Raw genomic sequence first — 66,253 nt, 5'->3', positions numbered from 1 at the left:
TTTGTTTTTATTGGTTTATAGCATTCAACTAGACCTTATTGTGTTTGGTTCATTTTCAAGAAATTCCTCAAGATACCTCTGATTCACTATTAATTGTGCTCAAGTTTATTTCATAAGTAATAAGTAGTTTGTATTATTATGTGTTTGCGATAGTTAGATAATATTTTGAATGCTTACTTTGTTTGTTGACGTTCTTGTTTAGCTTTTTGTTGTTGTTGCTCGATCATGTCTATAGCAAACTAAACACTTTTGTATTGGGAATGAAAGTTTTTTTTCATATAGTGCCAACATGTTACATTTCTAATATATCAATTTGAGCACGAACTTTTATAGATATTTTGTTGTAATGCATATATTGTGTGAATTATCAAATTTTTAGGGTGAAAAATTTTTAGTATGCCAAAAAAATTTTAGCGGCACCCCTAATATAAATTGTCTGGCTCCGCCACTGGTTTTGGTTTTGGTTACCGTTATTGAACCAACACGCGATAAGCAAGAAAACGTTCTACCAACTCGATCGTATAACTTTATTTTTACAATTTTTTTATAATATTATTTTATTTTTGTAATGAGAACATCTTAAATAAAAAGAATGGTTAAATACTAAAAACCCTTTAGGGTTTGGACACTTTTTTTTTTTTTTCCTAGGTTTTGATTTGTATCATAGGAGGTACATGTGGTTTTGATAAAAACCAAATTGGTCATTCCATCCATTGACCGTTAATTAACTTAACGGAAGTCCACGTCAATTAACGTGGACCAATTAATATTCGACACCTGGTATAAGTGGCTACGTCATCAGTGATGACGTTGCCACCTAATTAAATTTTTTATTTCTTTTCCTAAAAAAAATTAAAAAAAATATATTTTTTCAAATTAAAAAAGAAAAAAAAAATAAAAAATTGTGGGGGCCTAATACTAGTGGCTAGTTTGTCTGGGTGGCATCTACACACAGTATTTCTTTTGTGCGTTTTCGAGATCTCAATAAGAGCTCATCAATTTCAAGATCTCAATGGAAGCATAAAATAATTTTTAAAATATTTTCATATAGTGCCGACATATGAAAAAAAATTTCACATAGTGCCGACATGAAAATTTTTTTCATATTGGGAATGAAAGTTTTTTTTTTCATATAGTGCCGACATATTACATTTCTAATATATCAATTTGAGCACGAACTTTTATAGATATTTTGTTGTAATGCATATATTGTGTGAATTATCAAATTTTTAGTATGCCAAAAATTTTTTAGCGACACCCCTAATATACATTGTCTAGCTCTGCCACTGCTGAGATGCATATTAAAATGATTATTTCTCCTTTGAAGTAACATATTTGAATCCTTATATTAAAGAAGAAAATTATGTAATTATGTGAAAAGCGGTTACCGGTTAATAACCGGTCTTCAATAACCGCATAACTGCTAGTTACGGTTAATCGCTAACCAGCCTAACGGTTGCGGTTGTGGTTATTTAAAATTGAATAACTGCCTACACCAACTGCGATTGCGATTATGAGGGAATAACCGCAACCGGTTATACACCCCTAGTTCATGACAGCACCAATCTTTGAGCATTCTCATCTAGCTCACTAAATTTACTCCATATGTTGGCTAAAAAATCATGTTTCTCTATTTTAGCTAATCCGGTTCCCCAAACTAGGGATTCACTTTCACTATTATATTTAAATATTATTTTAAAGACTTCTTTATTTTTCTCTCTCTGACATTCATGTATTTGAAATTTTTTTAAAATTTTTTTTTATCTACCGGCCATATTTTCAAAATTTGTACTCTTCATCATTATCAATTTATATATAAGTCATTCTTTTTTATATGGGGAGTGAACAGTACTCCCACTCATACTCCCCAATTTTTTTTTCTCATAATAGATTCGGATGATGGGTTAAAAACATGCATTTTACCATTTTGACTCGCCTAAAATAAAAATTTATCTACAATAAAAAGTTAGATGAGATTATGAGAATGCTCTAAATCCTCTGCCTAACAAAAAGGGCGATGGTTTAGTAAGTGAAATAAAAATACTAAATTATTCTTATTTGGTTTATACAAACACAAAATAGCGCAGTGGATTAATGCGTCTAACTTCGGATCAGATGGTCATGGGTTTGACTCCCACTGTGGTTGACTTTCTCAGTTTCGGTGTGTTATTAGGGAGGGGCGGGTAAAATTTTTTTGGCAAAAAGGTACCCGACCCACTAAAACTTTTTTTTTTTTTTTAACCCAAGCTTACGCCGCCGCAACCCCTTAAAAAAAAAAACAAAACCCTAGCTTACGCCGCCGCTACCGCTCTCTCGCCGTTCTCACTGTTCTCTCTCTCCGGCATCGCCACTCTCTCATTAACGCTCTCTCTCTCTCTCTCACTAAGATCTCACAAATCTTTTAGGGGCATATATGTAAGCTGCAAAAGGCTTCAAAGATCTCAAAAAATCTTTCCCTTGAATTTTCAAAAATCCTAAACCACTTTCACAGAGAAAAAGATTCAAGCACTTGACCTGAGCTTCTCCGCCATGAACATCAATCAAGCACACAAGAAACAACATTATTGTCCACATAAATAAAGTATTAGTTTATAAGATAAATCTGAATGACTCATAAATAGTCTCCATATATACAATGTATAAATAATTAATGGAACATATAATTGGTATATGAGGTGTCAAACGTGAACTATGTGTCATCGAGATTTAATAATTTGACGTGGTATGGCGTCATTTAATTGGATGACAGCTTGATAGGACTTATTTGAAATTGAGGTAAAACCTAAATACCTAATTGTTGAAATTGTAAATTCGAAGATTAAATTAAAATTGCAAAAAAAAAAAAACTAGGAACTAATTTTCATTTTTCCCTTTACGCATCTTCTTCAATACATGTATTATAGTTTTGTTTGCAGTTGCAAATTGAGGGATTGCCTCAGTTCAATTTTTCCAAAACAACTAATGGTATATGTTTCTGCATTTTGATATTTCGAGTTGGTCATGGGCATCTATTCTTAATTGTAACATGCTTGTTTATCCCCGCTCAACCTTCTCATTAATCAATGATATTAGGAAGACCTTTTATTTTTCATTGGGAAACTCTATTTTGCAAACCCCCACAAATTTTGGAACATTAAATTCATGATTTTTTTTGTGCATGCACAGTGCAATGGGACCTCGTTTGATCCACCATGAGACTCCTGGTGTTGCTTCATCTTCTCCTGCAATTGCCCCATCACCAAACATGAACATTCTTGGACATGCTTGTGTTGCTCAATCCAATTCCATGGCCTTAACTGAGGTATATTCATTTCTTTTAGTTTAAGTATGTCAACTTTCCCTTGCTTTGTATCATGTATCCTGTATGTGTGTTTTTGTTCCCGCTTGTGATGTTTGCCTGTTAAGGTTTCAAGTCTAAGCATGCTGTGTCTTGTCTTCAAAGTGCCACATCCACATTGTCATATTATGTCGGTCACATCAACAAACATCAGTCGTATAACTATTTAATAAATTATTTATTCAGAACTGTGGTCGTTCTTTTAATCGCTTCTCTAGTTTAATTATGTCAACTTTCCCTCGCTTTGTATCCTGTTTTTGTTCGTGCTTTGATGTTTAATTGGTATATGAGGTGTCAAACGTGAACTATGTGTCATCGAGATTTAATAATTTGACGTGGTATGGCGTCATTTAATTGGATGACAGCTTGATAGGACTTATTTGAAATTGAGGTAAAACCTAAATACCTAATTGTTGAAATTGTAAATTCGAAGATTAAATTAAAATTGCAAAAAAAAAAAAACTAGGAACTAATTTTCATTTTTCCCTTTACGCATCTTCTTCAATACATGTATTATAGTTTTGTTTGCAGTTGCAAATTGAGGGATTGCCTCAGTTCAATTTTTCCAAAACAACTAATGGTATATGTTTCTGCATTTTGATATTTCGAGTTGGTCATGGGCATCTATTCTTAATTGTAACATGCTTGTTTATCCCCGCTCAACCTTCTCATTAATCAATGATATTAGGAAGACCTTTTATTTTTCATTGGGAAACTCTATTTTGCAAACCCCCACAAATTTTGGAACATTAAATTCATGATTTTTTTTGTGCATGCACAGTGCAATGGGACCTCGTTTGATCCACCATGAGACTCCTGGTGTTGCTTCATCTTCTCCTGCAATTGCCCCATCACCAAACATGAACATTCTTGGACATGCTTGTGTTGCTCAATCCAATTCCATGGCCTTAACTGAGGTATATTCATTTCTTTTAGTTTAAGTATGTCAACTTTCCCTTGCTTTGTATCATGTATCCTGTATGTGTGTTTTTGTTCCCGCTTGTGATGTTTGCCTGTTAAGGTTTCAAGTCTAAGCATGCTGTGTCTTGTCTTCAAAGTGCCACATCCACATTGTCATATTATGTCGGTCACATCAACAAACATCAGTCGTATAACTATTTAATAAATTATTTATTCAGAACTGTGGTCGTTCTTTTAATCGCTTCTCTAGTTTAATTATGTCAACTTTCCCTCGCTTTGTATCCTGTTTTTGTTCGTGCTTTGATGTTTGCCTTTTAAGGATTCAAGTCTAAGCTTGTTGTGTCTTTTCTTCAAAGTGGCACATCGACATTGTTATGTTATGTGGCTAATCTTCACAGTCACATCATCAAACAAAACTCGAATGCATTATTTATTCAGAACCTTGGTTGGTCGTGGTATCTAGTGGTCGAAATTCTTACCAAAATAAGAACTAAATTATAAATTATTTTGCAGTGAAGCGACATCATCAGGTGCCAAATGCCAACTCTACATGGAGGGATTGCCTTGAAGTCTTGAAGTTGATTCAGCCGGAATCTAATTTTATATATATGTGTATATATGTATTTATATATTGCTTTATCTTTTTAGTTATTCTTTATGTTCCTCAAAATGGTTGGTCTTGGATATTCTCAGGTCCAACTTTTACTAAGTGATTTTCTCAAAAATAATTCCCCAGTTATTTGGTGGACATTACTAGTAATTTCTTTTTGGGATTCTATGAATTCTGGTAAATATTATATGTTTAAATGTTTCTTTTCCCCCTATGATTCTTGAGCTTAAACAACTTGGGCATACAAGATGGTGTGTGTTAAATTCTGATTATCGAAACAAAGATGTCGAAATCCAGCCATCAAGTTGAATCGAGCGAGGGTCCTTTTCATTTCAGTTGGTCGGGTCGGGTCAGGTTTCCAGGTTTTTTATTCCTAAGCACACACAGTACATAGAGGGGCTTGTTTTCCGTATATTTGAGCCTTAATCCCAGCTATTGGGCCTTTTTTGTGTCCAACTTTGATGAGCTATTGGGCCTCTTTTTTATTAACTTTGTTTTCATTTCTTTTGGAACCCTTCAATCTTTTTTTTGTCCTCTTCCGGTAAAATTATGGCCTTTTTCTTTTTTCAATAAAACTCCTTATTACTTATAAAAAAAAATATACTATGGCCTTTTTGGTCATTTTCCCATAATTTTTTTTTAAAATAAAAAATAAAAAATTTGTTTCCTTGTCCTTTTTTGGACTTCTTGAATTTGTTTGGGCCAATTATGGCTCGATCAAATAAACATGTAATCTTTAGCATCTTGGCCCATTTAAGGAGGAAGAAAAAAAATTATCTCAACATGTTCCTCTGTTTTTACCCCTATAATTGGCAGGCTATTTGACCAATCTCTACTAGCTCATTTGCATTTGGATTTGGCTTTTCGTGTCTCAGTTGCTAAACAAGCAATTCTGAACATTTTGACCTAGTTAATATATATATATATACATGTTGATGCATTACTCTTTTTTCTTTTTTATCAAAAGTTCTACTTGGTTCATTCACTTTTGGGACCCCCCTAAGGATGGTTGTGTAAATTACCACCTCGCCTGACTCGACTAAAGGTTCCGACAAAACTGATTGGAATATTAGGTGTTTGGACACTTTAAAGAAGTTTGGTATTTTCAATGTGAGATCTTGAACCTCTATGCCCAATTGAAGCCATGTTTGGTTGCGAGGTGTAAAATCTAACACCTCCAATCCTAATTGCCACTAGATCTTTGGGAGACCTGGACGTGCATGCGATATGTTGTACTTCTGTCGCTACACTATTAACACCAACCAGTAGACCTGAAACTAAATTGACAATTGACGGTCTCAGCTCGATTTAGCACCCCTTGAAGTATCTATTTGTTTTTTGATACAAAATCCCTCTTCTAATTTTATTCAGTCAGAAGTTAGATGAGTGGAATTTTTGACCTGTTTAGGTCAATGCCCACACCTACTCTCAAATTTTGCTTTTAAAAAAAAAAAATTAAATGTACCATTTTAATTTAAACCTGTAACTGTTACGACTCTAAGCTTCTTGTAATCTTTTTCCCTACTCTACTCTCCTTTAGCCAATCTAAGAGAGTAGACTCTCTTTTCATTGTTTGTTTCTCTATTTTTTTATTCTTTCATATTCATATTGATGATGTTTTTTTAAGAGCACATCAAATAGCTTTTATACTTTTTATTCTCTTCTTACACATTTTATATTTTTGTACAAACACTTTTATTTATTTTTTTCATTATTCTTTTAATGGGGGTGGCCAAGTTGCTAGCAAATCCTTATAATAGGACTAGAGAAGGGAGTTACATGAGATATAAAATGCTCGGTCTACTAGGATTGTAATGATCAATTATATATATAATTTATTGTTAAATCATATAAACTAACACATTGTAGTTATGTCTACTAATTTCTTAGGATTAAGAGTCTTTGCAATTTGTAAATGTGACAAATATATTCATATGACAATATTTTGAAGAACTGCCATGCATTTCAATTGTGATATATTTATGACTTAGTTATTATGTTTATGGTTTAGATCTTATATGCTGTTACGTGTAGTCATTGTTAGGTAGTGGTCTGTTATGAAGTATTATCAATTAGGTTATTTAGTTCATTAATGTTTTATAGTTGTTTTATTATTTTAATATTGTTGTGTGTGTAGGACTCTTATGTTATGTTTATCTCTTTTATCTTGTTATTTGTTATCTGGGTAAGATTAGATTTTTCTATTTGGGTAGGATTAGATTTATCTATTTTAAATGGAAGTCCTATTTCATATGGGACTCTATTTTCTATTGTCTTTAAATACTGCATTATTTATGAATAAGGAAATAAATCAAGTAAATTATTCAAACCCTATGTTTGTAGGAGTTGAGAGCACCTCGAATTGCTCATAGGAGGTTTAGGATTCCTCGAAAATCCTACCATATCAATCTTTCTACTTAGTTCTCATCACGTTACGTAAGCACGTAACATATGCTTGATTCATGTAATCATGTTGAACATATTTCTCTTCTATATTAACACTTGTAATATAATTGTGTGTGCATGTGTTTCGAACAATATTTGTAGTTTTTCTTTTTTGCTTTATATTACCTTATTTCACAAGTAATAATTTGAAAGGTTTCAAGCTGAATAATGAGAAAAAAATAAATTGAATCATGCCTAATTTTTTTTTGTTCCTTAGAAACATTTGAGCCCAATTATGACAACACAGCTTGGCCAACCATCCCAAAGAAAGTTCAAGAGTGGAGCTACCTCCAAAAGAAGAAGCACCATGCTAAGAAAGAAGACCAAATAAATTGGAAATTACTGAAAAATTCATGCAAGTCTTCTCCTACGCTCAAGAGAACCAATAAGAGGGTTTTTCCCCTAAATCTCAACCAAGAACAAGGAAGTGGCCTTCTTACTCCACTTGGATCCATGTGCAAATGGAAAAAACCAGATTTTGGATGGACAAAATTAAACACTGATGGATCTATAACTCCGAAAAGATTTGGGTTTGGTGGATTGCTTCTAGATCATATGGGTGACCCCATATGTGCTTTTGCCTCTAATGCAAATGGAGATGACATATTCTTGGTCAAACTATGGGCTATAGAGAGTGGTATTCGTCTTGCTTTGGATATGGGCATTAAGGTAATATGGGTCGAGTCTGATTCGCTCAGTGCTATGAAGACCATTAACAACGACCAACCATTTAGTCAAAAGGCTGCTAGTTGCTTAAAGGACATTTAGGGGCTTTTAAGGAAGTTTGAGAAGTACAAAGTTTCTCATGCATGACGTGAAACGAACAGAGCAACTGATCATCTAGCAAAGATGATTCTTTTCAAAAGTGATTATAAGGTTTTATTTTCTCGTGATTTTTCCAAAGGCCTTTGCAAGATCATCAAGGACGATACAGAAGGAAAAATTTATTGTAGAGGATCCAATTAAGTTTTGTGGTGGAAACCAAAGTTGTGAATTTGAGGGATCATGGGGTTTTACTTAAATTTGAGGGATAAAGATTTTTTTTTTTTTTTTTTTTTTAAACTAGATAATTGTAGATAGTAGCACTTCATATTGTAAATTCTTATCACTTCACTTGTCTCCAACATTTGTAACTGTATAGTAGTATTTTGTGTTTGGAATATAAAGTGATAAATTTGTTTCCTAAATAAGATTTTATTAGTCTTTGCCAAAAAAGTAGGCTTTTATAGCATATCAAATAGGGTATGGATGGTGTAAATAAATGTTATCAAATCTTATTTGTATATATTTACGCCAAAAAAACAATATTTAATAAACCGTATGACTGCCATACAGCTGAAGTGATGTGGCAGTGAAAATCAACCATTGAATCAACACTTTAAAAAAAAAAAATTAAAATTAAAAATAACTGCCAAAACGTACTTAATATATAACAATCATATAACAGTCTATTAAATAACACTATTTTTACGTGATACCAATATCTATGCAAAATTGGGAAAGGTACATAGGAGCCGGTGTATGGGGAACTGGGCATCAATTGAAACTTGGATGGTGGGCGGGGGTATTTTGCTGTGCTAGTGATTGCAAAAACAAGCACAGCAAAATACAATGTTGAGAAATATATATATATATATTTCCCCTCCTTGGTCCCTCTTGTGGATAGGAAAGCAAAGGTTTTCCAGTTGTATTCATGTTCTCATTTGAAAATACAGTGTCTCTGGCCTAATAATAATGTTTGCTTTCATAATAGCGAGCAGAAACTGGGAAAAGAACTTAAAAGAATAAAAAACAATTTAAAAAAATTATTCCAAAACTATGGAGCATAGTACATACATGGATAAATATATATATATACATCTAAATATATGACAATTATTATTTTTTTTTAACATTTCACACGCATACAGATTATCAAGTCCTGCGGCGTTTAAATTGGTTGATAACTTATAACTTTTTCTTTTCTTTTCTTTTTTTTTTTGGATGATGATAAGACGAACTATTTTTGTCTTAAAATTTCTCACTATTACAGAATATGCTACCTTGACAAGGAGAAGTCAATAAACTATTCATCAAAATAGTATCATATCCGACGATTCTGTTTATGAGGAGTTGCTGCCACCTGGTAATAGGAAAATATCCTTTCAGTTACATTATAGTACACAGTTCCTATACGTATACACATATAACTCAAATTCTGAAGTACAACAACAGTTTGACAAAAATGATGAAGTTCAACCACAATGATGATGCAAATGCCAGTGTTAAGCTTTTAATTGTCTCAACCAAGCACATATCTAGTTATAAACGTCGTATTATGCCTAGAAGAATGCTAGGACATTATCTTCCAAAAAAAGCCATTGACACAATTGTTTTCAGTGAGTCTAGCTTGTCAACAAACAAATAAACATTAAATCACAGATGTTATTAATCTGTACTCTAGGTTTTGAACTACAGACACTTGGATTCCACCAAAAAAAAAAAAATTAAATTAAATCTTTCTTTTTTGATAAGTACCACAAAGATTAAAATTTCAAAATAGATATCCAAATAAGAATTAAAAACTCGGACTTAACAAAAAAAGTTATTGAAAAAATAGGTTCTTCAGAAAAATTGTCACTTCCAAGCTCAATTCAAACCACCCCGACAATGGTTAAGTTGTGTTTGGAAGATATAACCTGTTTCCAAAACAGGAATGCCGAGCTGATATGCAAATGTTAACGGTACGAATATTATGGCGAGACTTTGCTCCTTCAGGTAGCAAGAAATATCCCTGCAGGACAAGCATTATTAGAACATTGGAAATAACAAAGTATAAGCAGAAATACGGAATCAGAGTATATGCAGAAAAATTTCATGAATTGCAAGGAGGAACAAACAAATAAGGTGAACAATCACCTTTTCCATAGTGTATATATAAGTTGGTTCAAAGGCTTTGCTTCTATTCTCAAGCCATTGCACTGAAACACATGCAAAAAACCATTATCAGAAAACAAGAAATATATGGTACAACTTGGGAAATTAGAAGAACAGGGGAAACTATCCTGATCAGCTCATGAATTCATCCATCCTAATTAGATAATTGCCTGCCCTTTGTTTTTTTTTTTTTTTGCCAGATTGTCACAGGTCTATAAAAGCAAAGTTTAAGAATATATGTACACACACAGAGGTATATATATATATATATATATATATACATACACACACACACACATGTCTTGATATTGTAAGAATTATGATTTTTGAGAAAAGTCCACATACACCTTTTACCACCTAACTGACAATGTCTCCCCACCCCAAACTTTCAATTAGGACAATGTCCTCCTCAAACTACAAAATAATTGACAATATCCCCTCAAGGCCAGCAAAAAGACGACAATAATGCTAAATTTTTTTCAATAAGACAAAAATGCTAAAATAAAATTCGAAAGATAAAAACCAATTTTTTCTTTATGAAAGAAAATGAAAAAAATTTCCACACCCTGGTTTTTTACTTTTTTTTTAAAAAAAAATAGTTTTTTTTTTTTTTTAAGGGTATTTTCATCATTTGGGGGGGGGGCGAGAACATTGTCAATCGGGTTGTAGTTTAAAGAATATGTGGACTTTTCCCATGATTCTTTTACCAAATAGCACTAACAAAGTCTTACATTGCCCATTTAGCCTTTCATAATGACTTTCTGACAATGACTAAATAATTCAAATGTTCCAAAATTTAAGATAACCACTCATGTTTTGCCCTAATTCCCAATATCATTTCCATATTGATTAATTAAGGGGGGAAGCCTTTTATTGAGTTCTCCCAACTTCTTATAACAAATACACAATAAGAAGACATTCTACAATACTAGAAACTATGAGGAACATCTGACTTTCAGTCTTCTGAGGCATAACAGAGCCTTTGAGGAGCTTGATTCACTCTAATGAGTGAAGGGTCTGCATAAATGGGGAATATATGGGTATCCTTAAGGCAATTCTTAAAATCCAAAGAAAAACAAAAAAACAAAAAAAAGCTCATGGCCTTATTTCAACCGGTTGTTCAGGCAACAAGATAATGGCTTATATCTCAGCACACAAAATTCACAAATGCCAGACAACAATAGATAGTAAAAAAACATAAACCTAAAAGAATCAAAAGAAACCCTAGGAACCACCTCCAGAAATATGGGATAGATGATACGGACACGATGCACAGTATGGATATATTAGATAGTTTTTTTTTTTTTTTTTTTTGATGAGTGAAAAGGTTAGGCTAGGGAGACCAATTGCGGCTATCCTACCTAGGCGTGACCATAGTAGCACCAACCCGTTGGGAACCGCATAGGAGGGGCCTACACAGTGGGAACCGCAGGCACTCCTTCAAGTCCGACTGATCCATAGCCTGACCCAGCCTCACCAGGGCATCAATGGGAATCCAAGCTGGCTTATACTAATCAGGCTTATGTGGGAATTCTCCATTGTGGATATTCGAACCCACACCCAAATACATGCTCTGACCACTTGGGAACTTCTTTGGGCCATTGAACCACCACCCTTGATGGCTTATGTGGGGATTCTCCGGCGTGTTTTGCTTGTTTTCTGTGAGTTTCGGCGAGGCTCGTTGGTTGATCACGTGTTGTTAGTTGTCAAGATTTGACCGGCCTTGGTGTTTTGCAGTGAGACCCGACCGGCCTTGGTGTTTTGCAGTGGTTTCCAACCGGTTGTTGTCCAGCGAGATTCTACCGGCCTTGGTGTTTTGCAGTGAGATTCGACCGGGGTTGGTGTCTTGTGGTGAGATCAGATCTACCCTTGGGGTTTTGCGGCGAGATCCGATCGGCTTTGGTGTTTTGCGATGGGTTCTGACCGGTCCTTGTTGTTAGAGAGATCATTTCTGGGTTCAATGCCAGATCTGGAATTTAATCAGATCATTTCTGGCTCATAGACAAACGATGGATTCATGCAATAGTTTGAAATTTTATAATGTGTACCTACATTACATATTTATTTCAATCATCCGCTGATATTTGATTAAATAATACAAAGAGAAGAAAAAAAAGGTGCCCTAATATTACAGGTTGGAGTGATTGAACAATATTGAGAGCATGAAAGAAAAAGCCTACTTTTAATTAAGATTTTATTAAGATAAGAAAAACAAGGTGGTTCAATACCTCCTCAATGCGTAGCAATAAAATTATCCCAGACATTAACATATGACCCCCGCCCCCAAAAAAAAAAGTAAAATAGCCACTTGATTTTTTTATCTCCAAAGGGCATGGCAATTGGTTGGGCCCCACTCAAACAATCAGGTCTGGGTCAGTATGCGTATTCACCTGACCCACCCAAAGCCGCTCTTTCCAGCCCTAAACAATGCAGCTAGCAAAAATAATAACAATGACCTGACTAGGAAGATGACAAAAATACACTCATTTCATGGATTTTCTTCCTTATATATTTTGTCAAGATTTGACAACCTAGAAGCTGAAGTTAGATTGAGTACCAAAATACTAAACTAGCATTCTAGAATTACATACTCTAGGTCAGCAAGTGTGAAAAGAGGACTCACATCCAGCCAAGTGAGGACAAAAGCAATTCTAAGAGAAGAAAATTCTTCATCACTTGACCTAAGTGATTTCAATTTATTCATAACCACTACAGCTCTGCAACCTGATAGTAGTGAACAAGCAGAACTAAAAAGATTGCCACTTACCTGCATATGAATTAAGCCGGTCCAAATGAAGTATATGCAACCACTTGGGAATGTCAATATTTAAATGTATTCCTGCAAGATTCTAAAATTAAAAAGTAAAATTCAGCAAAGAGAGACTTGGCCTTGATACAAGAAATCAAGTAATGACCAACTATGGTACAGACTCTAGGTTTCTCCATATAAGCCATTTAGAAATTAAAATATTTTCAGAAAACATGGATGGAAAAACATGTGAGAAAGATAGAGATGGGCGAGAGTTATTGAGCAACAAATGCATCAAATACTGAAGGCACCAATCAGTCCTGCTTGCTGACAATAAGAAAATTTAAAACCCCATCTCTTAAGAGTTCATCACACTCCAAGAATAGAGTATGCAGAAGAACAATAAAGAGCGTGTATTGAAAAATCAAATAAAGACAATAATTAAGAAAGAAAAATAAAATAAAATAAAATTTAATAAGATCACATAATAGACACGAGCACAACTTTTACAACACACCCCCACCCCCCCCCCTCCCCCCCCCCCCCCCCCCCCTCTTCTTCTTCCTAACCCACCCAATATTTACACAATTTTCTTTTCTATTGCCAAGGTAGAGACTTATACGTAGATATATTAGATTTGCCAAAACAAGAAATCTAGGGGAGACTTAGGCTCATGCCACAAGCATCTGCATGACCAAATTCTGGCCCCATGTCTTCTTCCAGTATATCATCAATAAATAACTAAAATTGAGCTGAAAAAGATATAAAAACAAATAATGTAACATATATTCACCAAATAAAAAAGGCATCAAAATAATAGTATCATTACGTTCCAGAATCAATAGTATCTACAAAGCACCCAGGCAGACAACTGTAACAAAACGCATGCTCATGTTTTAAAAGGAAACCCATGATCACAAGAAAGAAAAGGAAATGCAAGGCAATAAAGTGTCGATCAAGACCGAAGGGGGATTAACATCACAACAAGTAAAGCAAGCAGAAATCAGAATGACACTAGCTATTTCCATAATTGGTAATTAAAAAATGGGGCTATTGTATTGAATACTATGTCTAGCACAACACAAGAACATTTTATTGATTTACTCACCCACAATTTCCAGAAACTTCTAACGACCTGCATTGCATGTCTCCAAATGAATAGCAAACGCTTGTACCACTTTTTGCCGAAGTGAAATATTGCTGCTTTAAATGTCTCTCTGGCATATACAGGGAAACTACTACGTCGCTTCTCTTTATCAATTTTGGTGGCTGCATCATCTACTGTTCACTTAGGGCTTTGACTGCTCACTGAAGATTCTGCTTGCTGCTCAAGAAGTTCATTGTCAGTCTTCCAGAACTTCCATGCTAGTTTGTCCCTTCTAGCTCCAGAACCAATCCAATCTAGCCAAAACTTCGCAGCCAAAAATGTCAAACAATCTCCATCCACATTTGCCCCTTCTAATTTCTCCTTCACAGTTTCCATATTAGGGAAGTCTATCGCATTAGATTCAGACTCATTCTGTGACCACAACCCTGCACTAGTTATCTACACCAAACGTCACAATTATTACTTAAACATGACAGTTTGCTTAAGAAATAAAACCAATAGCATATGCCAAACGCACAGTGAATCTCACAATTACATCTCCATAGATCTCAGAAAAAAAAAAAAAAAAAAAAAAAAAAAAAAAGTGATAGATATAAGTTCCAGAGTAAAAAAATATGAGTGACCAAAAACAAAACTGAACATGAGGGTAGCCCAGAAATCTGGCTCGGATACAACAATATCCAATTAATATGCATTGTACTCGACTTGTAACTAGTTGGTATTAACAAAATGCTGCAAAAAGTTTCAGCACAAGAATAGGCAATGCCCCATAAAGAACAGGAAAAAAAAAAAAAACCTTTAATACATTATGGACATAGAACTTTCTGAACCAAATCAGAGCTACATAAATACCAAAGCAAACAAATTGACATGCCATGCTGAAAAAGTTACACCATAATCTTTTGCCTATTTCCCTCGACACCAAAAAGGAAATAAAATTAAGAATTAACAAAACTAAGATGCCTAAGGACATGTTGCCAGACCCTGTTGGTAATCAAAATCTACTAGTTGCAGATGAGAAAGGATATGATCCGGTAGCCAGACAAGGCACAGCAGAAAGAGTGAAAATACCAGGAAGCAATTGCCGGATGATTAAAAAAAAAATCTGTGAAATCCCCAATCCCAAAGGAAGCCAGCACGATGATGTCAAGCCCACTTAGTAACTTGATACAATGAAGTAGTTGCAAAAACATACAAACAGAGCTAATTCATCAAAAGTACTAGACAATATATTACCTTAATTTGGATAAGCTGAGCTTCTGTTATTTCAACTCCAGAGGGCTCACTTGAACAGCCAAGCTTCAAATGCAACAAGAAAAAAAAAAAAAAAAAAAAAAAAAAAACATAGATTTTAGTTAGAGCACTATGAAATAAACCTAGATGCCTGAATTTTGTCATCAACCAGCCATTATTATGACTGAATCACTACCTTATATGAAATACTTCAACTGCCAACAATGAAACTGTGGAAAAGACAACCTTAATGATGAAAACAACAGTTACTACTCAAGGGAACAAGGATCTGTTCTTCCATGCCTCTTCCAATGTTTCATTTCCAATTCAGATATTGTATTGGTTACCAACCAAAGAGCAATTCAAGAGTTAACTTTACCAGCCTTCCTCAGCTAACATATATATATATATATATTTTTAATATAAGTAATTCAATATCATAAAAAAGGCCCAAAGGGGCATAACCTAAGTACATGCGGATAGGCATGTAAACGAGCCGAGCTCAGGTGAGTAGTGCCTGTGCGAGCTCAGCTCGTTTGCACCATAGAAGAGCTTGAGCTCGTAATGAGCTTAGGAACCCTAGCTCGGCCAGGCTCACCAAGGGGAAAACCTTGTGCAAGTTCAAGCTCGTTCATTAGCCCAGCCAAGCACCTTATCGACCACTCAGCTCAGCTCGGCTAATGGGATTGTGAGAGAGAGAGAGAGAGAGAGAGAGAAACAACATCGTGTATTTTGTGATTTCAATGTCGCAAAGCTTCTATGGTGAATAGTACATTGCTTCTCATCCGCATCATAAGGGACTGCCTTAATTCTTATTAACGTTTCGCTCCACCTATATAGCTTCTTTTGAAGTCCCTCTTAGCGTGCAAAGGAGAACACGTTGCAAGATGCAACACATCAAGGAACACAGCAAGGGATGGCTCTCCCGATGCCATGGTTTTCTTTGAAGAAAAGAATGAATCAGGAAAGGATGAAGAGAAAGGGAAGTAGCAAAAGTAGAAGTAAATGGTTTCTTCTGAAAGCTAGAGCAATCTCGGATGTTATTCTTGTGGCCAGAAAGTCAAATCGGTTGATTGTGGGGCCCTTGCTAAGATGTTTGTCATGTGAACATTGTTTCCCTATCAATTGTCACAATTCTCCTTCCACTTGAGCAATAAACTATAATTAGGAGAAAAATTAAAATGTTTTCATTTTCATCCAACGTGTTGTGATGTGAAACCGTTTCCCTAGTTTAGATGCCTGAGATTGTTTGATCCTGCTTTATGTGGCTGCCCTTGACTAATTAGGCTAATAGATGGATAAAAAGCTCATTATTTGAAGTACTCAATAGAGTACAAAAGATTACCTGTTTAGTGGGATCTCCGTACATACAGCTGGCGAGGTAGACATCTAATATGGGATTAAGAGAGAGAGAGAGATTTAGTTTAGTTTGGTTTGATTTAGTTGTCCAATGGAAGGTTTGAGTACGGGATTTGTAGAAGAGTAGAAGAATATATGGGCCTATTCTGATGACAAAGTGAAACTTCCATTTTCCTTGTTTTTATTGATGGGATATATTGGGAGGTGCACGTGGATATTACTTGAGAGATAAATAAGGAACTAACATTTTATTCAAATTTTAAAGAATTTTTTACATATATATTAATATATATGTACATATTAATAAATATATACAAGTCGAGTCTTATACAAGCATGTTTACGAACATTATTCAAGTCAAACCGAGTTTTATACGAATATGTATTGTTTAGTAATCGAGTCTAGTTTCGAGTTTTTGAATAGCCATTTAATAATCAAGTCGAGCTCAATTCAAGCTTAACCGAACTGAGCCCAAGCAAGTTCACAAGTAGCTTGTTGATTTATAGCTCTACATGTGGAGTATACAAGAGAAACATCAATCATGAAGCAAAAGAGAAACACAAATCATTAAGAAATTAGGAAAACGAGAACAGTTGTAAGCATAGAGGCAGTACACAAAAGAACCTCAAAAATTACAATCAAAAAAAGAAAAATCAAGAAAATAAGATGGTAGACTGCCCAAAGAAGTCATACATTCATACAAGGAGCATAAAAATAAAGGTTTTAACTTGACCACCACCCGCTATGGCTCTGTTTGTTAATGCTTTTTGAAAGGTGTTTTTTGCTTTTTGTTTGAAGTGTTATGATATGACATAAAGGTGAAATTAATTTCGAGTGTTTTATGTTTTGGATTGTTTGTTAATGTTTTTTGTTTTTACAAAAACAAAAGGAAGAATGAAAAAGCGTTTACAAACAAAGCCTATATTTTTTTTTTTTTTTTTTGATAAATAAGTTATTTATTGAAAAGCGCAGAGGGGCGCAATTATAGTGCACAAGATGAATGCAAAGAAAGGCATCACTAAAGGCAAAAAGAGGAACATAAAGAAAAAAATAAAGACATGGTGGAAAACTGAAAGCATCGGCCCAATGGAACAGAGTTTGAATAAATAGCTTTTTGAGCTCTTCTATTGACCTTTCTTGATCTTCAAAACATGTTGCATTTTGCTCTCACCAAATAATCCACATTAGACACAGTGGTGCGATTCACCACACCTCCTTAGCTAAACTATTACCTCGCTGACCGCGCCAACAAGCTAATAAATCTGCCACCCCTCTAGACATGACCCATGTGACATCAAAAAGAGAAAATAACACACTCCTTAAAGCTCGTGCCACTTATAGTCAAAGCCTATATTATTATGCCATCTAGAAACATGTTTGACTATTAAAAATATAATGAAAACAATCTGATATTAACTTGGCCAAATAATTACAACAATCTATGACTGTCATTTCTCAAAAAAACCAACAGCTGGAAAAAGTCCAATTTCTATAACATTATCTAGATACTGTTGATAAGTCCATTACCGTGAAGTTACAAAAGAATGCATAATTCTGACATAAAAATCCAAGCGACCAGCAATTGCAGAACTTGAATTACTTAGGTCTTATTTGCTAATGCATTTTAGGACTGCTATTTGCTTTTTAGCAAAAAAAACAAAAAGCATTAACAAACAACTCAGCACAAAAAACGCTCACAAAATACTCAAAACTACATCACAACCAAAAGGCAAAAGCACATTCTAAAAAGCATTAGCAAAATGCTTTGCAAATCTAATGAGAACAGTAAAATAACACCCCCATCACACTGTGCTTGAAGCCTAAGCTGTTGGAACACTACTGATGTCATTTTTTGGGCTACTGATTACAAATCAGACTCATACATGTGTGAATAAGTGGCCAAACAATAAGAAGCTAGTAGAACTTGCTCATGATTTCAAATAGTTGCACAAAGCATAACTTGCTATTCCTACAAGTCAGTCCCACTGCTTAAAAGTAGCAGAAGGGTCATCTAGAGTAAAAGCAAGCTTCGAGCATAATATTTCTTTTTATAAGTAATCGAAATATCATTAAAAGCGTAAAACGCCCCATGTATACATGAAGTATACAAGAGAAAACACCTAGTTAGCTAAAAGGAGAAAAAAGAACAATAAAATCATGATAACTGAGCACCAAGGGAGAAATAAAAGTAGCTGTACAAAGAAAAAGAGTATAGAATAAGGACTCAAGCTCCTCCAACATCCTTTTGCGGTCCTCAAAATTTCTATCATTCATTTCCCTCCAAAGGAACCACAAGAGGCAATATTTAAAACCATCAAACTCATTTTTCACTACCCATTTATGAATTCATAGCTGTTAAACTTGCACTCTAAAAAAGTAAAATGTCACGATCCAAGGAAGTACTGACCACATTTGCACTATACCCTAAAAAGACTAGTATGTTACAATTGGAACTCTGCATAATCATTTATATAGCCCAATTTCACCTATTAAAGAGCTAATGCAGGACTTAGCATTCAATGCGATACCATCACAATCCACCCACCTAATCCAACACCTTCACAATTCACCTGCCCAATATGCGACTTCACTTTCTGACATGTCAATAAAATCATACAATTTTGCATCCCACGCAATATAGTTTGTTCAAAACCCCATTAGAGGCACTAATTCTCCATACCCATTGGATGGGACTCATAGCTGTTAAAACTTCCTATCTGAATGGTAAAATCCTATAATTCTCTATCCACACCATACATTTTATTCCAGCCCTCATTGATGGCACTAATATTAACACCCTCTCCAATTCCTATTAGCAACTAAAGGATAAATAAACTCATAAGTTACCTGTTACAGTAGAAATTGTCGTCAAATCCCCTTATAATTCTCATAATGTTGGGATGAAACAGTAATGCGCTTACCTACTAACACTCCAAGCCCACTCGTTAATGGGCACCCGTGAAAGAGTAGCTAGTACTACTTATGGTAAACATAAGAAGGAAACCACAATGATATCGTCCATAGAAACCTATCTTCTTTTTCCATTTATCTCTCTTTCACTTTCCCTAATCATTTCTACCCACGGAAACCAAAATGATCATCTAAAAACTAGAGAACTAATCCCTAGTAGATTAAATACCTGACAGTAGTTTATTCCACATCAAAAAAGGAACCATGAATTGAAAATTGACAAGAAAGCAATTGCTGAATTGAAATTCAGAAGCCCTCAGGGCAATCGAATAAAAGCATAAATCGAATTTTTGAATCGCTTAGCATGTCCAAACGACGTACCTGCTGAACGTAATTGGCGTGCATAAGTTCATAACAACGAGAATGGAGAACAGGGTGATGGCGACGAAAAGGTAAAAGTACTCCGAAGCAGCTCTCACTTTGGGCCTCAGCATCTGCGAGAACCTCTCTTGCACGCGTATAAACGTTTGCTCCGGATCCATCCCTCTCTCTCTCGCTCTCTCTCTATCTTCGCGACGAAACGTGGGAAAACAGGGGATTTTCCCGAGAAAGTGAGAATTTGCAGACCTCTTGCTCTGGCTTTGTTAACTGTTTTTACTTTTTACTTATAGTAAGATCGCATTAGAAATAGTTTCATCGCCATCGAGGAAAGAGAAAATTATTATACGTTAAATTAAATATACCCTTCGTAGCATCATCGGCAAGAATTTTCATTTTACTACTTAAAATATTATTTTTTTTCATTTTACTCACTACATATTTCATTAATAATATCTATTTTAATTATCTATTCTATTTAAATATTATTTTTTTAGTACTATTTTATTATTTTTTTCAATGAACAATATTTTTAAAATTTTTAATATTGATAATGTCTCCTAAACATTTAATTGTGACAATATCACAAACTACTAAAACATTGTCAATATCTCCCACAATACTAGCAAAAAGATAAAAATACTTCTTTATATTTCTTAGTAAGACAAAAATATTCGAAAAAAATAAAACAATAAAACAATAATTTTCTTTAAAAATGAAAAATTTTAATTTAGAAAAACGATTTTTTTTTTATTTTTTTAAATGGAAATTTTTATTTAAAAATAAAAAGATTTTCTTTTAATTTTGTTTTAAGAAACGAAAATTTTTAATCTTTTTAAAATGGAAATTTTTATTTGAAAAAATTTATAAAACAAAAAAACTAAAATCGAAATTTTTTTAATTTTTTTTCTTATAAAAAGGATTTTTTTTTTTTCAAAAAAAAAAAAAAAAAAATTGGGCAAGGACATCCACATCCCTTGGGATTTAGGGCAGAAAAGAAGCAAGTTAAGCAACTAAAGGTACCTTCAGCTTTTCTTCCAAGCAAATGGATGGGGTAGATAACACAAATGATAAAAGGTATTTTATCAAACACTTGGTGTTTATGAAAATTTTTGAGTGTAATGGATGATGGGTGGGTTTCAATCTCACTATAACTACAACACACGGCTCAACATCCAAATTTACTTGCAGTGTGGATTTGATGGAAAGTTCAAGGCTTTCAAAAACACCAAATTTTCTAACCCTAATAGAAAACGAAAATCAAAGGAAAGATTTTAGTATAATTTTTTAGCTTGCCTTGGACTTGGGTGGGTATCCCTTGGGTCTTCAAGAATTGCAATTATTTGGAGAATTTTGAGTGTTCTCGGTGGTTTTAGGGGAGTTTTTGGCAAAATAAAGATTAAGGAAAGGGAGAGAATTTTCTTCCAAACTTGGTCAGAAGAAATGCATGCGTCATTTTTATGAAACGATAAATAAATATATATATATATCGAAGTTTTTCTCAGGTTTTTCTCTTAAAAACAACCAAATAGTAAAATATTAATTAACCCAAAAAAAATCAACTATTATGAGAAAACAAAGAGAGATAAATTTCTTCAATTAATTTATTGTCGAACTAAGGTACTGCTATCTCACTGTGTCATGCCTTTAGAAGCACATATGAAATTTTTTACACTCTAATAAATTGTTTAATGTTCTTTAGCAATCGCATGGGCTTCTCACATACTTCTTTTAATATATAAAAAAAAATGTAAAATTAGTTCTTGTGTACACCAATGGAGTAATGTTACATACCATTCTTTTAACTTCTTTCTATTCTCCTAAAGTTGACATACCTTTTAAAATTGTCATTGAATATGAGATTAATCATTAATAGATTTTGATTCAATGGTAATTTTAAAAGTCATATCAACTTTATTGAGAATACAAAGATGGTATGCAACATTACTTTTTGCAACCATGTCGGTTCTAATCAAATTATGACACGCGTCACTCATAAGACGTGTTTGTTATTTAACGGTTTCTATCCAAAAAATAAAAAAATTATATGAAAGTTGAGTGCAATGACTCATTTGCTAGTTTTGTATACTACAAGGAGCTCTTATAACATTTTTGTATCACAAGAGTTTATTGCAAATCGATATAACTACATAAATTGATTTTACATTTTTTTTTCTTTTTAATAACGTTAATAAGAAATCATATGTTCTCACATATTTTATGAACACATTTAACTTTTAGAGATGGGTTTATATATATATATATATATATATATATATATATATTAAAGGGTTAACATTAATTTAATATTCACCATTAAATACATCCAATTTAAATCCTAAAAATAAAATATGTCGAGAAGCCCTGTCCCCGTTTCATGCATACATCATCCCCCCTCATTTCTCTTTCACTAGAAACCTCCCCAAAACCCTCAGAACCCTAAACCCCATTTGTGCGGTTTCTCTCTGTGAAGCCCCAAGGTGTTACCAGCACCACCAGCAATGGCGCTGTACTCTCTCCGTCTTCGCCGAACCCTAACCTCGCTCTCCACACTCCACCGCTCTCTGTCTGCAGTTCCTGCAATCCCTGCAATCTCCACTCCCGCTCTACAATCTCCGCTTCTCCAGGGCCCCACCTCCAGTTCCACGCCGTCGCACCCCTGGGCTCTCCCTGTCCAATCCCGGCTGTTCAGATTGACGAGCGTCGCGCTTTTCTCGTCCCGCTCAACCTACAACAGCAAGGACACCGAAGAGATCGGCCCGGACACCATACTGTTCGAAGGTTGCGATTACAATCACTGGCTCATCGTTATGTCTTTCCCTAAAAACGACAAGCCCAGCCCTGAGCGAATGATCGAGATCTACGAGCAGACCTGTGCTAGGGGCCTCAACATCAGGTCTCTCTCTCTCTGCCTCACTCACTCACTCATTCATTCTTACCCTCTATTTGGTGTCTGAGTAAATTTGGGAAACGGTAAAGAATATGATGAATGAGATGTTAATGGTGTTTGGGTTTATTGTGTTTTGTGAACGAATGGTTTTTGAGTATAAGGTGCTGAGTGATTTTCTTATCCCATGTTCAGTCTGTATCAATTTGAAAGAAAAAAAAAATTGGAATGATGTGTTAAGCTCCTGACTGTTTATGGCTCTGTTTGGAAAAAAAAGGCTAGGAAAAAAGAGAGGTGAAGAGTTCCAGAAGAGGTTGGAATAATTTTATTTCATTCTTTCTTCTTTTGTGTTTCCTGTGTCAAAATAAAGTTGGAATATTTCCTCATCTGAAAAAGAGAGTGAGCATTTTGGGTTTTGTATTTCTGTATATTCATCTGTATATTTTTTATTTTTTGTATAAATTGTGAGCCGTAGCTAAGTTTTATGCTCAGAAGATTTTTGAAAATCCACTGTTTGGTTGCTGTAATTTATGAAGACAGAAGAAGAGAGATGAAATATTGTAGTTCTATGTTATTTAACTTGTTCTCAATTTTCTGTGTCATCTAAATCGAAGACTTTCTCCAATGAAGCCTAACATTGGCGTTTGGTCAGATGAGTGGAAATTTGTTTTCTTGAATCCCAAACAGTGTGAAACTTAAAAATATGAATCTGTGGTTCCTTTCTTCGTTTGGGATATTCTTTCTTCAACGTTTCATTTTCATGTGGTTTATGAGAATGGTCACTGTAGAGAAGATAATCTTTGTTCTCATGTTACATTCTGTTTTCTTTGTTATGTTGTCCTAGAGAATTACCTCAATTAACCCAATAGCTGAATTGGGCACTGCTCAGAAGGTTGTCTTAGTCTTCCTGAGTTTGAAAATGATCATTTTTGTTGTTTGTGACATATATCTTCATATATGTGTGGTGCTTCTCCAAGGGCCCCGGAACACCTCAATGTATGGTGTTTCGTGAGTCGTGGCTGAGCCACATTTCATTATGTGAGGCATCCAAACAATTATGCATCATCTGAAATAGCACTGAGATGTGCTAATCACTTGGCCTGTGGGCAATTCAAAATTTTGCACTACTGTTCCTCACCCTTTAAACCTCCCTATTTTGTGGCTAGAGATGATTGGCCACAAGATGATCACTATCATTTCCATAATTTGAGGTGTACCACTGACTATCTATCATGAGTAGTACATAGAGAAATAGCAGGATGTATGAGATTACAATGACCTCTACATATGATTGGAGTAAGTTCTGACTAATTGGTAGTACCACTTTTTTTAACCAAAAATATCGGAACTAAATAATTTTTGAATAGGACAGTTTCTGCTCCTTTCTACATCCCTTGTAAAGTACATATTTGTAGATTGTTCACATAAAACATGGTATAATAAGCAATAATGTACTTGTTATTCATGTTTTGGTGAATGGATTTATGTCAAAGCTTCTGTTTCTTGCTGGACATTTTTTCTGATTTCTACATCAAAGTACCTATGCTGTTTGGACTGAACATACTTATTGCATTATTTGTTTTTGTTGTTATTCTTATTCTTATATTATGATTCAGCGTGGAGGAGGCGAGAAAGAGAATTTATGCTTGTAGTACAACAACGTATGAGGGCTTTCAGGTTGTGATGACGGAAGAAGAATCAAACAAATTTAATGGTAACTGTTTGTGTTGATATCCCAATTAAAAATGACATTTGATACAGGCGCTGACTTTCCATTTTGTTTTAAACAGCAATAGATGGAGTTACTTTTGTGTTACCGGATTCTTACATAGATCCAGTAAACAAGGAGTATGGAGGTAGGATTTTTTTGACATCAATGCTTTCTTTATTTAGAGAATACTTGCAGTTTGTAAGCGTCTTCATGCTGTAATGTTATGGTGTATATTTTGACTTTGCTTTTAAAAATAACGAGCTCTTAACTTCATATTGGGCATTAAATTTTTTACTTAGATTAATGCACTGTACTTACCAGGTGATAAATACATTAACGGAACAATTATACCAAGGCCACCCCCTGTTCAGTATTGGAAGCAGGGAAGAAACCGTGATCGCGGATATGGCCGGGAAGGTCAAACTACAAATCAGCAGCATAGACCCTCAAATGGCTACCAGATGTCAGGAGATGGAAGGAACCATGGTGCTCCACAAAATTATCAATCACAACAGAATTATGCTGCACCAGGACCAGGAGAAAGAAGAGATCATATGCCCATGAACAGGAACCATGGTGCTCCCCAAAATTATCCATCTCAGCAGAATTATGCTCCACCAGGACCAGGTGAAAGAAGAGATCCTATGCCCATGAGCAGGAATTATGCCCCGGGAGGAATGGGTACTTACCAGTCAGGGAGGGGAGATCCAACACCTCCATATCAGGGCAATTACAACCAAGGGGGGCAGGGAGATTATTCTCCCCAACAACAAAGGGACTTCCCCAAGAGTCATTATGTACCTCCTGCACAGGGGAATTTTGTGGGAGCCAATAGGAATTATGGTCCTTCACAAGATGGCACTTCTGGGCGAGGAGCAGCTGGATATCAAGGCCAGGAAACATATGGAGCTTCTGGGCAGGGAGCAAGTTCTGGCTCTGAGCACAGTTACCCAGGGTATGGTGAAGGTCAAAGGTTCTCACAAGAGGAGCAGAGGAACTGGCAAGGAGAGCAAAGGACCAATGTACCAAGAGGACCAACGGGAAGTGACCAAGTAAGATGTTCCTATTTTAGTAACTAATTTGGAAGTTTGACCTGCAGAGTTTTGTTACAATCTAATATTGAGCTGGAGGGCATGATAAAATTGCCATGTGATGCCTTCACCACATACTTTTTAGTTTGAAGAAGTCTTCTTTTGGGATGAGAATAACATTTCTCAAAGCCTCTGAAATTGATACAAATTTTAGGTAAAACTCACATTTAAAAATCGGCTTGTGAGGGGCGGGTGTTTAAGTGTTTGTATACACATGTTTACATTACACTTAAGGTATGTGGGACACTTATGATTTTAACATACCACCACGTTTGGCAATCGACGTCCACTGCGGCTCACTTACTGACCTAATGATAACTCTTTCTTTTGGCAGCTTCACCCGTAGTATTCAATGTCTTAACATTATGTCCTACATAGTACTGAAACGATTTAATCCAGTTTATAGAATGCCCCCTCGGTGACTTAACTACAAAGCCGCAATCCATTCAATCCATACTCGATGACCTGCGTTCAATCCCATATTTGACGTGGTGGCTAATTCTAATACCAAATAATACAAGCTTTATATATAATTCACCTTTGAAAACAGCTTGCAAGGGGAGGTGTCCAAAAGCTTATATATATAATGGTTAAGATTGCACTTAAGCCATGTGTGACACTTTAGAAATTTTTTTTTGATAAGTAAGAAACCAATCTCATTAAAAGCGTAAGGCACTCCTAAGTACAACGGAAGTATACAAAAGAAACCGCCTAACTAGTAGGAGTGAAACAAACAAGGAAATCACTAAAACTAATCAACAAATAAGACACGACATAAATATAAAGTATCATAGAATAAAGAAAAAATTTCCCCCAACGTCCTCTCTCTATCCTCAAAGCGCCTATCATTCATTTCCTGCCATGCACATCAGAAGAGGCATGTAGGCTCCATTTTCCATACGGTAGCACTAGTGGGCCTGCCATAGGACCAACAATTAAGCAGATCAACAACACTTCTAGGCATAACCCATGACATCCCAAATAGAAGGAAAAGAAACATTATGGGCTACTTTACTAAACCTTTCCTTTTCCCCTTTTCATTTCTACCCAAAAAAAATCAAAATATTAACAAACAACTTTATTGGCAAAACTCACAAAAAAACTTAGAACTCTCATAAAAAAACTCAAAACTCCTTTTATCTTTGGGAATAACTTCAATCAGGATTTAGTGTAAATTCACTTGTTCACAGCAACTAATAGAACTTTGAAATGGCAGTTTATTTTACCAAATAGAATAAATACAAAACATGGGATCAACCCACCCAATTCAACAAAACCACAGTAGCCTTTCTTCTCCCTCTCTTGCATTACACAGAATACCCATCTCTTTGCTGCCAACCCTTGCGTGGAAAATCTGCGGTCTCCATTTCACCTTAGCTACACTCTGAAACATGCAAAACAGAGTCCTCTTCAGCTATGGCGGTGCTTTGTTTCGTTGTTTTTGTCTTTCTTGCCCTTTTCCATGTTGTCCACACCAGTAAGTCTATAATTTTATTTTCAATTTAATGTCTTTGTATGAGTCCTTGGGTTTCTTCATCCAATCTGACCTTGGAGAACAAAAAAGGAGACCAGTGTATTTTTCAGTCTTGTAAGGTTGGGTTTATGCGTAGATCCCGTGGTGAAGAGTATAGGAATTTATAGTGCTTTTTCGTGTTCCAAGATGACGTGTTGATCTACTATTGAATGCTGCAAAGAAGCTAGTTTATACCTAGGCCGGATAGTAGGGGCTCTCTTTATCTTTATGTCACATCAAAACACTTCTTCAACCAAAATACAAAAAACCCTCTTTAAAAGGTTTATCAAACACTACTTATCAAAAAAAAAAAAAAAAAAAAAAAAAAAAAAGGTTTATCAAACACTACCTATAATGCTAATTTGGGTTGGAAGACTGGTGTGAACCTTTTTTTTTTTTTTTTTTTTCAATTCTTACAAAATAAATCCTTTTGAGCTTAAGAATCAGGAAAACTACTAAATTGGTCTTGTGGTTTGACTCTATAATAAATCTTTGGGTATCAAAATGAACAAGTAACTCCATGTGGTATGCCTACTTAACAAATAAGTCCCTGTGTAGAAATTCCGGCCATTTGATTACATTTAAAGCAAATCAAGATTAACGGATGGGGTGGCTGACCACCCTATGGATATGTGGGTGGTTTGGCCACCCCAATAATTGGCCAGAGTGGGTGGCCGACCCACCCCAAGGGCCAGATTCGACTATTGGGGCGTGGGGTGCAGCTCCACCTTGTCGACGATCTTCACAACGTGAGCCATCTTTATCGTTTGGATAGCGAACGACCATGATGGGGTGCACACAGTGGTGCATGCAGTAGTTGCTGGCGCTGCCCAGCTCTTCCCCCTTGACTGCCCTCTTGGAGGTGCTGAACCCTTAGCTCCCCAAACCAAGGCACTCCACCTTCAGGCACAGTTGCTCCATGTCGTTGTCCTTCACAATGTGGATTTTGAAGGAGAATTAGGCTTGCACTAGGGGTTGGGCCAAGGTCATGGCCTTGGTGACCGCAAAATTGTTGGAATTATCCTCCAACTTTCGCTGGGAGGCCTCAGTGAAGGGAGGGGTAGAGTTGGGATTGTGGGCATTGGGGTATGGGATGCGGTTGGAGCCCCAATTGGCGCCATAGAGTACGCACGTGGGCTGCACATGGAGGAGCACCATAGCCAAGGGTTGGTCAGCCACCCCAGCAGTTTTGGGGTATCTCCAAACCTTTTTTTTCCTCTTTTATTTTTATTTTATTTTTATAAATTTTCACTTAAAAGGTAAATTTGTAGTTTTCTTAATGACCCTGCCAAAAAAAAAAGAGGCCGGAATTTGTATCGAGGGACTTCTTTGTTGCGTAGGCATATCACATGGAGTTATTTGTTCATTTTGAAACACCTGGGATTTACTTGTCACAAGGTCAAACTGCATGGATCAATTTAGCAATTTTTCCTTAAGTTTACCATATCAACATTTAAGCGTAACTTGTCCAGCATCTTCATCAGAAATCTGGAATGGAAAAGAATCGCATCTTATATGCATTTGAAAGATTACATACCATTTCATTTGGGAAACACATGGAGTTATTTGTTCATTTTGAAACACCTGGGATTTACTTGTCACAAGGTCAAACTGCATAGAACAATTTAACAATTTTTCCATAAGTTTACCATATCAACATTTAACAGTAACTTGTCCAGCATCTTCATCAGAAATCTGGAATGGAAAAGAATCGCATCTTATATGCATTTGAAAGATTACATACTATTTCATTTGGGAAATCCCTGGAGTATCTTAGTAAATTCCCAGAATCGAATGTTGATGTTGATCTTCAATCACCACTGCTATGTTGGGGAATTGTGAATTATATCTGGAGCTGACCTTGAACCAAAAAATATTTCAACTTAAGCAAAGCTACTTTTGGGCAGTTCTAGTTTAAGTCAACTGTTTCATGTTGTCTCCAATATCATGTGTTTACTAATTTCTCCTGTACATTTTCTGTGTGCTCTGCCAATGTTATTGACGTGTGGTTGTTGGTTTTTGCAGGGGAGATATTGATAATATCTCAAATGGTTACTTGAGAGCATGATGTGAATGGATCTGTAAAGAAGTTGTTCTCTCCTTCATTCTCATCAGTAAGGACAGAAATTATAAGGCCTTCCAAGTTCGTCACCATAAATAGTCTACCAATTTTTCCTTTTTTTGTGCCTCTTTATTTAACTTCTGAAGTTGGAATTGGTAATTTCCTTGATGAAGCTTGAACTTTGATTTCTGATCCTACCAAAATCTCTAGGTTGATTACAATGTGATTGTGGTTTATTGGATCTTTTCTAATCTTTTGGTATGTGGAGCCCAATGGCCAAGGAACACACGACACTTTTAGAGATTTTGTAGGAAATTTTTGGCCAAGGAACACGACACTGTTGTATTGATTCACCATTGCGTTTTGGGGATTAGGGGGGTCATCTTCAATTTCTAGGGTACTCTGTAGAGTTTTTGAAATCTCTACTGTTATCTTCAAATTAACTGGATAAGATCTTGCCATGGTATATATATTTTTTAAGATATATATATGTGTGTGTGTGTGTGTGTGTGTGTGTGTGTGTGTATATACAGTCCTTCATGAGTTTATAGCTTTTTAACTTGCATCTTGTGTTGGGGGTTTGTTAGAATGGATTATGACTTCCTCTGGAAGGTGCAAACCTGTTAAGAGATGTCCTGAGTTGGTCTCAGACTCCCAGTTTCTTCATTGATTTTGCTCCGAAACAAATAGAACTAGGTTATTTCTAATATCAATCTTTCCTGCACTTCAAAACTATTATGGGTTCCTTCTTGACGAGTAGTATTCCCACAAAGCTATGTGTGGACAAAAATTAGCTACAAACCAGTTATATGTGACATTCATACAAAGCAATCTAATAAAATGACATGTCTTCTTTAGCATGTGAGAAGCACATATTTTTTTTTTTAATAATATGTGATTTTTCACATTCTTTTTTTTTAATAGGTATATGACACGTCACTTTATTAGATTGGTTTGTACGAACTAGTTATAAACCAGTTTGTTGCTAATTTATGTCTTCTACATGTGATCACCTAACACAGATTTTGACCATGAAAAATCTCACTCCTAAATATATCAAAGTGACATTCATTTCCCATTTGAGTCCACATTCCTTTAAGAGTTGAGAGTCAATGTTATAAGCTATGGTGGGTTCAAGTTATTCATATTAACAATAGTTATATATAAAATAACAACTCATGTGGTCCGTTCAACCACATTAATATATCAATCAAAAGGTTCTACTTTCACAATAAAGATAAATCATCATGATTGATATGTTATAGTCGTATCAAATGAAATGTCTAATCCCGTTACTAACTACGAACAATAGTTTATATGTCACAAGATTTATGATTTAGATCTTATGTGAGATAATCTCATCAACACAACTCAAAATCATATTAAATATAACTCAAAAACTACATTTACATATAAAAAATAATATGCACATGTACAATTATATGCCTAGTGTTCTTAACAAAATTTAGAAAACTAAACAACTTTATTTAATAAACCAAAATGTCATACAATAGGACTTGGTTTTTACGACATAAACCCTAACAATATGTTACAACAAATGTACAATGAGGCGTACACCCATTTGATGACAAATGGGATTTGTGAGGGATACACATGTTGGTATGCTCATGGAACAATATGGACCCAATACATGAAGGCTCCGTTGTGATGCATGCCACATGTTGAATGAAGTTTTTCCCCATGCATGATATCCAAGTAGATGGAAGTAGGACTCAAATGGGTGTGAAAGTTGAAGTTGTACATGAAGATCATTAAGGTCCTAGTGAGGGGACTAAATTTTTTTTATGATTTGTCAGGGAAAATTACACTTTACCCCCTTAAAATTTTATATGATTTGTAATTTAACCTCCAATGTTTAAAAATTTGCAATGTATTCCAACAAAGTATCAAAAATTTACAATGTAGCCACTCCGTTAACTATTTTCGTCCAATTTGACGGAAAACTGTTGACACGCGAGGCATATGCATTTTTTGGTCTAAAATTTCCAAAATTGCCCCTCGTATGTTTTAAGAAATTCCAAAAATGCTCTCAATTCAATAACCAAAATCAGGAAAAAAAAAAAAAAAAAAAAAAAAAAGCCACCCGCAAATTTTATTTTTTGTTTTTTATTTATTTTTTAAAATTATATGGGCAATTAAGTATTTTCCATCATTTCCGTAAAAGAAAACGTAAATTATTAACAGGTGGGTCACATTGCAAATTTTTTATCTTTTGTTAGAGTACATTGCAAATTTTTAAACATTAAAAGTCAAATTACAAATCGGATGAAACTTTAAGTGGGGTAAAGTATGATTTTAACTTTGTTAAAAGATACAATAAATCACTATATGAAGTGCGCATGAAACATTGTAAGTTTAGTACTATTGTAAGTCTATATCAATATGGGTGGACAGGACAGAATAACACCTAATTTATTTAGTTGCTTGGATTTGTCAATGATTTGCTTTCACAAGAAGTGCGGCCGCCTAAGAGTAACACCTAATTTATTTAGTTGCTTGGATTTGTCAATGATTTGCTTTCACAAGAAGTGCAGCCGCCTAAACACACATATGACGCAAACAAGTAAATGAGAGAGATAGTGCTTGAATATGAGAAAGTCCCGACCTATCGTAATGGTTGTATATTATTTTGGAATGACAATGAAAGCTAAAAATCTATACAGTGTGTGAAACTAAGATTGCAAAGAATATTTATGTCATCGAAAACCTCAATTTCAATTAAAATGGAGACGGTCGTTGTCCTACCTCTAAAATAAAAAAATAATTATTCACACACGTCAACATCTTTGCAATGATTACTTATATGGATATTAATCTCAATAATTATCAAGAACATAATTACTAGGAAGCCAATTTGGGAGTGTGCTTACAAGGAAAACCATTAATATTTTTTTATGGTGGGAATCACTAGGAAATACTCTTACCTTTACACCAATCATACAATCAACTAAATGGCTTGTAAAATTTAGTCCAAACTAGGGGCCATAATTTAATCCATGCAATATTCATATATGCCCAAAGTCGTTGAATCTAAGAAAGATATGAAGTTTGACCAATCGGCGGACGGGAAAGTGGTATATATTGACTCATTGGACCATTTCAATCAAGATTATGCGCTGTGGTAGGTGCAAAATTTGAGTTCCCTCAATAAAATTGTTAATAAATTATTAATAAATTACCAGTTATCTCAAAAGCTTGTAATTTAATATGGTATTAGAGCTAAAAGTCTTGAAATCGAACCTTAACTCTATTATTTACCTCCAATTTTAATTAAATATTTCATATGCTAGGTCTCACTTATTAAAAGGGAGTTTGAGTCCACACGTGAGGGGGAGTGTTAAAATGTTGATTAAATGATTAAGTTTACCTCTTCCTATCAGCTTAAGCTTTTGGGATAAGTGGTGATTTAATAATTATTTTGATTAATTTTGCCTTAAAAAAAATGCTTTACATTTGATTCAGTAAAATTGCTAAAGATTTATTAAATTGTTATGGTGATTAAAGTATTCAACAAATCCTTAGTTATATTAATAATAATAATAATAATAATAATAATAAACAATCTTGTTCTCTCTTTCTTGGGAATAAAGATAATATATAAACAAAAATTATTTTAAATGAAAAAGTGAAAGTGTATAATTAAAATGTTAAACTAGTTAGAGCACTCACATCAAGCTCAATAAAATAACCATGTAGCAAAAAAGATCCCACATCCAGCTAATCAAAGTGGCTAATAGTTTGTTGAGCCCAACAATCCATATATACCTAATAATAATAATAAAAAATCTAATTTTGTTCTCTCTTCTTCTTCCTTTTTTTTTTTTTTAGAATAGAAAAAGTAGATAAATAAATAATATTTTAAAAGGAAAAGTGAAAGTTGATAGTTAAATTGTCGGTTGATGCAATTTAACTACATTTGAGTCAGACGGTCCTTGACTCAGAAATCCAAAAAAGATAGTTAAAATAAAAAAATAAAAAAAATGTGATAATTTATTTAAATATTTATTGAGCCATAGATGAATGTTCTAAGTGCTTTGGAAAAATGGGTAGCTAAAATAAAATAAAAAATTTAGCTAAATATTTGTTGAGACGGATATGAGTGCTCTAATGAAATCTGAATTTTTTTATTTTTTTTTTATTTTTTATTTTTTTCGGATTTAGGAAGCCCAAACTTGAAAGTTATATTGCATAGTTCATCTGATTAAATAAAAAATACTACAAATAGCTTAATTAATTAAGTAGTTTGCTGTATTTTCCCATACATCTTTTTAGTCATTTCTTCTTCAACTAATAGAAGGTTACTTTTACAACTTGCGAGCGACTGCAAAAAATGGTCAAATATAAAAATTATTAATGATGCACTTTTGTAGTTTCTTGTTTGGCTGCTTGGAAAAAAGGTAGGAATTTCAATGAAGATAAATAGGAATAGCATAACCATGTAAGGACAGGGGTAGTTCAGTTGCTTCTCTTTTTTAATTTTTAATTTTTTCTTGTTCATCTTTCCAGCTTTCGTTTAATTTAATTAATTTCTTTGTTATCACAATCACATGGAGCAGTTGCAACAATTAGTGAAGCAATTCTGATCTTTTTTTCAATATATATATATATATTCGCTTTGTTTAATATGTTTTGTTACTTAACAAGATCGAGTACACAGTGAATAAAGATTTTGGTTGCTTGTCGTATGGTCTAACTAGCCAAAAAGTTTTTTAGTTGTTTATTGAAAGGTTTGTTTCCGCTACTTTAATATACATAGTTGAACATAATTTTAACCCAAAAGTCTGAGCTAATGGGCTTGGATCCATCTAGGTATATTGACTATTATTTTATTTTATTTTATTTTATATTTTCTCAATGTGGGACTCAACACTCACGAATAATTTTAGAAGTCCCTCTTGTGTTACTCTTGTGTCCCTCCAAAAATGATGCGGTTTTTAAAATCATCATTTGAACAAAATCCAATAATGATCAACTACAAGCCCAATGGTGATTTTAGAAGCCACATCATTCTTGGAAGGATACAAGTGCATTCTCAACAATCTCCACTTACTTGTGAGTCTCTTCACATTAACCTAACGTGTCATGCGTCAAGAGTTGCGGAAATAGACACAACTCCAAACCAGACGCGTCTAGACACCTGTCCCTAGAAGCTAACTATGGTTCTGATACCACTTATTGAGAAGATAAACGATTTGACAATTTTTACAAATAGTATATTAATATACATATTTGAACACCACTCTAACTCAAAAGTCTAAGCTAATAATGGGCTTGAGTCTACTTATGTATATTAACTACTATTTTTCTTTATATTTTTTCAATGTAAGACTCAAAACTCACAAATGCACTTATAACACGTCAAACCACCTCCAAACCACAGTGTTGAACCACCGTCGGACCTACGCTGGACCACCACTAAAAGTCACCGGCCAAGACTATATAAACAAGTTATTTTGTTAGGGTTTTGAGGATGTGATACTTTATTTCGGTAATTTTATTGGCATATATTAACTCCCATAAGTTTACTTGAGTCAATATCAAGCCTGGCATGACCGAGTCATGATCTCAAAAAGTATCTAATTAAGAAAAAATAAGATCTTTATAACAAATATCTTCTCTTGTAACAAATATCTTTATAAATATAATTTCTTTCAACCGTTTTTGTTAAAATCACTACACAAAATATGATCATATATATAACTCGAATTGAACTGAATTGTTCATCTCTCAACATTCTCATCCCATGTGACACATTTAAGTTCACTTAATTTTTTTGTATAAAAAAAAATTAAAAACAAAATAACAAAGTGAATACTAAAAATGAACGTACCAGAATATTGAGTAGCATTTCTCTAATTGTTTTCCTACCGGAATACCAAAGAAAAAAAAAACATTATCTTACTCTGGTCTCATGATTACACCGAAGACCAAAGCCCATAAATAAGAGTGCTCAGTCGCTATTATACTTAACTTGAGCACAAAATAAGGAGCAAAAGTTGCAAAACAATGGTGTCTATAAGCTCTTCCCTTTTCCCACTATTTTTCCTCCTGCTGTCTGCAGCCTCCATGGCAGCTTCAGCTTTAACTCAAGAACAATTCTTCCAATGCCTTTCTCTTAATTCCAAGATTACCATTCCAAAAGCCACAGCTTTTTTCACCCCAAAAAATATTTCTTCTTTTACTGCTGTCCTTTCATCCACTGCACAAAACCTCAGGTACTTGCTCCCTTCGGTGCCGAAGCCGGACTTCATCTTCGTGCCGGTGCATGAAAGCCATGTTCAAGCAGCGGTAATGTTAAACCATCATTTATCTCAAAAAATTATAAAAATAAATGAATCTAATCATTTGATTTATATTCTAATAGGTAATTTGTTCCAAGAAGCTCGGAGTACATCTCCGAGTCCGCAGCGGCGGCCACGACTATGAGGGCCTGTCTTATGTATCCGAATTCGAGTCGCCTTTCTTCATTCTCGACCTCGCAAAGCTTAGATCCATCAATGTTGATATACATGATAATAGTGCCTGGATTCAAGCTGGTGCAACTATTGGTGAAGTTTACTACAGAATTTCTGAGAAAAGCCAAAGACATGGCTTCCCGGCGGGTCTCTGCACCAGCTTAGGCATCGGCGGGCACATTACGGGCGGCGCATATGGCCCCATGATGAGAAAATACGGCCTCGGTGCTGACAATGTCGTCGATGCTCGGATTGTTGATGTTAACGGCAGGATTCTCGACCGGAAAGCCATGGGAGAAGATCATTTTTGGGCTATTAGAGGTGGGGGAGGAGCAAGTTTTGGAATCATTCTTTGGTGGAAGATAAAGCTTGTTCCTGTTCCTCCAATTGTGACAGTTTTCACTGTCACTAAGAATTTAACACAAGGAGCTACAAAGATCCTCTATAAATGGCAACAAATTGCAGATAAACTCGATGAAAATCTCTTCATCAGGGTCATCATTCAACCTGCCAGCGCAGGCGCTAAAGGCGGAAGAACAATAACAACTTCTTATAATGCTCTGTTTCTTGGTGGTGCTAAAAAACTCCTCCAAATTATGCAGAAAAGCTTCCCGGAATTGGGGTTGACGGGAAAAGATTGTACAGAAACGAGCTGGATTAAATCCGTTCTTTATATTGCCGGATTCCCTAATGGAACATCTCCTGAAATTCTTCTCCAAGGGAAATCCCTCTTCAAGAACTATTTTAAAGCAAAATCGGATTTTGTCAAAGACCCCATTCCAGAGACGGCACTGGAGGGGCTTTGGAAAAGGCTGCTGAAAGAACAGAGCCCATTGACGATATGGAATCCGTACGGGGGAAAGATGAGCAGGATTGCAGAATCTGAAATCCCATTTCCTCACAGAAACGGAACATTGTTCAAAATCCAGTGGCTGAGTTTGTGGCAAGATGCCAAGGAGAATGCAAAGCCGCACATGGTGCGGATCAGGAGGCTTTACAATTACATGGGTCCTTATGTTTCGGGGAATCCGAGGGAAGCGTACGTGAATTACAGGGATCTTGATCTGGGGATGAACAGGAACAAGAACGTTAGCTTCGTACGTGCAAGGGTTTGGGGAAGCAAGTATTTCAAGGATAACTTCAGCAGATTGGCGAGAGTGAAGACAGAAGTTGATCCAGGTAACTTCTTCAGGCATGAACAGAGCATCCCACCTCTTCCACATGCATAATAAATGACTGGATTGGTTGCTCAAGTTTCCTTTGTGTCATCCAGCCATGCGGGTTTCTCTATCTCACTATCTGTGTTTGGTTGAAGATCTAAATGCCTAAATTTGTAACATCTTTTTTAGTATAAAATTTTGTTAAATTAATGGTACTTTTATGACCTGAGAGTGAGGAGCAATAAAAACAGAAATTACTACTCTCCCACAAGGGTTTTGGAGTTTGCTTTTTTTTTTTTAAGTGGGTTTTTGAGTTCACTAGGGACAAGCATTTGGAAACGGACGAGAGGGGATTCAGTCCTTGTAAATGTAGGACTCAATTATGCACCTGCATTTACAAGGACTCAATCCCTCCCATCCAAATGGACTGGAGAGGATCCCAGTCCAAAAATAACCATGTATTTCGACGTAAGTGTCAATTTAATCCACACACGTTCAATTGAAAATTTTATTTCAAGCACATTAAATTTGTTACAAACCAAACCCTTTATTAAAAATAATAGATACAAGTTCACGAGAGATAGCTCAATTAGTTGGAGTGTTAAAGTATTGATTATAAATGATTAGATTTACTTCTTCCTATCGGCTTAAGTTTTTTGGATAAATTGTAGTTTAACAGGATATCAAGTCTAAAAGGACATAAGTTTTTTTTTTTTTTTTTTTTTGAAGGAAAATCATTCTTATCTCATTAATAAAGGAATCAAGAGCATTAAAACTCTTATAATAACAGAACATAACGTTTGAAAGATCCTATCCGAAGCTACAAGATCAAAGTCGTAACTAAAAGATTACACATCAAAGACGCCAAACATCCGCTAACTTATAACTAATATTTAGTTGGAATAACAGATCTGTGCTAGGCAGATACAAACTAATGCATAGGTAGCTCTTATTCCTCGACCCTGGAATCAAAAGGACCCCATGCCGACACACATTCTCCTGAACCCAAAAGCCAGGATATCGTTCACATCCACAACCCTAGGGGTCTGGACCAAAATAACAAGCGAGTAGATCAAGAGAGAGGACATGGCCTTTTTACAAGCAACAAGAAAAACAAGAAAAATACAGGGAAAATCAAAGCAATACAACTAAAAATTTAAAAATAGGAGCACACTAAGCGGATGACTGCAGCCGGAAGAAAAGCCGATCGCGTGCTTGCCGGAAACCGATGCGTAGATGGCGTTGGAAGCACATTGCGGTGGGGACGCGTGAAAAGACCCAGCAGAAGACAGTAAACGGCAAAGCTAGCGCGGAGGAGATCGGCAGCGCACTCAAAGAATTGGGGGGAAGTTTGAGTGAATCCCCCATGAGCGGCACCCACAAAGTGTGCCTAAATAAACACTTAATAAGAAAAAATAAACAAGCAAACAAAGAACAACAACAGGGAAAAGAAAGCGAAATCCAAAAACAAACACAAAAAAGAAAAGAAACACAGATCGGGGAAGAGAGGGGGGGAAGGAAAATGGGGAAGGGAGGGGGGAACAAATCAAGGAAAGAGAGGGGGAAAGAGAGGAGGGGGGAGGGGGAGAAACCCCTTAAAAGGTCATAAGTTCGAACCTTAACTCCGTCAATTCACTATACATTTCAATTAAATATTTTACGTGTTGAACCTCACATATTGAAAGGGAGTTGAATTTGAACTTACACATAAGAAGAAGTGTTAAAGTATTGATTAAATGATTACATTTACTTATTTCTATCGACTTAAGCTTTTGAAATAAATGGTAGTTTAACATAGAGTAACTTGGAGACCATGCCTCATGATGCAAATGTGATTACATCAAATCCTCCTTCTATTGTGTGGACATATAAGAAAATAAAATAAAAAAATAAATACAAAATAAAATTTATTTTTAATATTCATCCGAATTAAAAAGGTTTCTTTCTTTCAATTTTTAAGCAATTAAAAATAGCAGCCAAAAGATATTTGCAATAAAATCAACTATAATTTTTTAATAAATAGGTACTATATTCAAGGAAAAAACTACCAATTTGCTAGAGATGGTTTAAGGCCAGGAATACCTTTGATTCTAGCCCTAGCACAAAACAGGAATACCTTTATGGATAATATTAACATAACAATATTATAGATACAACTTGAGATATCCTCCATTCAAACCTCATCTATGACATGTCGATCGTCAATTTCAGGTGTCGACTTCAAAACGCTTCAGCAGTTTTTGTTGTCATAAATTTCTCAATTTTCAAGAATGTGTTATTGTTTGTAGAAGATGTTCAGTTGCTATAACATTTTAAAGCATCGAGACTTGATCGGGACCTTACCGACACTTGCTCAAGACCTGTTCGAGACTTGATCGGAATCCGCCCGGAACCCCTTATGGACATAACAGGGACTTACCCGGGATCCCGCCTGGAACTTGACCGGGACTCGCCCAGGACTTGACTGAGACCCAACCGAATCCACTCAGGACCCTGCTGGGACCTGACCAGGACTTGTAGGAAAATATTTTCAGCGGAAAACATTTCCTTGAAAATGATTTCTTAGAAAATATTTTCTGATATTTTGTATGTACGGAAAATCAAGTGGGTCCTAGTCGTCGAAAAACATTTTCAACGGAAAACATTTTCTTGGAAAACATTTTCCAGTAGTTGGTGTGTACGCAAAATCATGTAAAATATTAAATTACGAAAATGTCCCTATCGAGTCTTGGGCGGGTCTTGCCAGGGTCTCGGGCTGATCCTGACGAGATCCTGATAGGGTCTAGGTGGGGTCTGAGTGGGTCTCGGGTGAGTCGCAATGGGGTCCTTGCTGGGCTCAATTCGGACACCTCTGACTTAATCAGGACATTTTCATAATTTAGAGTTAGGTAAAGTCCATGCACTTCCCTCAAACTACTATCCATTTGACAATGTCCCCCCCCCCCCCCCACCAAAAAAAATTTTCAATTGTGACAATGTCTCTCTCAAACTACCAATCAATTGTCAATGCACCCCTTAATGACAAAAATACCCTTAATATTTTAAAAAAAAAAAAGAAAAAGAAAAAGAAAAAGAAAAAAGGAAAGAAATAAAAGAAATTGAAGCTCAAGGACGACAGCTACTTCGACAAACTCCCCCTCAAGATCATTCGCAAGGTCAAGGACAACGTACGTGCATGAGCCTCCCCCTTCTATTTCACTCGCAGATTGCTACACTTCTCTCTTTCCTAGGGTTTTCAATTTCGATTTTTGCAATCTGATTTGTCGATTTTGAAAGCAAAAAGAAAACAAAAATCGGGTCTGGTACAGTGCTTAAAGATTTGTCTAAATTGCCAATTGTTTGTCTAGTTAAAGCAATCTGTTCATTAATATAGTGTGATCGAACTCAATTTTCTTGCAATTCAGTCGTTCAATCTGTTGAATTGATGAAGAAGTATTAAAAACTTTTTTTTTTTTTTGGATGAATTCAACTCTGCTATAAATTTTGGCAGATTATGATGAAATTTTCCTTATTCTCATTGAAGGATATAATTACATCTTGAATTTCGTTAATTTCTCAAGGCTGTTTACCGAATTTCAAAGCCAAATACATGAAAATTTGTGAGATTTTCTTGATTCAAAACCATTTTCCCCAATGGGGGTGATTCCCCTTTTAAAAATTAAAAAACAAAATAGTTTTTTATTTTTATTTTTTTTGAATTTATAATGATATTTTTGTCTTATTACAAATATTTTCAGGTCATTTTCGTCTTTATGCTAGCTTTAGGGGGTAAAATGACAATTGATTGGTAGTTTGGGGGATATTATCCCAATTGAAAGTTTAGAGGGGACATTGTCAAATGGGTGGTAATTTGAGGGGGGTATGTGGACTTTTCCCTTTAGAGTTTAATATGATTTAATGAAAATATATATATAAAAAAACATTACATTTTCCGTCCGGGCGGTAAACGCCGTAAAATGTTTTTGGTAAAAAACATTTTAAGGGAAAATGACTTTCCTAAAAATATTTTCCAACATAAACTATTTTACTTCGAAGTAAACGGAGCCTAAACAAGATTTTAAGTGTACATGCAAATTAAAGTAAACTTGCAACCCTTTGTAAAATAATTAGACAATCTGTAGGCATACACAAACACCCCCTGATTGTCTCCTGTTGCGGCAACTCTAGCTCCTAACTAGCTAATCTCGTTTATCAAATTCTTTACCCACCCACCGATAAACTTCAACAGTTGATGACCAATGATTGTGATTCGATGAACACAAGCTTCAAGAGAGACTACAACGGAAGTTCTAAACAAAAACTCTCTTGGCACACATCAAAAATGAAGCTAAGCAAAGTGTATCAAATTTTCCCAAGGCTTACACTTGGTCTCCAATCAACTAACAACATCCTTCTATAGATAAAATGATGAAAACCCTATCTCTGCATGTGAAAAACCATCTAAAAAGTATGCAGGGCATCGAGTGAAAACCCTAGAAGGAAGACTAGTTTTTAGTGAGAGGTTAATAATCACTTCATGCTCACCGCTAGAACATTGGAATAATCACATTTTCGAGACCTTGTTTGGTAACAGTTTTGAAAATACTTTTTTTTTTGTTTAAAAAAAAGAAAAGAAAAAGAAATACACTTCATAATAGTTACAAATTCTCCCACAAAATACACAGAAAATAGATCACCAATTCTCCCAAGCAGGTAAACACAAATGTTATCATGATGATTTAAATCGCCTGATTAAGTGACGTATGATTTGCTTTGCTGCAAGTTGAGAAGAAGTCATCACACAACTTATTGAGATGCACATTAAAATGATTGTTTCTCCATTGAAGTAACAGATTTGAATCCTTATATTAAAGAAGAAAATGATGTAATTATGTGAAAAGCGGTTACCAGGTAATAACCAGTCTTCAATAACCATATAACTGCTAGTTGCAGTTAATCGCTAACCAGCCTAACGGGTGCTGTTGTAGTTATTTAAAATTAAATAACTGCTTAAACCGTTTGTGATTGCGGTTATAAGAGAACAACTGCAACCGGTTGGGCACCCTTAGTTCATGGCAGCACCATTCTTAGAGCATTCTCATTTGGCTCACTAAATTTACTCCATATTTTAGCTAAAAAATCATATTTTCCTATTTTAGCTAATCCGGCTCTTCAAATTAGGGATTCGCTTTCACTATTATATTTAAATAGTATTTTAAGAATTTCTTTATTCTTTCTCTCTCCAGCATTCATGTATTTGAATTTTTTCTTTTTCTAACGGTTATATTTTCAAAATTTGTATTTCTCACCATTATCAGTCTAGATAAAAAAATTAAATTTATTTTTTATTTTTTTATGATTTGGGGAGTGAACAATATTCCCACTCATGCTCCCCAATTTTTTTCTGATAACAGTGAGTCGGGTAAAAGGGTTAAAAACATACATTTTACCATTTTAACTCCCTAAAATAAAAATTTTTCTACAATAAAAAGTTGGATGAGATCGCTCTAAATCCTCTGCCTAAGAGCATTCATAATGGAAGAGTCAAATAGTACTTTTATAAAAAATGGCTAATCAAATTTATAAAAAACCCTCCACATTGGATTATCAAAAAACAAAATGCAAAATGGATATTTTATTAGATTAGTAAAAAAAAAAAAAAAAAAAGCTACATGTAGTAGCACTTTTCAATTAAGTCATTTTACTTTTTATTGTTTCTCACATGTTTTCTCTTTTTTCAAAAAATTTTCCCACTTTTCAAGAGATCATTATGAGAATATTCTTTCTCGATTTTTAATAAAAAGATATTTCATAAATATGATTGACATTACTATGAGAATATGGTTTTCATACTTAACGTTGGCAAAATATAATCGTTGAAAAATATAATTATTATAAAATACAACCGCTTCAAAAATATTATAGTCACAAAAATGATTATTTGAAAAATAATAATCGTTAAAAAATTATTGTGCTAAATGAATTGCCATTGAAAAAATAAAGATATAATCAATAAAGAGTAAAAAAAATAATATTTAAATGATATAGATAAAAATATAGTTAATCAGATGTAGGAAACCTTTAAAAATTAATTAGCTAAACTAGATAAAGTGCCCGGGTTTTGGGGATCCATTTTGCATTAAAAAAAAAAAAAAAGGCTTCTTTATGGAGAATGGACTAACAAATAGAATAATAAGGATATTAGTTACTGTGGGTTAGTTTATAACACAACATGACCGCATAGCGCAGTGGATTAGCGCGTCTGACTTCGGATCAGAAGGTCGTGGGTTCGACTCCCACTGTGGTCGTCTTTAAGACTTTTGATCTTTCTTTGTTATATTGAATCGGAAGTCTGCAGTCGCCGCAATAACTATGGAATTGTTCTTTCGCTATTTTTCTCATGTAATTTTTTATTTAATCATTTGTCTTGTTAGGGATAAATGAATCTCATTTGGGCCAGATAACCCGAAGGGCCACAGCCCATCAATGAGGCCATGATGCAGGTCTCAATCAGCAGGCTTTATAGCTAGTAGATATTCACTCCGAAAAAGTCAACGATAAAGACTGCAGAAGCCCGGTTGACCGAAGACCAACCCCCGAGAACAGACTTTTGGGAATATCAAATCATTTGCTTCTCGGGATCCCTTAAACAGATATCGTTGGATATCCCAACTCTCATCTCTCAATAGATGATTTTCTTTGGGTTAGAAACTCTTGTCACAACTATCCGATATCGCAAGGATAATATTAGAGCTCATATGCAATTACTATTCTCAATTCAAATCAAGCTACGCGGATAACATAGAGAGAAAGAGAGAGAGAGGATCAAACTAGAAGACTCGGATAGGATCAACGTGAAGTAAAGATAATATCGAAAGAGGAGCTCTAATTCGGGTAAACGTGTTAGCCTATTTATAGGCCAAATCCCTTGTATCAAAGACATGTTTAATTATTCTAGCGCTTACACTTATTTTCTCAGAGATTTTACTTGAGCATCGGAGGGAGATCACACCGTACAAGAAATTGTTCTAACATGTCTATTTTTTTTTAAAAAAAAAAAAAAAAAAAAAACAAAAACAAAATCTAGTGGAAATTTTATAAAATCATGAGAATCACACTATTGAAATTGAAAATTGAGAGCATTAGTTATGCATATGTCACTACAAAACTATGCATGCATTTCATTTACTTGCATATACGAGGTAAAACAATTCATGATAAAAAACATTTTAATATATACTTGTTGGTAAGACGCTTGATTTACTTACCCAAACGGGCCAAACTAGCTAAATACTATGAATGTAAAATACCTTATGTACTGAGCTTTCCTCTGCATTACGTTCACATGTTAGAATTTATCCCCTCTTAGAACCCTAAAGCTTTTCTTTGTATTCTTAACAACTCTTCCCCCTAGAAACCCTAACTTTTTCAAAACCAGGTTATCTCGGTCAATTGAGTAATATTAGAAGAAACACTTTTGTCCTCATTTTATCCCTTCAAAGACGATGTGGTAAATCTAATAATATTTTAAAAAAATGTATTATTTTGAAAAAAATAAAAGTCTTCTCTATAGCATTACTCGCAAAAAAAAGGACAAAGTTTTCCTCCAAACTGGGTTGGAGGAATTTCCTTTAACCTAATTTATCAAAGTGACATGTGTCCATTTTTTTAAACTCATATGAGATACACATGAGTTTTTAATAAAATTTATTCCAACTTTACCCCTGCTATTAAAAAAAACATGTGCATCTCACATGTTAATGGACACATGTCACTTTTATAGATTAGGTTGAAAGAAATTCCTCCAACCCAGTTTGAAGGAAAACTTTGTCCCAAAAATAATGTTGCCAGCCGACATTCACAATGTGTTGCTTGGTCAAAGCCATACAGATAAAATCTTGATGTATTAGGGACCCCATTATGAAAAAAGAAAAAGAAAAATTAAATAAATAAAAGAGAGAAGAACAACTTAATTGTAACTGGTTTTTTGTTCTCGTAATATATAATACAGATTCCTTTTTCTATGTACAATTTTAAGGCCCATTAAAATATACAGGCTCTCTTCGATTCGTCAAAGAGACTGCTCTCACATGGCTGTTAGCGAGAAAGGTGAAGAGCAGAGTTGCAGGCGGCTGGCTGCGGATGGCTTAATTAATGGCTGCTTCGTAGGCCATGAAAATGAAAGAGTGATGACCCGGGGGTCACTCGATGAGGCACGTAACGGGAAGACACCATGAAACCCTGGCCCACAAGTCCTGACCAACTTGTGGGCTCTGGCCCACACTCTACTAAAACACATGGGGACCACCTTATTTACCTAAGCTGTGGCCAACATATCCACATGTCAATTATTCCCCACGTGTCGACAATGATATTACCTCCCCCTCTCATTCATGGGTCAAATCTTGTGTGAGAAAGACCTCTCATGAATTAAAGGAACACATAATACGAGCCTTCAAACCTGCGGGTCCTACCCCAGCATATTTCTTCTCTTTTTTTTTTCTTTTTTTTTTATTGGTTTTTTTTTTGGATTTTTTAAAAAATAAAATAAAATATGGGATGGGGGCATTTTGAGAAAAAAAAAAAAAAAGTCAAAATGATCAAATTGCAATAATTTAAAAGTTTAGGGAGTCAAGTGTCACGTTTTAAACATTAAAGGTAAAAATGCAAATGAGTAGATAGTTCATGGGGGTAAAATGTATTTTTTCCTATTTTATAATTATAGAGATGAGGTTAGCATGATATAATTATAGTTATTTTCCTAAAAGGAAAATATCAAAATCACTCTTTCTACTTTATTTCTTTATCAAAAAGTCTCGTGTTTTCAATTTTATCATACTGATAAAATTGAAAGCACATAGGAGTTTTTGATAAAGAGTAAAAGCATAACGAGTAATTTTGATACATTTCCTTTTGTCTTTTTCCAATATTATATGTTGCTATCCTTTTTGGAGTTTTGTTGTTTCTTTTATGCTGCATTCAAATTTCTTATAATAGATTAGAGACCCTCCTCAACCATTCCTAGTTTGGCACAATTAGGGTGGTCAAAATCACAAACACTTTTGGTAAGACAACTGAATGCCTGTATTCTATTTCAGGCAATTCTAATATGTTACAGAGAATCAAACTCTTTGACTAAAAACTCCATATACAAAAATATATATATATATAAAAAAAAAAAAATTATGATTCATATTTCGAAGCAAAAAGTTACAATTTATTTACAGCTTTGCTGGTCACAGACTCACAGATGCAGTTCACAAGTTCATTTGTCTGAACCAGAAAGCAGTTCCTGTTAGAATATTTTCTACACCTCTAATATTTAATGTCACTAGGCCATTAATCTTATACTCCCAGAGTATGCTCTCATCTATGTCATCACTGTCCCATGTCCAAAATACAAGAATTGTGCGATCATAAGCTAGGTTACCAGTTTAGAACTTCTCCCTCACCTCCAATTATGGATGCCACAAGTTTTTGCCCTAATGAGTAAAAGGGGAGGATTTGGATGTAGTCTGAGGATAGACAAAATCAGAACTTACCGTCTGCAGTAGATTTTTCCTTCGGCGTCGTCCTTAATGATATTGCCAAGGCTCTTTGGAAAATCACTAGGCCAGAAAACCATGTCACTCCCCAAAACAGCCATCTTTGAAAGATGATCAGCTGCTCTGTTAGTTTCGCGCCATGAATGAGAAATCTTATACTTTTCAAACTTCTTTAGGAGTTCCCAAATATGATACAGACAGCTAGCAGCCTTTGGACTAAAAGGCTGCTTCTTATTAATGGTTTTCACAACACTAAGTGAATCAGACTCGACCCATATTACTTTAATTCCAAGACCTAAAGCAAGAACAAGGCCTCTCCATACAGCCCATAGTTCAACCAAGAAAGTATCGTCTACGGGTGCTTTAGAGACGAAAGCACATATCGGGTCGCCCCTATAATCTCGAAGTAATCCACCAAAACCGGCGTTTTCTCGATCTACAGATCCATCAGTATTTAATTTTGTCCATCCAAACTTTGGCTTTTGCCATCTACACCATCTAATTGATCCAGCAACTGGACTAAGAAGATTGCTCAATTTTTCAAGGTTCATCTGGACAAAATCTATCCCATTGCTTTTTTTTAGCATAACAGAAGACTTGCTTGCATTCTTAATTAATTTCTCTATTCTTAGTTCTTCTTTCTTAGCCTTGTGCTTCTTACCTTGGAGGTGTGTTTCTAAACAATTTTTACTTGTAGTGCTAACCAGGCAAAGAGCACAGCTCCATTCCTTTTGAACTTTCTTTGGACTGGTTGGCCGAGTAACATTTATTTCTGTACTGCCGTAATTGGCCGCCAATGTTTCCTGATACAGAGAAACAAGAAAAGATAAAATACATGTGATGGCTTCATTCAGCAAAAATTGAATCAACCTTGAAAAAATTAGCATTAAGCTATCCACCCACTTACATCTTCTGAAAGCAGCCATTCAAGACCAGAAAAATGGTGGGGTTTGGGGTTTGGAGGGAGGGATCCATTTTTTAGTTGTAATTATAAGATGAGTAATACTACATATTACATTTTTATCCCACAACTGTTCAACAATGCCGATGTGGCAATCTCAACCAATCCTAAAGGATGGTTGGGAATTCAACGTCAGCATTATGGAATAGTTGAACAATAAAAATGTGGTATATGCAAATAGATGTCATGGCTCCATAGCTTTTCAAATCTAAATTTTTTTGGCCAGACATATGACCTCCAACTTCACATTGTTTTTTGTTTACTCCTTAGAGTAACACATCAAAATAGCATGTTCCAAGGCAGAAATCAGTACCTAAATTAGAAATCATTAAACAAGTTAAGTGTAGTTCCTCAATTGCACCATCCTTCCACATTACAATTTCAGGTTATATAGAAGCCTACCTGACAACTTAAGAATTCTTCCTCCTTCCCTTTCAGTTTGTTTTCGATAATATTTCTCTCAGTCACATCTAGAAAGTTGCTCTGCTGAGTCTCTGCTGAGTTCAGTGCATGGGAACTCTCAGAAATATAGGGCCTTATGAAGTGCTTGTAGACATAAGAAGCACCGCCAAAGTAAGGTATCACCAATAAAACAGTTGCCATACCCTTTGCATAAGACCAGAATGGAAGCCTGTCATGAAAAACAAGTTTAAAGCAAAAAATGCATTCTAAGACATGGCAGGACACCATGAAATCGGCATCTTCCACACGCATACACACACATACAAACACGTAAAAGACACACACATGCAGAAAGAGAAACAAGTGATCAGTCCAGCCAAAGCTTTTGAGCTATGACATTCTCAAGCAAAATTTACTCAGCATTGGGAACTTGAAAATCCAATTTCAACCAGAAAGGGACAGGATTTTTGATGTGTTATGCAACATATAACATCCATCCGCACATATGCAACGTTCAATTTAGCCGCTTCCGCAATAAAAATGCTAAATGTATTTTCAAGTGTTTACTCCCTCATTGAATTTTAAAGTGGTACTAATTTTTTTACTAAGAGATGGGTACCAAGATGATGTAAAACTTATTTATTGGAGAGGATCAAAACAATTAATAAAGAAAAATTATCCGGGTACCAATGATTAAGCTCCACATTATTTTAGCACCCATCTTTTGGTAAAATATTTGGTACCCATAACATTTCTCAATGTGTATATTTCACATCAATGGTGATTTTTATTGTAAGCACTTGGAAGTACACGTAGGATTTCTATCGATGTCAAACTAATAAAACTATGAGATGGAAATGTTCCACAAGAAGATAACAGAATGTAACTTTTTCACAACAAAAGAAGCTTAATTACCATTCAAAAAGCTTTGCAAGCAACCACTCCAAGATATTAATCAAAGAAAACAGGACCCAATAACTGAGACATTGCTGATTTTTGGAGATGGAACCACTCTCTATTACCCGAACCGAAACATACCTGTACCATAATGTTGAAATTACAGGTCAAAAAAACAAACTAGAACTAAAGTTCCTTGACATTCAAAAATCAAAATAAAACCATAAGTTTAAGAACCAAGTAGACCCAATAAGCATATAATAAAACCATTCTATGAGAAACGCAAGAGGGATAGCCACGTACAGAGGAAAAAGCATAGTGAATGAAGGCCTGCAGATCAAAGACAGGGAATAATGAATCAAAATCACAGAAAACAATTGTACATTTGTCGCTTAAAATATCCTAACTGCAGCAAGCAACATTCACACTTCTGCAAAATAAGATCACAAAAAAAAAAGAAAAAAAAAAGGAAAATATCTACCAAAGTATGCAAATAAATGAAGGGTCTGCATCAAATCAACAAATAAATGACCCCCATAAAAGGAAAAAGAAAAAGAAGCTCAGAAGTCAAACCAGGAGAGAAAACCGAAGAATTTTGCGACAAGCTTGAGAAAAACTCCCCAACCCATTTCTTCAGTGTCGTTGTTCTTCCTTGTTCTTGGTTTTCTGCAGGAATTTTTTGAAATTTTTGTAGCTCGGAAAGGGTGTAAACGGTGTTCAGCTCACAGAGAAGCAAGGCAAGTAAGCCGAGGAGTCAAACAAAGTAAAGTTGGACAATGTTCCCAAGTACCTCGGAACATAGAGAATAACGTGTGCACGCTCTATGGCCATTGGAATTCTTCGAGGCTAAGTCTCCGTCGTATGTATCCAATCAGCATTCGTCAACATGTGGAATTGTTTTCCAGGTTTTTCTTTTCCAATTAATTTATAACGATTAGAAGCCCCATAAAATAAAAATAAAAATAAGAGTTAAATACCTAATAGTCCCATGTGGTTTACAAACTTTATTTTTATTCCATGTGGTTTCATTTTTATCACAGGAGGTTCCTGTGATTTTGATAAATGACCAAATTAGTTCATCTGTTAGTTGACCGTTAGGAATTTCATGTGGACCAATCATATACTGACACGTGGCACATACTTAATTTTTTTTAAAATAAAAAAATAAGTATTTAAAAAAAAAAAAAAAAAAAACATTGGGGGTGGCTCTTTGGCCATGGGGGTGGCCAGGCCACCCCCAGTACCCACTGGGGGTGGGTTTCAACCACCCCCTTGGGCACCAACGGGGTGGCTGAAACCACTCCCAACCACCATTGGGGGTGGTTTCGACCACCCCCTAGGCTCCATGCGGGTGGCCGAGGCTGCCGAGCCACCCCCAGTGGATACTGGGGGTGGTTTCGGCCACCCCCTTGGGCTCCAAGGGGGTGGCCGAGCCACCCCCAATGTTTTTTTCCTTTTTTTTTTTAATTTTTTTTAAAATAAAAAATTTAAGTAGGTATCACGTGTCAGTATCTGATTGGTCCATGTTGAATTCCTAACGGTCAATTAACAGATTGACTAACTTGGTCATTTATCAAAACCACATGGACCTCCTATGATAAAAATAAAATCACATGAGGGTAAAAATAAAATTTGTAAATCACAAGGGGCTATTAGGTATTTAACCCTAAAAATAAAAATAAATAAAAGGATTTATAACGATTGGAAGGGCAAAGGACATGTGTTAGGTAAGTATTAATTGCTCTTCTTATTCTTCTTTTTAATGCTTTTATTTATCCTAAGTTGTCTCACAAGCTCTCCCTTCCTTGTGATTTTGCATATTAAAAATTGAAATTTTAAATCAAATCGAAGAAAATGTATAATTTATAAGTATATTTAAAAAAAAATAATAAAAAAAAATTGCAATTTCAAATAGCAGGTACATTTCTAAAAATGAATAATTTTAAAGATCTCAAAGTGTAACTCAATCGACTGAAAATTATGTTTCACAAAACAAAAGTCAATAGTTCATCCATAGATATTAAGATCTGAAAATAATTCTAGCCATCATGACCTTCCTCCTTTGTATCTACACATACATCTATGTGATTGTGGAAATTACCACGGTTATTTTTTAAGTCATAACTCCCACCGTGTATAAAGCTTATTGAGTTTTTGAGCTATTGAATTAGGCGATCCGAAAATGAATCTCTTTCTCACTCCCCTCTATCAGAAAAGGAGGCTTGGCTCTGAAATGGTGGTAAGGCAAGAACCATATCGAGCACAGGTCTCACTCTACAAGTTCTTTGGACCGGTAACCATGCATGATGCAACCCTGCTACTCACCAGCTCTATTGTTAACATATTATGCAGTTACAATACTCTACAACAGTATGCAATTTCATTGTCATACCCTGAAACTTGAATGATAAGATGATAAAATAAAATAAGCATAATTATTTGTCAAAATTGTGCTTTATAAAAATCAACCTTGACGGTTTAAATTAACATTAAAAAGAATCCAATAAGTGCTACAAACCAATTTTTTTTTTTTTTTTTTTCGTTCAAAATTAAAATTTGACATTTTCATCATTTCCACCCCTAAGCCAAACGTTCGACATATTACTCGAGCGTTCGATGCTAACCCTAAGCCAAACATTCGATATATTCCTAAAACATTCGAGACTATTAAAATAATGATTATGTGATTCAATTTATCTCTTCTTATTAGTTTAAACTTTTGTAATAATTGACAATTTAACATGTTATCAGAACCAAATGTTGTAGGATCGAATCTTAACTTTATCAAATCACTTCCATTTAAATAAATATTTCACGTATTGGGCCTCACCTATTAAAAATGAGTTTGAACTCACACATAATGAGAAGTGTTAAAATAATAATTAAGTGATTAAATTTATCACTTTTTATTAATTTAAACTTTTGAGATAATTGATAATTTAACGTAGACTAACCTTAAGCAAAACGTTCAACATTTCCTTGGTACATTTGAGGTTGACACTAAGCAAACGTTCGATTTTTGTCTATAGAGAATTTTAACTTTTTAGCACTTCAACCAATCTTATCCATTATCCATGCCTATAGATAGTACCTCATGACCTTCATCTCTCTCTCTCCGCTTTATTCTTTCCTGGAAATACATAAAAAGCTTTTTGTTTCGTATTGGAGCTAAAAACCCTTCACAAACACACAAAAAAAAGAAAGAAAGATACCCATAAATCACTAAAATGCATTTTTTGGGGAAGCTTTTTTCTTCATCTCCTTGAAATTTTCTTGATTTTTTTTTTCTTTTTTTTTGGGGGAAAAAAAGGTTACACCAAAATGGGGAAAGGTAAGGCTCACCTTAAGCGAATTGAGAACAAGATCAACAGGCAAGTACCGTTCTCGAAGCTAGGTGATGCATATTCTTATATAAACCTAGAAGTCGTATTTGGGCAGGTGGGTTATTGAGCACATGGAGGATGCTGGCATGTGGGCCCTAAGAATGCATTATAGTAGTCTCCCATTTTCTTGAACTACTTGTGTAATCTAATGGTAATCGAGTCGAAATGGAATCGTGAGCTTCTATTCCAACTTTGATTTTTGTTTTATTAAATATAAAAATACAAAGGCAATCAAATTATGTTATACACACGGCCAAGAAATAATGAAAATATCCTTAGTACCGACAATATTGACTCCGGGTCATGCTGAAGCGGTCCACCTACTCAACCCGCTCTCTCTCTTTCTGCAGTTTCAGAAATCTTTGAACAGTGTAATCTCTCTCTCTCTCTCTCTGTGTATGCATCTTTTGAAATTAAGTGTTGAGTGGGAAGCTGGGTATTAGTGTTTAGTTGAATAGGTTAGATAATTATTTAAATTGGAATTTAAACTTTTGTTGATGTTTGATTTTGCAGTTTGATTGAAGGGTTTGTGGTGCAGTTTTGGTCAAGAATAGATAATGGCTTCAACAGGGCCACTACAGCCTCTCAAGAGACGGGATTCATCTGCAACTAGAGAAGATGATCAACTTATTATAATCCCTTTAGGGGCGGGTAATGAAGTGGGTCGGTCTTGCGTGTACATGTCCTACAAGGGGAAAACTGTGCTTGTGAGCCACTAACACCAAGTACTCTGAATTTTCTTTTATTCTTTTTGTTTTTTGTTGAAAAAAAATTTACGTTAGTTTTTATTATCATATTTTAGATTTTTTTTTTGTTCACGTGTGAATTGAATTGTTCTTTCTTTTTTGCTACTTTTTCATGGACGGTAGTTTGATTGTGGAATTCATCTTGCTTACTCGGGCATGGCTGCTTTGCCATACTTTGATGAGATTGATCCTTCAATGATCGATGTGCTTCTCATCACCCAGTATGTATATCTTTTCTTTTGATGTTTTTAAAGTTTCACTTTATACCTTACTGAAATGCTTTATATTCCTTTGTTTCCCCAGCTCGTGTAGCTCTTTTGTATTAAGTGAATAAGTTCAAGATTCTAAATTTGCAAAGTTTGGGGTTTTATCTGCAAGTGGTGCTTCTTAGACAAGATGCATGGTACTGCCAAATATCATATTTTAATTGTTTATTAGCAATGAGGATCTCTTTTACTACTAGTAATTCGGTTGAGTGAAATTGTGGCAAGGAAGGGTGGAAAAATTTATCCAATAGTTCCTTTCCCTCTTTATATCTCAACTGGTTTCCATTGTTCCCTCTTTATATATCAGCTGGTTTTCTCTTTCTGCAATTTCCCTTCATTTTATCAATTGGATAAAGTTGCATTTACTCTTTTCAACAATGTTGATGTAATGGCTATACAGTTGGCCGTCTAATAACTAATAATGGCATAATACACCAAATCTATCTGCTATTAGCATTATGCAACTATAAGGTTCCTATTTGACATCAAATAAAAACTTTATTTACAAGTGCTCATCTTTATTTCCTCTACTTGTAAAATTTGAACAAGCAATGACTTGTAGGGCAATGTAGCATAGTTATATACAATTAACTTAAATGTTTGTAACATGCTTCATCCAAAATCTATTCATTAAAAATTTAGTTAATTAGTAAACTTCTTCAGGCAAAATTGGTATATTTGGGATGATATAAGTGTTACAGATATATATTCCATAGTTATATTTGTCAGCATATTCTATGACTATTAGGTAATAGAATACTCATTATTAGAGGGTCAATTAAGTTTAATACTATTTAGTTGCATATAGGGCTGTAATCAAGCCGAGTATTGGCTGTTCAAACTTAGCTTGACAAAATTTTACATAGGCTCAAATTCGGCTCGAACTTGAGTCGAGCTCTAGGAGGCCAGGAGGGTGTTTGAACTCGGCTTGAAAAAAAAAAAAGAACAAGTTCGAACTTGGCTTGAGCTCGACCCAAATAAATCAAATGGCTCGAGCTTGAGTTCGGATTGAGCTCAAGCTCGATGGTAAAGGAGACAAAAAAACCCCAAACATTAAGAGAAAAAGGAGAGAAGGAAGAAAGAATAAAGGTATTGTGTGTCTTTCCTTGTTTTCTCAAAAGCCAAATAGCAAGGAAAAGAAACAACTACAAAACAGTGGATCTAGATCTAGGGGTTTAGAGATATAAAATAAAAGAAGAAAAAAGAGCAGATAGTTTCTCTGATGTGGATACAGATCTAGGAAAAAAAACAAAAGCAGATGGTTTCACAGACAGATGGAAGGACTTTTTTTTTTGGAGTAAGAAGCATTTGGTTTAGAGGCCGATGGAAGTGTGGTGGACAGGTGGTGTATGGATAAAAACGGAAAGAGAGAGGCGGTGGTCAGGAGACCAGAGTTCAAAAACAACACAAATTTATCTTGGCTCAAGAAAAGGAAAAAGTGAAATTTTCTCTTGGGAACATTGGAACCGTGTAGTTATTGAAAAAGATATAAGTGGTGTTTGATAACTCTTTTTTAGAGGTTTTTTTTATACAAGTAGTGTTTGATAACTCTTTTTAAGAGGATTTTTTTTTTTTTTTTTTTTCATTTTTTTTTTTTTTTTGTGTGTTTTGGTTGAAAAAGTGTTTTGATATGCCTTAAAGGTGAAATGAGTTTTGAGTTTTTTGTGAGGAAAGTTGTTTGTTAATATGTTTCCACTTTTTTGGGTAGTAAGGAAAAAGAAAAGGAAAGAGAGTTAGCAAACAAGCCGAGCTTTTCTACTTGGGACTATCCATGCTACGATTATGTTGACATTTCAATTGTAATTGCATAGAGAAATAGAGAATGTGTTTGATGTGTTAAAAGTCATGCACCACCACTAAATGACAAGCCCTTTCTTATATCTTGTGACTTGTCAGCATGGCAGGTTCTATACATTTACAGTAGCACTTAATTTTCTTACCTCTTTAGTAATGTAACACAGTGATGTGTATATATATATTTCTACCACTTGCCATCACTTCCTTATTCCAAATTGTCTTAGTTTTCTCTTCATTTTCCTTGCACGGTTTTGCCACTCTGTTTAACATGATGCTTTTGGCTTGCAGCTTTCACTTGGATCATGCTGCATCCCTACCATATTTTTTGGAGAAGGTATTTTGCTTTGTTCTGAATTAACATTAGTGTTTATGTCTGTTCTTTTCCCCACTGAAAACTAATATATCGAAATTTTGTTTAGACCACCTTCAAAGGTCGAGTTTTCATGACTTATCCAACAAAGGCTATCTACAAGCTGCTTTTGACAGATTATGTAAAAGTCAGCAAAGTTTCAGTTGAAGATATGTTGTTCAACGAGCAAGACATCAATCGTTCCATGGATAAAATTGAGGTCTCCACTTTTTCAATTCATATTTGTCTCTACTTTTGTATTCTTCCCAAAATTGGTCCTGTACTGTTAGATTGACTGTGAAATTATTTCCCGTGCACACCTTGCCCTACATTGTGGCAAATTTTGAAGTTTACATTTTTATGGTCATTAAGTCAGGTTTCTATATTTGAATTTTTTTTTTCCTGATCATTCCATCTAGTTTCTTATGATGTTTTCTGTCCATGTTGCATTGACCCCTGAATAAAAAGGTGTTAATATTGGATTCTAGGAGTTTGGTGTTTGTGAATTTTCTCCCTCCCATTTGAACTCCAATATCATGATTTTTCAAATTGTATTAGATTTAAACCTCCCATTCAATATTGAAAGTTTCTCATGAAATATTTGTCATATTTGGTTTATATGATATTATGTGACCAAATGCAGGAGAGCTATCTTTATATGTTCTATAGTTGGATCTACTTGTGGTTTGGAACACGGAATCCAAGGAGGTAGTGTATTCTACCTGACAGAAGAATTATTTAAACCCAAAACGACTAGGGGTGGGCAGATTAATCGGTTACCGATTACCGGCCGTATACCGGTTTCGACCGAACCGATATTAACTGTAACCGATATACCGATATCCTTATCGGTTAAATTTTTTATACCGGTATGCTTATCAGTTCGGTTCGGTCCGGTTAGAAATTTCATATCGGTTAACCGTTTAACCGATATAAACCGTTAAGTAGGGATGCCAAAATGACGTAGTTTTGGGATTATATATATACCTATGTAACCTTATCTTAATTTGGGTTTGCGTAGGTGTGATTTTTTTTTTTTTTTTAGTGATGGCATTGGATGAGATTTCTTTATCTTTGGTGAAAGCATTTTTCATTAACTAGTTTTGTTAGTCTAATTAGCATTCATTATGTTAATTAGTCCATTTGCTTTGGAAAAATGTATTTTATAATATAAAAAAAAGTTGTGGTGGATCAATATAAAAAAGCTCAATTTTTATCCCAAAAAACAAATATTTGGGTTCCAACAAAAAGTATTTGGACCCTAAAACAACTCATTTTTAATAAGTTATTTTAGCCCAACAAAAAGTATTTGGGCTCTCAAAAGTAAAAAAAACTCATTTTTTGCCCAACAAAATAAATCAATATAAAGCTCACGGTTTAACCGGTTAATCGGTTTAACCGAACCGTTTAACTGTGTACCGTTATAACCGATAATTTCGGTTAAAATTCTTATTGGTTCGGTATCGGTTAATAAACCGTTTAACCAAAAATTATCCATTAATAACTGATAAGAGCCAAAACCGGACCGTTTTGACCGATACTCAAGCCTAAAAACGACTACTAAAAATGAATACTACTAACATTCCAATGGGCATTGCACTAAGGGCCTTTGATATTCTTTTAGAAGGATCTCCAAACTTGATCTTGATGATACCTTCATATTCGGGTACTTGTTTGTGGAAATATGGTCTTTTTTTTCTTCTAGTATTAGTGTCGTGTTTCTAACATTCCAATGGGCATTGCACTAAGGGGCTTTGATCTTCTTTTAGATGGAGCTCCAAGCTTGATCTTGGTGATACATTCATGTTCGGGTATTTGTTGAACAGTCCAAAATTGTACACTTCAAAATAGTATTTAAGATATTTAAGTAAAGAAGTATTTGACTTAGATGCAGATCATTTGGCTACCTGGATATTCGATTGTTTTTTGTTGTTGATAAAATTCCATATCCAGGCATGCATCCTCACATTGTTATTCATTTTGTTAACATACGATTCTGTGGTAGATCCTATAAATCTAATAAAACATGAACTATTCTTCCATGTCTGTCTTCTGACGGAGTATAGTAACTGCAGGTTATCGATTTCCACCAAACTGTAGAGGTAAATGGCATTCGATTTTGGTGCTATACTGCCGGCCATGTCCTTGGTGCTGCTATGTTTATGGTTGATATTGCTGGTGTTCGAGTACTCTACACTGGAGACTATTCACGTGAAGAAGACCGGCATCTCCGTGCTGCTGAGACCCCACTGTTCTCCCCTGATGTATGCATAATTGAATCCACTTATGGTGTCCGGCAACATCAACCTCAGCACGTCCGAGAGAAGCGCTTCACTGATGTTATTCATACAACCATTTCTGAAGGAGGTCGTGTCCTTATTCCAGTTTTTGCCCTTGGCCGTGCCCAAGAACTGCTTTTGATTCTTGACGAGTATTGGTCAACCCATCCGGAGCTCCAAAACATTCCCATATATTATGCTTCTCCCCTTGCAAAAAGGTGTTTGAGTGTTTATGAGACATACCTCCATTCAATGAATGACAGGATACGCAGCAAACATGCAGCAAAGTCAAACCCCTTTGTGTTCAAGTACATATCACCAATAAAGAGCATTGAGAATTTCAAAGATGTTGGCCCATCGGTGGTGATGGCGAGTCCCGGAGGGCTTCAAAGTGGATTGTCACGACAACTATTTGACATGTGGTGCTCTGATCGGAAAAATGCTTGTGTTCTACCTGGATATTTGGTTGAAGGCACACTAGCTAAAACCATTATTAATGAACCCAAGGAGGTTACTCTCATGAATGGTCTCACTGCTCCTCTTAACATGCAGGTCCATAACATATCCTTCTCTGCCCATGCAGACTCTGCTCAGACAAGTGCATTCTTGGAAGAGCTCCTGCCTAACAACATAATTCTTGTTCATGGAGAAGCTAAAGAGATGGGGAGGCTCAAACAGAAACTCATTGGCCAGTTTGCTGATCGCAACGTCAAAATCTTCAACCCGAAGAATTGTCAGTCTGTTGAAATGTACTTCAACTCTCAGAAAATGGCAAAAACCATTGGACGGCTGGGTGAAAGGACACCAGAAGTAGGGGAAACTGTCAGCGGTTTACTGGTCAAGAAAGGATTCACCTATCAGATAATGGCACCTGATGATCTCCATATCTTCTCTCAGCTATCGACCGCAAACATTACTCAAAGAATTACTATCCCATATGCTGGTGCCTTTAGTGTATTAAATCACCGGCTCAAGCAGATATTTGAGAGTGTAGAGTCTTCAACGGACGAGGAGTCCGGAATCCCAATGCTGCGAGTGCATGAACGAGTTACAGTTAAGCAGGATTCTGAGAAACTCATTTCATTGCATTGGTCATCAGATCCTGTAAGTGACATGGTTTCGGATTCCATTGTGGCTCTGGTTGTAAATATCAACCGGGAGATCCCCAAGGTAGTTGTTGAAGCAGAGGCAATAAAAACTGAGGAAGAGAATGGGAAGAAAGTAGAAAAGGTTATTTATGCGCTCCTTGTTTCGCTCTTCGGGGACGTGAAGGCCGGAGAAAATGGGAAGCTGGTGATCACCGTTGATGGAAATGTGGCAGAGCTTGACAAACAGAGTGGGGATGTTGTGAGTGAAAATGAAGGCCTAAAAGAAAGAATAAGGACGGCTTTCCAGCGAATTCAAAGTGCTGTGAAGCCAATCCCTCTATCTGCATCGTAGCTGCTTCCCCTGCACTTACTTTTCTTTTCTTTTTCTTTTTTTCTGTATTTTGGAGGTTAAAACTTTTGTATCTTGTATGCTACACAGTAATACTTATCACTTATCAGTAAACACTAATTGTAGTTTGTATTTACTATCACTGAGATATTATGTGTTATCAATACAGCTAGTGATTACTTTATAATATTTTGGTTTGTTGTGGTAAGGTAATTTTGGTGTTGACCTTATTTATATTTGCTGAATGTTTTTATTTTTTTACTTTCTGATGACTTTCATGAGATTTGCTTCATTATCTATCTCATGACTTTCTTGCATTGCACATATTGCGGCTGGTTCCATTGTGCGTGATGTGGTGTATTTGGAGAGAGCGAAATATTCAAAGTTTTGATGACTGCGAGAGAGAATTGGTCAATTTGAAGAAGTTGATGTTACAAACGCTGATTTCGTAGAGAATGATTTGGCCTACTCCAACTATTTTTAATTTTTTTTAATTTCTAGATTTATGCAGTTCTTTCTCTTTGGAGTAGGGGTCTTTTGTTATACTCTCTGTATACATGGGTTGTGCTTCTTAGCCCGTTGTTTTAATATACATTATTTATAAATAAAAAAATCTATCTTATTACAATGTTACAAAGTATGTATTGAATCTGATCCATTGGGCCATAGCCTTTCATTTCTTTGTTTCTTTGTATTGTTTTTAATAATAATAATAAAAGGTCTGGATATATCATGCGTTAATGTAATTATTCAAGTTACTGCTGAGGCCGTCTATTTTTCATCTAAGAGTCATTGTTCTGCCACGTGTCACACTATTAATAAAAATAATAAATATTAGTAGTGGGACACGTGGCAGAACAACGACCATTGGATGAAAAATGAACGGCCTATTTGAAATTTTAGAAACTAAAATTTCTTAAAAATTTCAGTAAATCCTCCGTAAAACTAAAATTTCCATGGATTTACAAAAGAAGAAAAGGTTTAGCATCTCAAACAATGTAGCCATGCCTCTCAACCTCGATGATTGACATTAATATTTCTTTCTTTTGATCCAAGGAGATACCCTACATTTCATTGCTTTCGCCCAACAGCACAAGAGAAGTAATTAATGTGGCCTTTGAATCTGATCCTTAGCTTATGGACTGTGTTCTCCAATATTACCTTTATTTTTTAGCTAAAACAAACTACTATTTTGGTCTTCACTTTCACTTTTTTAAAGTGGATGGTAGCATTTGGGAGTTTTTTTTTTTTTTTTTTTTTTTTAATTTTATGTTATGTAAAGGTGAAAATTGTGTATAAAAGTGGTTATTCTTAAGACAAGTATGTTAACAACCGGCCTTCAGTAACCGTATAACCATCGATTGCGGTTAATTGTTAATTGACTTAATGGTTGCAGGCATTTACTTAAAAAATAATAGCCGCCTAAAACGGTTGTGGTTAAGAGGAAATATCTAGAACCTCAACCACAACCACTTGTACACCCTTATAGCACTGTTCACTCTCCAACAGAAGTAATGTTACAAATTTCTCTTATGTTTATCTTGTATTATTTTAAAAATGATATGGCTCTTAAAATTACTATTGAGCTTGTGATTGATCATTATTAGATTTTCATCTAATTGTAATTTTAAAAACCATCTCAATTTTAGAAGGATATAAGAGAAATTTTTAGAATTACTCATACTCAAATGATAAAAAGAATTTGAACAGTCTCTTTCCTACCAAATTTTTTTATTTATTTTTTTCATTTCTCATTTCCTCTTCTCTCTTTCTTTTTCTTGCATACCCACAAAATTACCACATTATTCACTCTTCACTTTTTCTTTTTCTTTTTTTCTAATGTTGCCTAGAGATATACTAATGATTTAAGAATTGATAATGATGAAATATCATAGTCAGAAAAAGAAAAAAATTTAAAATATGACAATTAGGGAAAAGACTAATTTTAAAAAATATATTATTAAAAAAAATAAAATTCCAAATATATAAATGCTAGAGAAAAAATAAAAAAAAATAAAAATTATATTTAAATAAAATAATGAAAGCAAATGTTTAATTTGATAAATAATTAAAATAAAAAAATGTGAAATAAATTTGAAAAGACAAGTCAATGATACTAATTCCTAAGTCGTTGAAATGTTCCAGTTATTCTTCTTTTTAATGCTTTTATTTATCTAAGTCTCCCTAACTCCCCCTTCATTATGATTTTGCATATTAAAAGTTGCAATTTTAAATCAAATTGAAGAAAATGTATAATTTGAAAGTGTATTTTTTTTTAAAAAAATTGCAATTTCAAATAGCAGATACATTTCTAAAAGGTGAGCGATTTTAAAAGTTTAACTGTAATTTTAAAGATCTCAAACTGTAACTCAATCAGCTAAAAACTATATCTCATGAAGCAGAAGTCAGCAGTTAATCCATTAAATATCAAGATCATAAAATAATTCTGCCCATCATGTCCTGCCTCCTATGTATCTACACATACATCTATGTGATTGTGAAAATTACAAAAATTACATATGCAGATGGGTGAGTCTACATTCACAATGAGAATAAGGATCACTAATTTTGTTAGGAGCTTTTACTAAGAAAATATCATTCTCATATGATTATGAATTAGGATCCTCTTCATTTTATTTGAATGGTTTAATATCCAGTTAGTTATAGTAGAATGGTATTTTTGTCCACTCAAAAAGTGAAAAGACAAAAATACCCTTCCACTATAACTAACCGATATTATTCAGTTCATTTAAACCAGAGAGATAAGATAAGCAATTAGAGTTAATGTATCATATAACTTTATGTGCATGTGTGTTTATATATATACAAAGCAATAAAACAATGATACAATGTAATGATTGACAATCTTTGAATTTTAAGTCTTATTTATTTTCTTTTCACACATCTCTTACAAAGTCATACTCGGTTAACGGTTATTTTTGAAGTCATAACTCCCACCATATAAAGTGTATTGAGTTTTTGGACCGGTAACCATGCACCCCCGCTACTCACCAGCTCTATTATTAGCATATTATGTAGTTACAATAATCTACAACAGTATGCAATTTCATTGTAATACCCTGAAACTTTAATAATAAGATAATCTACAATAGTATGCATATTATGTGGTGACAGGCTCGTCTTCCCAGACAATAGCTATGGCTCAAACCGGACATTCCACAGCAGGTGGGAACCCCGATGGTAACGCCCAAGGGGGAAAACTACACTAGTCGCCCCTTTCCACCTTTTAAATTAGAAAAAAATAATAATAATAAGATAATAAAATAAAAATAAGTATAATTATTTGTCAAAATTGTGCTTTATAAAAATCAACCCTTATGGCTTGAATTAACACTAAAAAGAATCCAATAAGTGCTACAAACCAATTTTTTTTTTTTTTTTTTTTTTTCAAAATTAAAATTTGACATTTTCATCATTTCCACCTCTGAGCCAAACGTTCGACATATTGCTGGAGCGTTCGATACTAACCCTAAGCCAAACGTTCGACATATCCCTAAAACATTCGAGACTAACCTTAAGCCAAGCGTTCAACATTTCTTTGGAACATTTGAGGTTGATCCTAAGCAAATGTTCGACTTGTACCTTGAATGTTCGACTTTTGTCTAAAGAGAGTTTTAACTTTTTAACCCCTTCAGTCTTATCCATTCTCTGTGCCTATAAATAGTACCTCACGACCTTCAACTCTCTCTCTCTTTGCTTTATTTTTCCCGGAAATACATAAAAAGCCTTTTGCTTCTTGTTGGAGCTAAAAACCCTTCACAAACACAAGAAAAGAAAAAAGAAAAAAGAAAAAAGAAAAAGATACCCATAAATCTCTAAAATGCCTTTTTCATGATGCTTTTTTCTTCATCTCCTTGAAATGAACCCTCTTTAAGGTTTTATTTTTATTTATTTATTTATTTTTTCGTTGGAAAAAAAGGTTACACCAAAATGGGAAGAGATAAGGTCCAGCTTAAGCAAATCGATAACAAGATCAACAAGCAAGTGACATTCTTGAAGCTAGGAGATGCATATTCCTATAAAACCCTAAAAGTCGTATTTGGGCCGGTGGTTATTGAGAACGTGGAGGATGCTGGCATGTGGGCCCTAGGCATCCATTCTAGCAATCTCCCATTCTCTTGAACTACTTGTATAATCTAATGATAATCAATTCGAAATGGAAGCGTGAGCTTCTATTCCAACTTTGATTTTTGTTTTATTAAATTTAAAAATACAAAGGCAATCAAATTAGGTTATACACACGGCCAAAAACCAATGAAAATAACCTTAGTACCGACAATAAAAAAATGAAAATGAAAACTCAACTATGATCAAATTTTCAAAAGAACAATTAAGGAAACAAAAAGCAATTATCAGATTTTCCAACCCATATTGTCTCCGGGTCATGCTGAAGAGGTCCACCTACTCAACCCGATCCACTTTCAGAAACCATTTTTGTTAAACCGCAAAACTCACTCGTACTTCAAATTAGGGTTTTAGCGCTCTCCCTCTTTCTGCATTTTCAGAAATCTTTGAACAGTGTAATCTCTCTCTCTCTTTCTCTCTGTATTACTTTTCTTTATGCGTCAAAAGAAATCTTAGGGCACTGTAATTTCTCACTCTTATTGATTTGCGTTAACTCCTATTGTGTGCGCGTGTGTATTTGCTGAATTTATTATATTTAGAAATCTTTTTTTTTGCTTCTGAGTTGAGATTCAGCTCACTTTCACTCTCTTTGATTTCCGAGAAACCGCGAGAAAATAACGGAAATCGCAAAGAAAATTACAGAAATGAAAAGCTGAGAAGAAAATAAATGAAACGAGAGAGAGAGAGAGAGAGAGTGGGAAGCTTATTAAGGCGTTCATATTCTAGACATTACTAGATTTCAAATACGTATATCCTTCCCATTTCAATTTTTATTCTTATTTTTAATTTGCGGGTTTCTTGAGTTGCTAGGCTCAATTTGTTGATTTTTTTTTTTTTTTTTTGGTATGAAAAATCTCTCTTCATGATTCACTTGAACTTTTTGGCAGCCAAAGGTAAAAATTATTGCTTTTTTCAATTAATTGTTGAGTGGGAAGCTGGGTATTAGTGTTTAGTTGAATAGGTTAGATAATTATTTAAATTGGAATTTAAACTTTTGTTGATATTTGATTTGGCAGTTTGATTGAAGGGTTTGTGGTGCATTTTTGGTCAAGAATAGATATATAATGGCTTCAACAGGGCCACTACAGCCTCTCAAGAGACGGGATTCATCTGCAACTAGAGAAGATGATCAACTTATTATAATCCCTTTAGGGGCGGGTAATGAAGTGGGTCGGTCTTGCGTGTACATGTCCTACAAGGGGAAAACTGTGCTTGTGAGCCACTAACACCAAGTACTCTGAATTTTCTTTTATTCTTTTTGTTTTTTGTTGAAAAAAATGGCCAATTTACGTTAGTTTTTATTATCATATTATAGATTTTTTTTTTGTTCACGTGTGAATTGAATTGTTCTTTCTTTTTTGCTACTTTTCATGGACGATAGTTTGATTGTGGAATTCATCCTGCTTACTCGGGCATGGCTGCTTTGCCATACTTTGATGAGATTGATCCTTCAATGATCGATGTGCTTCTCATCACCCAGTATGTATATCTTTTCTTTTGATGTTTTTAAAGTTTCGCTTTATACCTTACTGAAATGCTTTATATTCCTTTGTTTCCCCAGCTCGTGTAGCTCTTTTGTATTAAGTGAATAAGTTCAAGATTCTAAATTTGCAAAGTTTGGCGTTTTATCTGCAAGTGGTGCTTCTTAGACAAGATGCATGGTATTGCCAAATATCATATTTTAATTGTTTATTAGCAATGAGGATCTCTTTTACTACTACTAATTCGGTTGAGTGAAATTGTGGCAAGGAATCGCCAGGTGGAAAAATTTATCCAATAGTTCCTTTCCCTCTTTATATCTCAACTGGTTTCCATAGTTCCCTCTTTATATATCAGCTGGTTTTCTCTTTCTGCAATTTCCCGTCATTTTATCAATTGGATAAAGTTGCATTTACTCCTTTTCAACAATGTTGATGTAATGGCTATACAGTTGGCCGTCTAATAATAATAATGGCATAATACACCAAATCTATCTGCTATTAGCATTATGCAACTAAAAGGTTCCTATTTGACATCAAATAAAAACTTTATTTACGAGTGCTCAACTTTATTTCCTCTACTTGTAAAATTTGAACAAGCAATGACTTGTGGGGCAATGTAGCATAATTATATACAATTAATTAAATGTTTGTTACTTATCAAAAAAATATACAATTGACTTAAATGTTTGTAACATGCTTCATCCAAAATCTATTCATTAAAAATTTAATTAATTAGTAAACTTCTTCAGGCAAAATTGGTATATTTAGGATGATATAAGTGTTACAGATATATATTCCATAGTTATATTTGTCAGCATATTCTATGACTATTAGGTAATAGAATACTCATTATTAGAGGATCAAAAAAGTTTGATACTATTTAGTTGCATATAGGGCTGTAATCAAGCCGAGTATTGGCTGTTCAAACTTAGCTTGGCAAAATTTTACATAGGCTCAAATTCGGCTCGAACTTGAGTCGAGCTCTAGGAGGCCAGGAGGGTGTTTGAACTCGGCTCGAAAAAAAAGAAGAAGCAAGTTCGAACTTGGCTTGAGCTCGACCCAAATAAATCAAATGGCTTGAGCTTGAGTTTGGATTGAGCTCAAGCTCGATTGTAAAGAGGACCAAAAAAACCCCCAAACATTAAGAGAAAAAGGAGAGAAGAAAGAAAGAATAAAGGTATTGTGTGTCTTTCCTTGTTTTCTCAAAAGCCAAATAGCAAGGAAAAGAAACAACTGCAAAACAATGGATCTAGATCTAGGGGTTTAGAGATATAAAATAAAAGAAGAAAGAAGAGCAGATAGTTTCTCTGATGTGGATACAGATCTAGGAAAAAAAAACGCAGCTGGGTTCACAGACAGATGGAAGGACTTTTTTTTTTTTGGAGTAAAAAGCATTTGGTTTAGAGGCTGATGGATGTGTGGTGGACAGGTGGTGTATGGATGAAAACGAAAAGAGAGAGGTGGTGGTAAGGAGACCAGAGTTCAAAAACAACACAAATTTATCTTGGCCCAAGAAAAGGAAAAAGTGAAATTTTCTCTTGGGAACACTGGAACCGTGTAGTTATTGAAAAAAGATACAAGTGGTGTTTGATAACTCTTTTTAAGTGGTTTTTTTTTATACAAGTAGTGTTTGATAACTCTTTTTAAGTGGTTTTTTTTATACAAGTAGTGTTTGATAACTCTTTTTAAGAGGATTTTTTTTTTTTTCATTTATTTTTT

The 66,253-nt window shown here is 34.8% G+C and overlaps 6 protein-coding genes, 1 non-coding gene and 1 pseudogene across 11 annotated transcripts in view; 5 read left to right on the top strand and 3 right to left on the bottom strand.

The window, feature by feature from the left end:
* Nucleotides 1-9,303: 9,303 nt before the first annotated feature.
* LOC132169589 (membralin-like protein At1g60995) lies at nt 9,304-19,995 on the bottom strand. Of its 3 annotated transcripts, XM_088513667.1 has the most exons (7): nt 19,970-19,995; nt 15,323-15,385; nt 14,087-14,524; nt 12,997-13,078; nt 10,212-10,273; nt 9,992-10,086; nt 9,304-9,435 (listed from the first exon to the last, which is right to left on the bottom strand). In XM_088513667.1, the coding sequence occupies exons 3-7, from the start codon at nt 14,117-14,119 to the stop codon at nt 9,324-9,326; spliced, it is 384 nt and encodes a 127-aa protein (XP_088369793.1). In that variant the 5' UTR covers nt 14,120-14,524; nt 15,323-15,385; nt 19,970-19,995; the 3' UTR covers nt 9,304-9,323. The 3 variants fall into 3 exon arrangements, with proteins under 3 accessions (XP_088369793.1, XP_088369794.1, XP_088369795.1); XM_088513668.1 differs by lacking the exon at nt 15,323-15,385 and having other exon boundaries at nt 19,970-19,994; XM_088513669.1 differs by lacking the exon at nt 9,304-9,435 and having other exon boundaries at nt 9,800-10,086.
* A 2,318-nt stretch (nt 19,996-22,313) lies between these two features.
* Nucleotides 22,314-29,451, top strand: MORF1 (multiple organellar RNA editing factor). Its single transcript, XM_059595655.2, has 5 exons — nt 22,314-22,862; nt 24,470-24,567; nt 24,644-24,709; nt 24,886-25,616; nt 29,194-29,451. Exons 1-5 carry the CDS (start codon nt 22,468-22,470, stop codon nt 29,203-29,205), a joined length of 1,302 nt encoding a protein of 433 aa, XP_059451638.2. The 5' UTR covers nt 22,314-22,467; the 3' UTR covers nt 29,206-29,451.
* Nucleotides 27,612-29,185, bottom strand: LOC132168221 (universal stress protein PHOS32 pseudogene; annotated as a pseudogene).
* A 5,806-nt stretch (nt 29,452-35,257) lies between the features above and the next one.
* On the top strand, nt 35,258-37,044 carry LOC132167398 (monolignol oxidoreductase AtBBE-like 15). The gene is made up of 2 exons (XM_059578361.2): nt 35,258-35,539; nt 35,616-37,044. The coding sequence occupies exons 1-2, from the start codon at nt 35,258-35,260 to the stop codon at nt 36,933-36,935; spliced, it is 1,602 nt and encodes a 533-aa protein (XP_059434344.2). The 3' UTR covers nt 36,936-37,044.
* A 6,035-nt stretch (nt 37,045-43,079) lies between these two features.
* TRNAR-UCG (transfer RNA arginine (anticodon UCG)) lies at nt 43,080-43,153 on the top strand. The gene has a single exon. It is a non-coding gene; the product is annotated as a tRNA-Arg (tRNA).
* A 2,867-nt stretch (nt 43,154-46,020) lies between these two features.
* LOC132166898 (uncharacterized) lies at nt 46,021-49,356 on the bottom strand. Its single transcript, XM_059577754.2, has 5 exons — nt 49,224-49,356; nt 48,954-48,980; nt 48,669-48,791; nt 47,754-47,982; nt 46,021-47,193 (listed from the first exon to the last, which is right to left on the bottom strand). The coding sequence occupies exons 1-5, from the start codon at nt 49,277-49,279 to the stop codon at nt 46,384-46,386; spliced, it is 1,245 nt and encodes a 414-aa protein (XP_059433737.2). The 5' UTR covers nt 49,280-49,356; the 3' UTR covers nt 46,021-46,383.
* Nucleotides 49,357-51,947: 2,591 nt separating this feature from the next.
* LOC132189017 (cleavage and polyadenylation specificity factor subunit 3-I) lies at nt 51,948-59,096 on the top strand. 2 transcript variants are annotated; one of them, XM_088513816.1, is made up of 6 exons: nt 51,948-52,404; nt 52,547-52,740; nt 52,903-53,000; nt 55,131-55,176; nt 55,262-55,411; nt 57,267-59,096. In XM_088513816.1, the coding sequence occupies exons 2-6, from the start codon at nt 52,591-52,593 to the stop codon at nt 58,908-58,910; spliced, it is 2,088 nt and encodes a 695-aa protein (XP_088369942.1). In that variant the 5' UTR covers nt 51,948-52,404; nt 52,547-52,590; the 3' UTR covers nt 58,911-59,096. The 2 variants fall into 2 exon arrangements, with proteins under 2 accessions (XP_088369942.1, XP_059459478.1); XM_059603495.2 differs by lacking the exon at nt 51,948-52,404 and having other exon boundaries at nt 52,669-52,758.
* A 4,275-nt stretch (nt 59,097-63,371) lies between these two features.
* Nucleotides 63,372-66,253, top strand: part of LOC132161779 (cleavage and polyadenylation specificity factor subunit 3-I) — a 6,796-nt gene continuing 3,914 nt past the window's right edge. Inside the window, exons 1-3 of one of the 2 annotated variants that reach the window (XM_059571965.2) lie at nt 63,372-63,448; nt 64,070-64,267; nt 64,435-64,532. In XM_059571965.2, the coding sequence (XP_059427948.2) occupies nt 64,118-64,267; nt 64,435-64,532 (248 nt within the window). In that variant the 5' untranslated portion in view covers nt 63,372-63,448; nt 64,070-64,117. Of the gene's footprint in view, nt 63,449-64,069; nt 64,286-64,434; nt 64,533-66,253 lie in introns of those variants that run through there. The other variant, XM_088513969.1, reaches the window with a different exon arrangement.

The sequence above is a fragment of the Corylus avellana genome, chromosome 2, assembly GCF_965113065.1.
Source record: "Corylus avellana chromosome 2, dhCorAvel1.hap1.2, whole genome shotgun sequence".
In the NCBI taxonomy this organism is placed as follows: domain Eukaryota; kingdom Viridiplantae; phylum Streptophyta; class Magnoliopsida; order Fagales; family Betulaceae; genus Corylus; species Corylus avellana.
The sequence above is the reverse complement of the archived record's forward strand: the minus strand, read 5'-3'. Positions and strand labels throughout refer to the sequence as shown.

What these genes read in the sequence shown, in the direction of transcription:
- LOC132169589 (XM_088513667.1), bottom strand. Translation starts at nt 14,119, where the DNA reads ATGCAGGTCGTTAGAAGTTTCTGGAAATTGTGG. An exon ending in GAAGTTTCTGGAAATTGTGG is followed by an intron (nt 13,079 to 14,086) that starts GTGAGTAAATCA and finishes TTTTAATTTTAG; the next exon opens with AATCTTGCAGGAATACATTT. An exon ending in ATATATACACTATGGAAAAG is followed by an intron (nt 10,087 to 10,211) that starts GTGATTGTTCAC and finishes CTTGTCCTGCAG; the next exon opens with GGATATTTCTTGCTACCTGA.
- MORF1 (XM_059595655.2), top strand. Translation starts at nt 22,468, where the DNA reads ATGGCGCTGTACTCTCTCCGTCTTCGCCGAACCCTAACCTCGCTCTCC. An exon ending in GCTAGGGGCCTCAACATCAG is followed by an intron (nt 22,863 to 24,469) that starts GTCTCTCTCTCT and finishes ATTATGATTCAG; the next exon opens with CGTGGAGGAGGCGAGAAAGA. An exon ending in AGAATCAAACAAATTTAATG is followed by an intron (nt 24,568 to 24,643) that starts GTAACTGTTTGT and finishes TGTTTTAAACAG; the next exon opens with CAATAGATGGAGTTACTTTT.
- LOC132167398 (XM_059578361.2), top strand. Translation starts at nt 35,258, where the DNA reads ATGGTGTCTATAAGCTCTTCCCTTTTCCCACTATTTTTCCTCCTGCTG. An exon ending in AAAGCCATGTTCAAGCAGCG is followed by an intron (nt 35,540 to 35,615) that starts GTAATGTTAAAC and finishes ATATTCTAATAG; the next exon opens with GTAATTTGTTCCAAGAAGCT.
- LOC132166898 (XM_059577754.2), bottom strand. Translation starts at nt 49,279, where the DNA reads ATGGGTTGGGGAGTTTTTCTCAAGCTTGTCGCAAAATTCTTCGGTTTT. An exon ending in TTCACTATGCTTTTTCCTCT is followed by an intron (nt 48,792 to 48,953) that starts GTACGTGGCTAT and finishes ATTATGGTACAG; the next exon opens with GTATGTTTCGGTTCGGGTAA. An exon ending in AAGAATTCTTAAGTTGTCAG is followed by an intron (nt 47,194 to 47,753) that starts GTAGGCTTCTAT and finishes TCTCTGTATCAG; the next exon opens with GAAACATTGGCGGCCAATTA.
- LOC132189017 (XM_088513816.1), top strand. Translation starts at nt 52,591, where the DNA reads ATGGCTTCAACAGGGCCACTACAGCCTCTCAAGAGACGGGATTCATCT. An exon ending in TACCATATTTTTTGGAGAAG is followed by an intron (nt 55,177 to 55,261) that starts GTATTTTGCTTT and finishes AATTTTGTTTAG; the next exon opens with ACCACCTTCAAAGGTCGAGT. An exon ending in GTTCCATGGATAAAATTGAG is followed by an intron (nt 55,412 to 57,266) that starts GTCTCCACTTTT and finishes TAGTAACTGCAG; the next exon opens with GTTATCGATTTCCACCAAAC.